Source organism: Schistocerca gregaria, chromosome 5, assembly GCF_023897955.1.
Source record: "Schistocerca gregaria isolate iqSchGreg1 chromosome 5, iqSchGreg1.2, whole genome shotgun sequence".
In the NCBI taxonomy this organism is placed as follows: domain Eukaryota; kingdom Metazoa; phylum Arthropoda; class Insecta; order Orthoptera; family Acrididae; genus Schistocerca; species Schistocerca gregaria.
The window spans coordinates 209,863,875-209,935,963 of NC_064924.1; the positions used below are offsets into that span (position 1 = coordinate 209,863,875).

Consider the following 72,089-nt stretch of genomic DNA (forward strand, 5'->3'; position numbering starts at 1 on the left):
TGTTATCGACAGAGATGTAAACTGTTTGGTTTATATCTCTGTTCTTGTCCGTCGTGCACTATCTAGGTGAGAGCGTGGTCTTGAATACATTAATCAATTATGGCCAACAGCTGTCAGCCTTCCCCCCACATTTTCTTTCTTAAAAATGATATTGGTATGGTTTGTGTGTGTGTGTGGGGGGGGGGGGGGGGGGGGATGGGGTGGAGAGGGTGGAGGGGGTCTTTCTGCTCGGTTCTTGAGTCCTTCAGAGTCTTGGCGAGAGAGTTGCTGTAAATGGGGCTAATTTGCTTTTGTAGAACTACTGAAGGCAGATGAATTTTGATTCAGTAGTTCGAAGTCTGAAATATTGCTGAATATAATTATTTCAAAGTTCGGGAACTTTATTTTGCTCATTAATCTTTGGAAACCACTTGAATATCACAATACTTTTCTGAGTTAATGTTTCTCCTTATGCGAATAGGGCCCAGGAACAGCATCGTACCTACAGAAGCCAACGAGACGAGCAACGAGATAAGAAGCTAAATAATAGCTCAGGGTTTTAGAAGTGGATGCAAGTTTCTATGCGACTTACTTTAAAATAATGATCAACGTTTGGTTAGAAGCCAGATAACTGAGTATCAAACTCTGAAGAGGCGTATTATAGTTAGTTAGTTGGTTAGATATGGTAGTTAGTTAGTTACGTGTTCCATAGATGATTTGAACTTTTCATTTATTGAAATGATGTGGAAAGAGTCACCGTATACGATATGTATTATTGATTAGTGTTAACAGTAATGAACACATTATCATTTTATTTCTACTATTGAAATTACACTTAATTTTTTTTCTTTTCTACTGGCTAGCAGTTTTTAAGCAGAAATTCATCAGTGGAATGGAAGCAATTGTACGGGCGAAATGATCTTAAATTATATTTAAAAATTTGCTTCGTTACCTCTCAGAAATTTTAGGTTAATGGGCGTATGATCAAAAACTTTTATTGGCGCGTGGTGAACTCCTCTCTGAGACACTGACAGCTATATCAATGGATGATGAAGGTCATTTTCCCTGTAGTGTTGTAGATATCTACATGACTGTTCTTCCCAAATTGTGATGGACTATATTTGACAAATTTCATTAGCGAAAATATTTATTGCGATGGCGCAGTTGACATTCGCAACTCCTTGAAGGTAACTACATGAGGTCCGTGAGTGCACACCAAATACTATTTTTACTTGCCGCTTTTGTGCAGTCAATGCCTTCTTTCTAAGTGATGAGTTGCCCAGACAATTATTCAATTATTCCGCACGAAATTATATATCGTACAATATGTCGGTAGGTTGATACGTTGGTTTCCAAAGAGCAAAAGTAGTAGAACTTAACTGCCTGAGAAGCTCAGTAATATGCTTCTTCCAGTTCACGTTTCAATCAGTCTGTATACGCAATAATTTAGAGAATTCTACCCTACTTACAGACTTCTCTTCATGTGCTACATCAATTGTTTGCATGACTATTTATTGTATAGAACTGAGTAAAGTGTGTTTTTTCAAAGTTAAGGGTGACTCCATTTTCTGTTGTTTTCTCTCTAAAGGGATCTCCAAAAATTACCAGGTTGGCTTGTCGAATGTTAAACGGAAAGTCATTCACATTAAAAAAAAGTCGAATACTTCCAGAGGTCGTAGTACTCATCGAAACAAGAGAAACAAGCCCAATAAACATGGATCTGGAAATGCATACTTTCTGCAATAAACACATGTTTACAGGAGGTGTTCAACGTGGCGCCCATTCATGACAATGCAACCCTCTGCCTTCTGGCGTAAGGGATGACGCACCCTTTGACGCAAAGCCAGTTGTTGTACGTGCTGGCACGGACTGAAGACGAGACCCTAGAGTCTGCATATCGTTGACTGGAGTGGCGTAGACCAGTTCCTTCAAGTGTCCCATTAACCAAATGTCTAGGGGATTGAGGTCTGGGGAACGAGCAGGCCAAGATGTGGGGCTTCCCAGCGGTCCTGAAATATCTGCTTCAGATGTTCGCGCCCACATTGTGACGAAAGTGTGCTTGTGCGCCATCATGCATGAACCACATTGTATTCGTTGCAGCAATGGCACAGGCTCCAGCAAGGCAGGTAATACGTTAATGAGAAATGCATCTCTGTGGAAGCACGTAGTGCCCTAATAATCAATCTAACGCCAAGTACGCCTGCCCATATGTTGACTGAGAATCGGTGTGAATTGCTTGGGAATTTTCAGCTGCTCATACATGCTGGTTATCGAAATTCACTACACATATCACGTGAACCTGCCTCATAGATAAATAAAATCTAAGATGTGAACAGTGGATCGGCGGCATACTTCTGCAGCAGCCACTGACAGAACCACCCTCTGCCATGATGTCCCTTTGGTCTTAAGGCCTGAACGCGCTGTAGATGATATGGGAACAGCAATTCTTCATGAAGTTCTCCCAGGTCGGAGAGTGAGACACGCCTTCTGCTCCTGCTAATCGTCACAAACTGCTCCCAGAGATTTACTCCATGAAATGTAGTACACGCTCCTCCATGTTAGGCGTGTGGACTGTGCGGGGCCTTCCACTGTCGGTATTGCAAGATGCACGGGTACCTGCGTCCCTTAGACGCTGTAAACGTCTGCCGAACAGCTTATCAGAGGGCACCCTGCGCTGTGGACATTTTTCAGCGTAGAGGACACGCGCTTATAGACTACATCCATTTGCTGAACCATAGCAGAATATCATATCCGCTATTTCACTTGGTAGGCTTCCATTGCTAACAAGTGGTGGAAGAGAGAAAATTTAAATGTACTGCAGCATTTGTACGTATAAACAGTGCAATGATACTAAACACATAAGTGAATCCGCTTTTGAAAGAAGATAAAACACCCTGATACGTACCTTGAGTTGGCAGTATTGTACAATAAGGCACACAAATACGACGAAAACTAACGTAGCTTATAACACGACTCGAACCACACAACTGACTGCAGACTACCTAACGGTAGGTGAGTAAGACATCACGATACGCTGCCGACTGTGCCATAATCCGCAACCAAGCGTCGCGCAGGCCTTCCTATGAACACCTGTTTATCTCGGAAAGTATGCGTTTCCGGATCCGTGTTTATTAAACTTATTTTTCTTGTTTCAATGAGCACTACCACGTCTCAAAGTAGTCGACACTTCCTTTTTAAAAGCGATGTAAGGAACAGGACTGGACCCTAAATTGAAGGTCGTCCGCTGTGGCCGAGTGGTTCTAGGCGCTTCAGTCCGGAACCGCACTGCTGTTACGGTCGCAGGTTCGAATCCTCCCTCGGTCATGGATGTATGTGATGTCAAAAATGGCTCTGAGTACTATGGGACTTAACATCTATGGTCATCAGTCCCCTTATGAGATGTCCTTAGGTTAGTTGGGTTTAAGTAGTTCTAAGTACAGGGGACTGATGGCCTCAGATGTTAAGTCCCATAGTGCTTAGGGCCATTTGAACCATTTTGACACAAAATTGAACCCTGTGGGACTCCTTTCCTAATTTTACCCCAGGCACTAAATTTTTCTACCTTTGCCACATTGTCTGAACTATTAAGCACAATGCAAGAGTGGCTGAGCCGTTCTAAGTGCTACAGTCTGGAACCGCGCGACCGCTGCGGTCGCAGGTTCGAATCCTGCCTCGGGCATGGATGTGTGTGATGTCCTTAGGTTAGTTAGGTTTAAGTAGTTCTAAGCTCTAGTGGACTGATGACCCCAGCAGTTAAGTCCCATAGTGCTCAGAGCCATTTGAACCATTTTTTGATTAAGCACAATGTCTTGCATTCTGTTTGTCAAGTATGATTCAAACCAGCTGTGTGTAAAACCATCAATTCGCTGAAACGTAAATTTTTCTTAGAGAGTATGATGATCTACACAATCGGAGCCCTTGGAGACATCGCAAAAAATATCATCTGGCGATATATTAATATCTAAGGCTTGTACTCTGTGATAAGTGACTGTATAAATAGCATTCCCAGTCGAGCAATCTCTCTGGAATTTCGACTGTAATATAGTAAGGAAATTGTTTCCATTTAAGTGTGGGACTATTCTTGGGTTTATTTTTTCTCGAATATTTTGAAAAAATGTATCAGTAAGGAAACTGGACGATTGTTGAAGTCTTCCTTGTCCCCTTTCTTACGGCGTGACTCAATAACAACATATTTTAACAAAAAATGGTTCAAATGGCTTGAGCACTATGGGACTTAACATCTGAGGTCATCAGTTCCCTAGAACTTAGAACTACTTAAACCTAACTAATCTAAGGACATCTCACACATCCATGCCCGAGGCAGGATTCGAACCTGCGACCGCAGCCGTTGCGCGGGTCCAGACTGAAGTGCCTAGCACCGCTCGGCCACATTGGCCGGCCATATTTTAACCTTTCTGGATAAATTCGCTGTGCCAATGATGCATTGTACAGTATATATCACTAAGGACATTATTATTATGTTGGGAGATCTTTTCGGAATTCTGTTTGAAATACCATCAACCCTACAAGAGCGTTTGTCTTTTTGAACTTTTATAATTGTATTAATTTCATTGAGGATGTTGGAGATACTGGTTGCTTATAGTTTTGTGGAATGACGAAACACTGTTCAGCCCTAACCTGCCTTCCATCTTTGCAACGACTGGTCGGGAGCGGCGTTTCGGCGAAGCCTTCGTTGCCCTCAAACTAGGGAGCGACGTATCAGCTTATTTATACAGCTCGGCCGCGCCACGCCGCGGAGCGCCTTATCTCAGACACGGGCTTTTTTGCAGAGCGTGGCGTCACCCGCGATTCGGCTGAAGAGCGGAGCAGCAGAGTCCTGGCAAGTGGAGAGGCGCGCCGAGGCTGCCGGAAGCGGCGGCATCCGCCCGCCGCAGTATAAAGCGGGCGCGCCGGCCGCCGACCGCCACACACCATGGCGACCACCGTGCTCTCTCCGGCAGCGCTGCTGCTGGCTCTGCTGTTGGCGGCTGGTTGCGTCACCGCTCGCAGGGTAAGTGCCGCTGCTCCTGTGGCAAGTCTGCTGGCCATTCAACGGGCTAGCGAACTGACTGTAACAGGCCGCTTGGCATTTCCACATCTCATATACTAAGGTAGGCAATGGCCTTGCCTCAGTGGATTCACCTGTTCCCGTGAGGTCACCGATTTTAAGCGCTGTCGGGCGTGGTCGGCACTTGGATGGGTGACCATCCAAGCCGCCATGCAGTGTTGCCATTTTTCGGGGTGCACACAGCCGCGTGATGCCAATTGAGGAGCTACTCGACCGAATAGTAGCGGCTTCGGTCAAGAATACCATCATAACGACGGGGAGAGCGGTGTGCTGACCCCACGCCCCTCCTATCCGCATCCTCCACTGAGGATGACACGGCTGTCGGATGGTACCGGTAGGCCACTCGTGGCATGAAGACGGAGTGCATATACTAAGGTTCAAAAAGTCATGGGATACCTCCTAATGTTCAATGAAAACAATACTAACTGCCAACTCGTATGCCCGTAATAGCTATTACAAGACCAGTTAAAGGCACTGCTATATTTGTAACACGAAGGTTTTTGGATTGGAGCAGTTTTGGCCTGAAGACGACGTAGTGTTACGTCGAAACTGGTTGCCTAGAAATAAACCTATGTAACGGTGATTGGTATTGTATTTATTGAACATTGAACAGCCATAGTCTCATACTCCACCAGAAGGTGGAGTTGCATTCACCTCCTAATGTGCCGGCCGTTGTGGCCGGGCGGTTCTAGGCGCTTCAGTCCGGAACCCCGCTGCTGCTACGGTCGCAGGTTCGAATCCTGCCTCGGGCATGGATGTGTGTGATGTCCTTAGGTTAGTTATGTTTAAGTAGTTCTAAGTGACCTCAGATGTTAAGTCCCATAGTGCTCAGAGGCATTTTGAACCTTCTAATGTAGTGTCGGACTTCCTTTTGCCCGGCGTCGTGCAACAACTCGACGTGGCATGGACTCAATAAGTCCCGTGACATATTTGCGAAAATTTTTGCCGGTGCAAGATGTTAAGCCTCAATTGATCTCTCGATCGTGACCCATAAATGCTCGAAGGGGTTCATGTCGCGTGATCTGAGTGGACAAATAATTGCTCGAAGTGTCCGCAACGTTCTTCAATCCAGTCGTGAACAATTGCGACCAGGTGACGTGGCTTATTGTTATCCATAAAAACTCCATCGTTGTTTGAGAACATGAAGTCCATCAGTGGCTGCAAATGGTCTCCAAGTAGCCGAAAATTATTTTGACCAGAGGTCCCAATGCAGCCCACACCATTATGGAGAGCCTGCAGCTTGCACTGTGCCTTGTTCGCATTGGATCCATTGCTTCGTGGGGTCTGCGCCACACTCTAACCTTACCGTCAGCTATTAACAGCGGAAATCGGGACTCATCTGACCAGGCCTCAGTTTTCCAGTCGTCTAGGGTTCAACCGATATGGCCACGAGCCCAGGAGAGGCGCTGCAGGCGATGTCGTGGTGTTAGCAAAGGCACTCGAATCGGTTGTCTGCTTTTATAGCCCATTAACGCCAAATTTCGCCACAATGTCTTAACGGATATGTTCGTCGTACGGCCCGCAATGATTTTTCGCATGTCCCACATTGATTTCTGCGATTATTTCACACAGTCTTGCACGTCTGTTAGCACTGACATCTCTATGCAAACGCTATCGCTCTCGGTAGTTAAGTGAAGGCCCTCGGTCACTTCTTTCTAATCCAATATTCTCAACAGTGAAATTTAGTATTCCCGGCGCACTCTTGACACTGTGGATCTCGGAATATTGAATTCACTAATCACTTACTAGGTGGAATGTCCAATGCGTCTAGCTCCAGCTACCATTCCGCGGTCAAAGTCTGTTAATTCCCGTCGTGCGGCTACAACCACGTCGGAAAACTTTTCACATGAATCACATCAGTACAAATGACAGCTCCGATAGTGCTCTTTAGATCTTGTGCACGCAATGCTACCGCCATCTGTATACGCGCATGTTGCTATCCCATCATTTTTACCACCTCATTGTGTGTGACCATATAGGAGGGGTAGTTACGTTCTTTCAAACGATGGATGACGTGGTTGAGACCTTTTGAGACCTTTGTTGCATCGGTTGTTCAGGAACCGCCCCATCTCCTCATCATCCCGGAAATCCTTGCCACGCAGTGACATAACTACTGCTTGGCATGTCAGGAGAATTGAGGAAGGTGAGACAAAATTTGATAGCCCAGAGGAGCAACTTGTGTGGCACTCTGTCCTGTGTAGAATGACCTGAGGCGTTGTGGAACAAAAGCACCCCCTTGGAAAACTTCCAACAACACCTCGAAAAGCTTCGAAAATAATTTATTTTTCGGCACTGTCACACTAATTTCAAACGAAACGACCAGTTTCGACTGGAATCTGCCATCCTCATATCGTAAAATAACTGTCGTGGTTCACTGCCATCACTGTAGAAACCGCACTGGATTGACTGCAAGGGTGAACATTGTGGTTTCTGTATTAATGAGAATGAACCAAGTCATGTGTTATGATGTAAATATATCTGATATCGGCTGAACCACTTCATTTGATATTAAAGTGATTGTGACAAATGATAAATTATCTTCAGAACAGTCATTCTGCCGATTGAAACGTCATTCTTTCAACAGTCCTGTGGCTTCTTCAGGCGATTTGCCCCTTCCGAGAACAACCTGTTGTCATCGCACCATGGCAATCACAGAATATATTCAACGTCACCTACCCCGATGACGGTTGGGTAATTGCACTTTATGGTGGCGGTGTATTCGCAAATTTGCTTTGTCTCGTGATCATAGCTATACAGTACTCGTTCATAGTGATTATACGGCTAAAGAACTCATGTAGAATGTCGTAGCACAGCTACGATATTTTCGCATTTTGCATTTTGCTTTGTTGGTTTACATTGTCTCCTCTCTATAAGAATTTCGTCATCAAAATACGGCTTGTGTTTGTTCTACACATTAAGTTTAGTTTGTGCTGAGTGTTGTACTTTCCGTATTTGATTGACAGAAATCTCCGAGACTATTTTTCCCCCGGAGAGACAACTGTTACAACTTTTCCGGAGGTTGTACCCCACAGCTCATATATCTGAAGAATGTCATATTACCGTCTTGAGTTGCTGATAAAGTTCTTTATTTACACTAGCAGTTTCAGTGTTCATAACACCATGGTAGGTGAAAATCCTTATCGTCAGATGACAAAATCGTTAATTATACATTGTTCCGATACTCATATGACATTCTTGTCTACATGGTCTTGTCTGTGAGGTCTTCTCCATGCGGTATGAATCTGTTCACAGTGTTAACTCCGATTGCAGTTATAACATGAGTGAGAAACACTAACTAGCACAGACTTTATAAACTGACCATGTAATTTATACGGCGGTATGACAACAGTGTATAATTCATGATTTTATCATTTGACGATAATGACTTCATATTTCGCCTGACATGGTGCTGTGAATACCTTTACGAACCTGATAATGGACAACCGACTGAAACTGATCGTGTAAGTGTAGAATTTTGCCAACTGCAGTAATGTGAATTTTTTCGAATTATTCAGTTGTTTGTTTCATGTAGCTTAATCGAGCTAAGCTTTGTATTTACTGCAGCTGTTTAATTTACTTCCAGATACCAAGTTGACAAAATAAAGTTAAATGTCTTTTGGATATATTTGCCACATTGACGTTCGTTCTCTGTCAGTTTATTTCCTTAAAATACTGTTAACTCCGCATTTATGGAGCACCTCTATATACTGCAGCTTTTTTGAAGTTTTTGTATCTTATTGTATCAATTATACAGTTCAAGACGTGACTGAGATGTACTGGCTATGTAGGTTCACGCTTTGTTGTTGTATATGTTTCAAAATCATAGCTGTTAAACCGTTTGGTGGTTCTTTTACTTCCTTCCACGATCTATATCCTACACAAACACGGCATCACATTGCCTTTTAACATCCCACAACCATAATCTTCATTATTCTACGATGAAGTTAAAGTTGACATTTTAACCTTGAGCTATTATGCAGTCATATATAACAGTCTATTTCAGACTTTATCCAGTTTACGATTTGTTTCGGCACTGATACGATTTATACCGCATTTTAGACGAAATATATTGTTAACAGCCACTATTTTGGAGTAATGAGAAGTCTCTTTCAGTATTTTCCTTTCATTTTCTCTCTAACAACTCGTAACATCTTTCTCCAATTACTTATTTTTTGAGATTGTTGTAGATTACACCTAGTGTTTTTCGGGTCTCTGTTTCCCGAAACGCATGTTTGTTGGTTACCCTGATACGCATTCCTAACACAATAATCTCGGCCTTGTGGCTATTCACTTTAGCATCTCCTGCTGCTCTTTACTTGTCCAACATTTTCAGAAATTTAGTCATTTCTTCTGGGTTCTGTAGCGCTATTCCGACAACATCTGCATTTGCTACAGACGCAGAATATACACCAACGGCGTTTAATAGCGAAATTTCATGATCTATTATTGACAAAGGAGATCCAGCACTATAGGGAGCACCATCATAGATAAGGGGCATATTTGTTTTACTGAGCGATTTATGTTTATTATGTTAGTTCAAATGGTTCAAATGGTTATAAGCAGTATGGGGCTTAACTTCTGAGGTCATCAGTCCCCTAGAACTTAGCACTTCTTACACCTAACTAACCTAAAGACATCACACACATCCATGCCCGAGGCAGGATTCGAACCTGCGACCGTAGCTGCAGCGCGGTTCCGGACTGAAGCGCCTACAACCGCTCGACCACAGCGGAAGGCTTATTATATTAGTTCTTTGTCCATTTATAAAAATTCTCGAGCTTGACAAGCTGTATATGACTTAGTAGTTTTATAAATTCGGGATTAAACCCTTTCGCGGTCATTATTCTGTAGGGGTACTTCTGGCTTCTTGTATCGAATACTTTCAAGAATGCAACTGGTAATACGTCTGCACTCGCTTTTGTTGCGTAATGTTACCAAATTGGGATTAGTATGACCATTCTTTCATCGAAATGTTGCAGAATGTCGTATACAATTCATTACACTGGTTATTTGCTGATTTATTGTCTCCCAAAAATCTCATAAGACTCGGTTGGTGTTTCATCTGAGCCCGGTGATTTCCATTCTGCTGCTTGTCTTATTGATTGAAGAATCTCTTTGTTTGTGTAGGGGTTGCATAATGTTCGATTATCATTTGTGCCGAGGTTTTCTGTCACATAGTGAGTTTCCTTGTCACCGGTAACATCCTCTCCACAAAGGTTCCGAAAGTAGGTATGAATTTCTTTAGAACACCTTTCTGCTCTCCCTACTACATTTACTTTCTTTATTTGCATACCCTTTACTATCTGTTGATTGCTCATTCGTTGTATTTTAGAAGATAGTACAAAGATGTTTGTCCTGCCTTGGCTTCGTTTATTACTTAGGTTCTTTAAGACCATACAGCTGTTGCTATGTGATAGGTTAAATTTTAACCTAAACCTTATCAATACTTTATGTATCACACGCAGTCTCTGTACGTCTGCAACAAAATTTACAGATATTCGAATATTCGAAATTCAAGATGTCTTCTTGTACCTTTCTTTTGCAGCTTCAAAATTGTATTAGAAACTTCCCAGTCCACCGGTTTGCCAGTTTTACCCAGCATTCAAAAACATTAGAATGTTTCTGTACTTGTCTTTTACAAGCTACCATACGCTGTTAAATTATTCTAATCCTCCGTGTAAGTATATACTAATGATTTGCTTCATAATCTTTAAAGTTTCATTTGCTGTGGTAGTATCTCAATATAGGTTATGTAACAGTAAAAATCAGAGAAGGTGAGAGGTACTATTTCAAGATTAATTAGATTCGTTTTCTGTGACCGTTGTTGAAATACTATCCAACCTGTTACTGCTGCGTTCGTGAGCCAGTTGTAGGTCGGTACTTATACATGTATTGGTTTCCACGTGTCAGGAAAGCCAAGGTTTCAGTCTGTTAATTTTGGATGTTGATCAGTAATATATCACATACAGTTGAAATCATTTGCCTTGTGTGTTCTTACGCAACAAATACACATACTACTTTAAAATTTTGATCCCTCAGTTTTATTACCTGACCAACAATGGGTATTTTCAGTATTAGTGTGTTAGAAATAAGTCCAGAAACTCCACGACGCGAATCTGAGTCTTTTATTTCCGAAAACAAAATTCCTTCGGTCACTCGTAGGTTCTCCATGATCAACAAGTCCTGCGGATATTCATATAAGACTCGTAGAACGTCACATGGATTTCCTCTGAAGAAACGTACTGTACAAGAGCTGCGTCAACAGAATAGCGATACAGAAAATCTGCAACTACTGATATTTTCTATTTGCTCGTGAGTTTGTTTACATCAATTGTTGCAGTATTATAGGACTGACCCGTTTAATTATGGCCTATATGAGCCGAATAAAAGAAACTAAAGTTGAAATTCTCCCGGTGTGCCTGGAGGTTCATCTGCCCAGGGTCCGTATTTCTGTATACCGCTTGCCAGTCCCATGTCCCTACATTCTTGTGCGTATAGAACTTTTCTCGATGCTCACACACAAAGTGTATTTGACGTTTCTCCACAGAGCGTATGTAACCTTTCTCATCGTCTTTCCTTCTTTTGTGATGGTAATTACTCCTGGACCTTTCTCTGTTAGCGATACATAATATCGGCCTTTTAGGTTGCATCAAACCGTTGTTTCTTACATCATTAGCCAGACTGCGCTCCTTTATTTCGTAGCCCTCATACTGAGTAACATTCAGGTCTCCGTTTGTTCCAATTCCGTCGTAATTTGTTCATCTGTTGATCATTTGTTTCTTTCTCGTGCTGTACATAACTTTTCCCTTCTTTTCCACAGTTACTGGAGCCTCACTTACTTCTTGATCAAGTGAACCTGTCATTCCTGAAAATAATTACTTCAGTTTGTTGTTTTCTATACGCCCTATTTTTGATTCTGTACGTTTGTATTTTCTGGACGCTGTTGCTCCATATTATTCCTGATATAGCTGACTCTGACGTATTTGCACTACATTTGTTTTCAGAGCATTAGTTTCATTTCTTCAGCCCATTTACATTTATTCGCTTAAGTGGATGTAGACGCACTGATTTCATTTCACCTTGACAAAATGGTTGCATGTGTACTTATCCGGTGGTAGCCGTTGTTACTATGTCCCTTAAAAGGTTTTCTGCGGTCACAAGAATTGTTACAATGTTCTGCTGAGTACAGGGGTAATCTTCTTCCATTAAATCTCTTGTGCTTACAGGTAAAGAGACAAGACCCTACTTGCTTCTGAAACTCCACTCTAGCTAACCCAATTTCAAATGGTTCAAATGGCTCTGAGCACTATGGGACTGAACTGCTGAGGTCATCAGTCCCCTAGAACTTAGAAGTACTTAAACCTAACTAACCTAAGGACATCACACACATCCATGCCCGAGGTAGGATTCGAACCTGCGACCGTAGCGGTCGCGCGATTCCCGACTGTAGCGCCTAGAACCGCTCGGCCATAACCCAATTTCATTTAGTTTACCACCCAGATCTCCATCTGACAATGTATCCTCTCCAACCCATCGTTACTACCTCGTACTTTATCAGGTGGACCTTCAAAGTGCTGACTGTAACTTATTATAGATCTTAAACCGAAACCAGCATAAGTAATGGCAGGTGTGCTTACCAAACTACCATCGTCCTTAAGTTTTATGCGTCTCACAAATACGCTTTTTTAATATTTTTGTTGCTGTAGTTGTGGTCTTCGGTCTGAAGACTGGTTGGACGCAGCTCTCCATTCTACTCTATCCTGTGCAAGCCTTCATCTGTGAATAACTACTGCAACCGACATTCTTTTGAAGCTGCTTACTATATTCATCTTTTGGTGTCCCTCTAAGAGTTTCACCCCATACACTTCTCTCCAGTACCACTCTAGTGATCCCTTGTTGTCCTAGAATGTGTCCTACCAACCTATCTCTTCTTCTAGTCAGGTTGCGTCACCGCAGTTCTATTCAGTAGCTTCTAACCTTCAGCATTCTTCCGTAGCGCAACAATTCATAGGCTTCTATTCTCTTGTCTAAACTGCTTAACACTATGTTTCACTTGCATACATGGCTACACTCCATGCAAATACTCTCAGAAAAGAGTTCCTAACGCTTAAATCAATATTCGATCTTAACAAATTTCTCTTCTTCAGAAACGCTATTTTTACCATCGCTAGTCTACATTGTATATCACCTCTACTTCAGCCATCATTTATTTTTCTGCCCAAACATCAAAACGCATCTACTATTTCAAGTGTCTCATTTCCTAATCTAATTCCCTCTGCAGAAACTGATTTAATTCGACTGCATTCCATTATCCTTGTTTTGTATTCGTTGATGCTCATCTTACCTCCTCCTTACGAGACACTAATGCATATAAATGCCTGAGACTTCCTCATCATCCAGTTTTACTTCATTTGTTTTAGTTGAAAAGCGATATTTTTACTGCACCGTGTCCAAAGTACACAGTGAAAGGAAACACAGAGAACTCTAGCTCCACTAGCGGCGCAGACAACGCCCCATGTCCGCTCACTACGGCTGCCGCAGGCAGACTGATCGATGGTTATTCTTGTAAGCATCGACAGAAAAGGAACGCCAACAACATTTTTTTGTGTTAATGTACCGACATCACAAGCAGAAAATGAAGAGATAGAGCGTACGATGGCACACAACGAGTAACTCATAATGCAGTGGGCGATGGAAATGTAATAATCATGGGGCATCGGAGTGCTATGATAGTGGAGGGAATAAAAGTTAGTTCTGTGGAATAATACGGAGTCGGCAATGGGAATGAGAGAGCAGGAGGACTTCCTGAGTACAGCAATGAATGTCCGCTAGTAATAGCAAATACACTGTTCAAGAATCGCTAGAGAAAGAGGTATACCTGGAAAACGCCTAGAAACAGGAGAATAATTTTTTCAATCTTCTTACTTGTCTGGTACGTCACGTGACGAATTCCTGTCTCATGCCAACACCTTCGTTTGAGAGTAGCACTTGTATCCTAGAGAAAGATACCAGATAGATCAGGTGATCATAAGACAACGATTCTGAAATGAGATACTGTAGTACGTGCCCAGGAGCAGATACAGACTCAGTTCGCAGTTTAGTAATGTTGAAGATTAGATAATTGTCAGGAAGGTGTGTAAGGAAATGGGATATCGAACAACGGAGGAAAGATAATCTGCGTTTTAATTTCTCTGAGGCTGTAGATATTACGATAATGAATATCACAGAAGGCAGTTCAATTGAAGAAGACAATTACTAACCTGGGCAGACATTATGATTGGAAGGAAAGTAACTGAAGAAACTGTGAACGACAGAATAAATATTTGAAGCGATCGATGAAAGAATGAAATACAGAAATATTTATGAAAAGAAAGAGACAGAGCAATGAATAGTGATGAAATTGATATTAAGTGCAAGAAGTTACTGCGAAATGACTGCAGGAGATACTTGAAGAAATTCAAAAGGAACTGGTAGTCGGAGCTTCAAGACATCCTTCGGTAAAATTAAAACCAAAGGAGTCAGTATTAAGAGTTGAAACAGAATTCCACTGTTAAACGCAAATGAGACGGCGGTTTGGTAAAAGGGTACGTCGAGGGCCCCTGCGAATTGCAAAACTGTTTTAAGTGATAGAAGGAGAAATGTGTTCGAGTTGCATGCAGTGTGTGAAAGATCTTTTGAAGACTGAGATAAAAAATAAAGCAGAAGGCGTAGAAAACATTGCCTTAGAAATTCTAAAATCATTGGGGAGGTGATGATCAAACAAGAATTCAGACTGGTTTGCAGAACCTATGACTCTGGAACATATAATCGGGCTATCGGAAGAACGTCATCTACACAATCAAATGCGAGATAAATGCGCGAGTCGTGCAGTTAGCTTAATAGTTCATGCATCCAAGTAGCAAAGAAGAAGAATATACAGAGAATTAAAAAGGAAAAGTGCGGGTATTTAATATGGAGATTTATTTGACTTTAAGAAATTACCGGAGAGGGAATTCCTAACTTGCAGTTGGTAACGTGGTCAAGACGAGAAAAGTCAAGACACTTTTGTAGGATTTGTCGACCTAGGAAAAGCGTTAGACAACGTAAACTGGTGCAAGATATTTGGGAGACAGAGAGGTAATAGAAAATAAGTATAACAATCAAGAGAGGAAGAATAAGACTGGAATAACAGTCTCGGGTCAAAAAGAGCATATGGTCCAGCTCATCACGTACATTGAAGAAGTAATGACGGGAATTGCTTTTTTAGCAGTCTTTAGTTGATGAACGAAGCGATAGCGTTGTTGAAACCCGAAGTCCACGGGTAATAGTTAGTTAATGCTGGCTCCCATTTAGACTGCACATGAGGGTGGATTCTTCCTACAACTTACTTGAGGATGAAAAGACGGCGTACTGAAACAACAAAACTGGTCGCATAAATAAAATACATTCAAAACACACACGGCTGATGGCGTTTTTAATGTTACGTTTTCTTGACGAAAAGGAGTCATGACGTACACATATCAGAGAGTCTCTGTTATTGGGTTATCTATGTCACTTGGCTTTACCAATACAAAAGAAAAAACACTATTCAGAATAACAAGCACGTAAATACTGATTTGCTAGCCGCACGAAAAGTAACAAAGACAATATGTATGTTCTTGGAAAGGCAAACCTGTTAAACATTGAACTAAGAATAATTTTTATAGTATAGAGTATAATGAATACTTGAAACAATTTTTGACGTTTCTTCTGCAGGGTCCTAGACCTTTCGGCCGATGTGCTTCGTCGGTTGGTGATATAGATAGAGGTAAGTACAAAATATAGATTGTGTGTTTATTATTAATTTATATAACTAATTGGACAGTTCTTCTGTTTGGTATACAGAAACAGCTGATATTAGACTGAACTGTTTTAAATTACACGTAATACATTAGTAAATCAAGATACAAAGTTTGTAATTTAAACAAGAATTGTTATTTGAATTTAATGTTAATTTAAAGTTCATTAAAAGTGAATCATTCCTTTTCATTGTGGGTGTTTCAGACTTTAAATACTGAAACACATTATCATTAAAAGACAAAAGCTATCATAAGCACACAAATATGTAGTGCATAGAAAATTTTACGCTTTTATTTATTCTTATTTAGCCTTACCAGAGTAGAGCTTTAAGGTCCTCTCTTATGTCTGGCCAGGAATAACACAAACCATATTATCATATAGCATTCAAAATGTAAATTATTATTACTATTGGCACAGCTACCAATATTAACAATAAATGGCATTAAGAATGATATAGATTATTGTAGCGCATTTGAAGCATCGTTTAGCATTATCAGAAGCGGAAGAGATGAAGAAAGAAGAGACTATTGAAATGACAGTGACAGTTGCTATTAGGAAAGGACAGAATTTAAATAGATAACTCTATGCTCAGGAGGGAGATGGAGCTGTGAAGGAGAGTATAAGGGAGAAATTTACTATTGTGATAGAAGATGGATCATTAGCTGTTTTATGAAATTTGAAAGGAATTCAATTTTTCTGGTATTCTGAGAAAGATTGTTCAAAGATGAGTTCATGACACAATAAATGATCTAGAGAATTTCACAGTGTTATGTAATGCCGTAGAGAGGATTTTATCTTTTTGAGAACAAGTATTTCTGCTATTCTATTCTGAAAGTTTAGTAAGAGTTGAAAATAAACAAGAGGGAGTTCAGTGCCTGAGAAAACTATGGAGCCTAGAGTATGATAGTTCCTATGCTTATCAGCTTGTAGACATGAGTATTGTTTGTAGGCAGGAGTGATATGGCGAAATAGCTATGTCACAAATGTTCTCTACACAAACATTTATCGGCAGTTCTAGCGGGCGTCGTACAGACGTCCTTTGAGAATAGGATCATCATAATCAAGTATGGGGAGTATTAGAGACTCTACGACTCTCTTTTTCAGCTTGAAAGGGAATATTGTATTTTCGGAGGGAATGATGTGACGGTGATACCTTCCTACAGACTGGTTTTTGTATTTAGTCGAGTCTAAGCGACGCTCCAAGACGAAAAGTTATTTCTATACGTTTACGATTAAGAATGGAAGAGATTCTGTGTACTGATATTTAATACGTTTTTAGAGTGACTACGACTGCTTGCGTTTCAAATGGGTTAAGTTTCAAATCTAAGTTCTGCATCCACTCTGATAAGGCAAGTAAATCAGCATTTACCTGCAGGATGTGTGCACATAGGTTTGTTGGACTTCCACGTAACGATAACAAAAGGTCGTTGGCGTATGCCATAACAAAAGATCTTTAGGATATAAGTGATATTTGCTATGGGAAAGAATAGTCGAGACATCATTAATATATAATGAGGGAAGTAATTGGCCCTGTATTGGTCATTGAGAGACCTCTGAGCCTGGGAGGATTTAACAAATTTAAAAAAAAAGGGTTAGAGAGAGCGTCTTTAGTTAGTACAAAAACGTCCTAGTTCCGGATTCAAAACCCATCACCGCTTAAATTTTGATTAATAATCAGCACCGGTGGTCGAAGATTTCCAGCATAAGAAGTCACTGTCATTCTGCCAAAGGTCTTTTCAAAGACGGCAGAGGAATGGACGGAGGTTCAGGGCACTCTATTGTCCTCAGTGTGAGGTATTGTCCCTAAAGGTGGAAGAATCAGCAATGATCAACTGCATGAGGATGCAGAAGTCAATGGAAACCACAGAATTAAAGACAACTGACGTGTATCCATAGAACATATGACTTGTAATTGAAAAAGTGTCATGTTGATATCTCCAGTGGAAAAAAGATTCCAGAATTGTCCCCCATTCCAATGTCTGGGAAGGGACTGCCAAAGGGGAGGTGACGCTGAGAAAAAATTTCAATAATCAATGAAGGGATAACGTTCTACAAGCCGGGGCGTGGAATGTCAGAAGCTTGAACGTGGTAGGGAAGCTAGAAAATTTGAAAAGGGAAATGCAAAGACTTAATATAGACAAAGTAGAGGTCAGTGAAGTAAAATAGAGAGAAGGATTTCAGGTCAGATGAATATAGGTCAATATCAACAGCAGCAGAAAATGACAGAAAGTAAGTAGGATTCGTTAAGAATAGGAAGGTAGGGCAGACAGTGTGTTACTGTAAACAGTTCAATGATAGTGTTGTTCTCATTAGAGTCGACAGTAAACCAACACAGACAGGGATAGTACAGGTATAAATTCCGACGTCGCAAGCTGAAGATGAAGAGACAGAGAAAGTATATTACTGAAAGGGTGATGAAAACCTAATAGTCATGATGGACTGGAATGCAGCTGTCGGGAAAGAAATAGAAGAAACGGTTACAGGAGAGTACGTGCGTGGGACGAAGAATGAGAGAGGGGGAAGACTAATTGAGTTCTGCAATAAATTTCAGATCGTAAAAACCAATACTCTGTTCAAGAATCAGAAGAGGAGGATATATACTTGGAAAAAGCTGGGTGGTACAGGAAAATTTCAATTAGATTATATCATGGTCAGAGAGAGATTCCGAAATCAGGTAATGGACTGTAACGTGTACCCAGGAGCAGATACAGATTCAGATCACAATATGGCAGTAATGAGCAGTAGGCTGAAATTTAACAGATTAGTCAGGAAGAATCAATACACAAAGAAGTTGGATATGGAAGTACTAACGAATGACAATATACGTTTGAAGGTCTATAAGGCTACAGATACAGCAATGAGGAATAGCTCAGTAGGCAGTACAGTTAAAGAGGAATGGATAGCTCTAGAAATGGTATTCACAGAATTTCGAAAGAAAAATATAGGTATAAACAAGGTAATATGTAAGAAACCATGAATAACAGAAAAAATACTTCAGTTGATCGATGAAAGAAGAAAGTATAAAAATGTGAAGGGAAATTGAGGGATACAGAAATACGAGTCGCTGAGGAATGAAATAAATAGGAAATGCATGGAAGCTAAGACGAGATGCTTGCAGGAAAAATGTGAAGACATCGAAAAACAAATGACTATCGGAGGGACTGACTCAGCATACAGAATCATCAAAATTAAAAGCAAGGATGGTAACATTAACGATTCAACAGCAATTTCACAGTTAAATGCAGAGGAGAGAGCAGATAGGTGGAAAGCGTATGCCTCTATGCGGGAGAAGATTTGTCTGATTGATAGAAGACGAAACAGGAGTCGATTTATAAGAGATAAAGAATCCTGTATTAACCTTTAAAAGAACTTTGGGGGACGTAAGATAAAATAAACAGAACGTATAGATGACACATAGATAAATTTTTATAAAATCATTGGGGTAAGTGGCAACAAAACGACTGTTCACTTTGGTATGTAGAATGTATGAGTGTGGCGACATACTACTGACTTTCGGAAAAATATCAACCCGAAAACTGCAAGAGCTGACAAGTGCGAGACATATAGAACAATCAGCTTAACAGCTCATGCATCCAAGTTGCTGACAATATTAATATACAGAAGAATGGAAAAGAAAATTGAGGCTTTGTTAGATGACGATCAGTTGCTGGCAATATTAATAAACAAAAGAATGGAAAAGAAATTGAGGTTGTATTAGATGCCGATCAGTTTGGCTTTAGGAAAGGTAAAGACACCAGACAGGCAATTCTGACGTTGCGTTCATAATGGAAGCAAGACTAAAGAAAAATCAAGACACGTTCATAGGATTTGACGACCTGGAAGAAGCATTCGACAATATAAAAGGTGCAAGATGTTCGAAACTCTGAGAAACATAGGGGTAAGCTATAACAAGAGACAGATAAAATACAATATGTACAAGATCCAAGAAGGAATAATAAGATTGGACGACCAAGAACGAAGCGTTCGGACTAGAAAGTGTGTAAGACAGAATGTAGTCTTTCCTCCCTATTGTTCAATCTGTCCATCGAAGAAGGAATGACGGAAATAAAAGAAAGGTTCAGGGGTAGTTTTAAATTTCAAGGATTGTAATGATACGATTCGCTCGTGACATTGCTGTCCTGTGTGATAGGGAAGAAAAATTTCGTGATCTGCTGAATGGAATGGTCTAATCCCTAGGAATTACAATTACGAACAATTTAAATTGGAAAATGTTGTGGGGAAGGCAAACCAAAGCCTGCGTTTTATTGGCAGAAATCTCGATTGATGCAAGAGTGCTTAAAGGCGTAAGAAAATGAGACGTCCGTCTAACTGTTCACCGAAATCCTCGATTTGATTACAGTTTCCGCAATAAAAGTGGCGTTAGGCATTACGCGAGCCATCGGGTGTCCCAGGCGTGTTTTTAAAGTTAAATACAGGTTTTAAATGCCACAGCTTCAGCACTGCTGTATGGGATCAACGCAAACACGAGGAGTACGTACGTGTATTGTCTGACAACAGATATTGCAGTGGAAGTACGCGTCGGTGCTTACGTTTGTTTGTGCTTGTTTAAAATATCTTATTTAATTGATAACCCCATTGAGTGTCAATACTGACATAATTTCTTATTTTTTTATCGAAAGACGTGGGAGCGGATAAAATTCATCGGTAGATTACTGAAATTCATGAATTAACTCTATGAAGGATAGATTGACGAGATACAATGAATGATAGATGATTGTATTGTGTTCATGATGGAGTGCTATGTGGGCGGGACCGTCATCACTGAAGACTTCATACAGAAAGTTGTTGAATAAGTTCAGTAAAAGAGACTATCTAATCTAATGGGTTTTCTCAAATTTCAAATACATTCAGAATTCTTAAAGTACTGGAAGTTGTGTTCATGCTGCCAATCAAAAGCGCTGCTGATGTGTAGTAATAGTAGAACTGGTAGTAGTTTCAGTCATCCGTGAATCATTTTCACACTTTTACAACATTATTGGGCATGTTGGCGTGCTATAGTTGTTAAAAAAACAAGTAAGTGATATATGCAGGTGTAGTATGAAAAGGATGGCCAGATAATCGGCCGTGACCTTATAGTCGGAACCATCCCAGGATTTGCCGATACTAATTTAAGGAAAATTCAAATCAGGTTTTCAAACAATCGACTTTCCAGTGCTTTGAATACCATTGAATGATACTGTAACAAAGATGAGTAATTTTTAAGCAGAATCGTCAATGATGACGAATCATGGATCGCTAAGTACCACGCGAAACGAAACAACAATCCAGGGTATGGAGGCATTCATCACCAAAAAAAGTTAACTTCATGCAAACAAGCTCATGTTTACTGCGTTAGTGGGATCGGTCGGAAATGTTGCTTGTACCGAGCGGGGCAGTGCAGTGGTTAACACACAGGACTTGCATTCGGTAGGACTGACCATTCTGATTTAGATTTCCTGTCACTTCCCCAAACCGCTTAAGAAAAATGCCGGGATGGTGACTTCGAAAGGTCACGGCCGCTTTCCTTCAGATCTGTCTCCAATGACGCCGTTGTCGACGGGACGTTAAACACTAATCTCTTCCTCCCCCTTCCAATGTTGCTCGTAATATTTTTTTGCTTCAGAGTAACACAATCATTTTCGAGAGCTCATTAAAGGGATCATTTTAACTTCATGACAATGCCCATCCATCTACACACGGCACAATGAATCGCATCGTATGGCTTAGGACAACTTGATTACCCTCGGTAGAGCGCTGATGTAGTATCCAGCGCTTAACACTTGAAAACATTTGAGTTGACAGTGAAGATGATTGCAAATCAGCCGTTTAGCAATAGCACTCAAATTAAGTGGTAGGTTCATATGAGACTGGAATTAGCAGTTGACCGTTCGTTATGAAGAGCGCTACAGCGTTGTTGGAAATTGTGCTGAACAGCAGACAAATAAATGTATATGCTTTTAAGTAATAACCTTTTTTTTAATGCTGTTTTACTTGTTTCTATAAAACCAGTACCATCTTAAAAGCACACCTTGTATTCGGCGTATATTACCTACGACAAAGAATGACGAATATCGAAACAAATGAATTACACTCCTGGGAATTGAAATAAGAACGCCGTGAATTCATTGTCCCAGGAAGGGGAAACTTTATTGACACATTCCTGGGGTCAGATACATCACATGATCACACTGACAGAACCACAGGCACATAGACACAGGCAACAGAGCATGCACAATGTCGGCACTAGTACAGTGTATATCCACCTTTCGCAGCAATACAGGCTGCTATTCTCCCATGGAAACGATCGTAGAGATGCTGGATGTAGTCCTGTGGAACGGCTTGCCATGCCATTTCCACCTGGAGCCTCAGTTGGACCAGCGTTCGTGCTGGACGTGCAGACCGCGTGAGACGACGCTTCATCCAGTCCCAAACATGCTCAATGGGGGACAGATCCGGAGATCTTGCTGGCCAGGGTAGTTGACTTACACCTTATAGAGCACGTTGGGTGGCACGGGATACATGCGGACGTGCATTGTCCTGTTGGAACAGCAAGTTCCCTTGCCGGTCTAGGAATGGTAGAACGATGGGTTCGATGACGGTTTGGATGTACCGCGCACTATTCAGTGTCCCCTCGACGATCACCAGAGGTGTACGGCCAGTTAGGAGATCGCTCCCCACACAATGATGCCGGGTGTTGGCCCTGTGTGCCTCGGTCGTATGCAGTCCTGATTTTGGCGCTCACCTGCACGGCGCCAAACACGCATACGACCATCATTGGCACCAAGGCAGAAGCGACTCTCATCGCTGAAGACGACACGTCTCCATTCGTCCCTCCATTCACGCCTGTCGCGACGCCTCTGGAGGCGGTCTGCACGATGTTGGGGCGTGAGCGGAAGACGGCCTAACGGTGTGCGGGACCGTAGCCCAGCTTCATGGAGACGGTTGCGAATGGTCCTCGCCGATACCCCAGGAGCAACAGTGTCCCTAATTTGCTGTGAAGTGGCGGTGCGGGCGGTCCCCTACGGCACTGCGTAGGATCCTACGGTCTTGGCGTGCATCCGTGCGTCGCTGCGGTCCGGTCCCAGGTCGACGGGCACGTGCACCTTCCGCCGACCACTGGCGACAACATCGATGTACTGTGGAGACCTCACGCCCCACGTATTGAGCAATTCGGCGGTACGTCCACCCGGCCTCCCGCATGCCCACTATACGCCCTCGCTCAAAGTCCGTCAACTGCACTTACAGTTCACGTCCACGCTGTCGCGGCATGCTACCAGTGTTAAAGACTGCGATGGAGCTCCGTATGCCACAGCAAACTGGCTGACACTGACGGCGGCGGTGCACAAATGCTGCGCAGCTAGCGCCATTCGACGGCCAACACCACGGTTCCTGGTGTGTCCGCTGTGCCGTGCGTGTGATCATTGCTTGTACAGCCCTCTCGCAGTGTCCGGAGCAAGTATGGTGGCTCTGACACACCGGTGTCAATGTGTTCTTTTTTCCATTTCCAGGAGTGTATAAATGTAATATGAATGAATGAACTTCGCATAGCCATGATATATTATTTCATCTTCTGAAAAATATATTATACGATCTTGTAGCAAGATGTGGACCATTATGCTGGCACAGGCTAACTGTCTAATCAATAAAGGTCCTGTAGCTGCTGTTACTTTTGATGACATAGGCAAGGGTACCTCAGGAAATCCACGATCTTTCACATATATCGTTCAGAAGAACTTCCTTGATTGCTCTCACCGTTTGCTTGAGGTCCCATTTAGTCCTCTGCTGTTTAGGACGCCCGGTAAGCTAACATACGTTTCGCTGAGATGTGGATTCCAAGGCAGAAATGGTAAGAAACAGTAATTGACAAAAGTCAACTGATTTCTCTTAGCACTTTTAACTAGTCATTTCGACAATTGCGGGTAGGGTAGGAAAATGGAAGAAATGCTTTGGCAACCATTCCTAGACTTGTTTGCTCTATCCGAACTTACTTTACTCTTAACCACTGAACTAACAATATGACTAGCTCGTCTGTGTCAGAAAAACTTTGAAACTTCCTGAATTAAGAATAGTTACTGTGTGTTGATAAATAAACAACCTTTCCGTCTTATGGCATCTCCATTTCCTACTGTTATCTGGATGGGATTTTTTAAAATTACAACTGAAAGAAAATTGGCAAATTTATTCGCTTGAAACTTCGTTTTGGTAATGAATCACTTGCACGAGTATAATAAAGTTTCTTCTCTTACAGATACTATGATGAAAATCGTCAGAAACTTTGAAGTTCCCGATGAAACCTCTGATGATCAAAAGGTAATATTTTCATTTATTAATGTTACACACAGGAAATAAGTACCATATTTTCGTGCATGATATGATATTTCGGGTGTAAGTGTTATGTGTTGTTTCACACATTCTTTCCTCTCTTGCAGTGCATGCTCCGCTGCGCTTTAATGACAAATCGATTGGTAAGTACTTAACAACTTATGTCAAACACAAGCTTTTCGTCAATATCACTTCTAGATATATGATTCCATTTGGCATGTGATAAACGAGCGGATGGGAGGGTGCATTACTGTTAATGTTAGCAACATATACGAACGGAATGGGATACAAACCTCCTGCCCCATACACTAATTTAGGTTTTCAGTGAAAAAGCATGGATCGTCTAAATTAACATAGTCTTATGGGAATTCGAATCAGCTGGCCAGTGTGGCCGAGCGGTTCTAGGCGCTACAGTCTGGAACCGCGCGGCCGCTACGGTCGCAGGTTCGAATCCTACCTCGGGCATGGATGTGTGTGATGTCCTTAGGTTGGTTAGGTTTAAGTAGTTCTAAGTTCTAGGGGACTGATGACCTCAGATGTTAAGTCCCATAGTGATCAGAGCCAATTGAACCATTTTTTTGTTAATTCGAATTTAACGCGAGTGACAGCTGGCATTCCTGTCGATCGGGTAGAAACTGTATAAGAACGTACGAAGATGGGACGTTAACGTGTTTACATGCGTGATAATATAATGACAAGATATTATGATCAATGGTCAATGAAACAATGTCAGCCAATTCAAAAAATCTGAAGAAGACTATGACACTACATGGTAATCATTAATGGCACCTTGCTGCAATATTCATTCGTGCATACATGTCCGATGAAACATTGCATCGTAATTTGGAATAAAGCAAGCACTGCAATATCATATTTATCCGCCTACACCGGAGAAGCGACTTTCAAGTAAAATGTTTCCCCTGTACGGGAAAATATACATGGTGGTCCACTGATAGTGGCCGGACCAAATACCTCACGAAATAAGCATCAAACGAAAAAAGTACAAATAACGAAACTCGTCTAGCTTGGCTTGAAGGGGGAAACCAGGTGGCGCTATGGTTGACCCGCTAGATGACGCTGCCATATGGCAATCGGATATCAACTGCGTTTTTTTTAAAAAATAGGAACCTCCATTTTTATTATATATTCGTGTAGTACGCAAAGAAATATGAATGTTTTAGTTGGACCACTTTATTCGCTTTGTGATAGATGGCGCTGTAATAGTCACAAAAGTATAAATACGTGGTATCACGTAACATTCCACCAGTTCGGACGGTATTTGCTTCGTGATACAATACCCGAGTTAAAATGTACCTTATAGCAATTGCAGAAAAGGTCGATATCGTGTTGATGTATGGCTATTGTGATCAAAATGCCCAACGGGCGTTCGCTATGTATGCTGCTCGGTATCCTGGACGACATCATCCAAGCGTCCGGACCGTTCGCCGGATAGATACGTTATTTAGGGAAACAGGAAGTGTTCAGCCACATGTGAAACATAAACCACGACGTGCAACGAATGATGATGCCCAAGTAGATGTTTTAGTTGCTGTCGCGGCTAATCCGCACATCAGTAGCAGACAAATTTCGCGAGAATCGGGAATCAGAAACGTCGGTGTTGAGAATGCTATATCAGCATCGATTGCACCCGTACCGTATTCCTATGCATCAGGAATTGCATGGTGACCACTTTGAACGTCGTGTACATTTCTGCCACTGGGCACAACAGAAATTACGGGACGATGACAGATTTTTTGCACGCGTTCTATTTAGTGACGAAGCTTCATTCACCAACAGCGGTAACGTAAATCGGCATAATGGGCAACGGAAAATTCACGATGACTACAAGTGGAACATCAGCGACCTTGGCGGGTTAATGTGTGGTGCGGAATTATGGGAGGAAGGATAATTGGTACCCATTTTATCGATTGGAATCTAAATGGTGCAATGTATGCTGATTTCCTACGTAATGTTCTACCGATGTTCCTACAAGATGTTTCACTGCGTGGCAGAATGGCGATGTACTTCCAACACGATGGATGTCGGGCACATAGTTCGCGTGCGATTGAAGCGGTATTGAATAGCATATTTCATGACAAGTAGATTGGTCGTCGAAGCACCATACCATGGCCCGTACGTTCACCGGATTTGACGTCCCCAGATTTCTTTCTGTGGGGAAAGTTGAAGGATATTTGCTATCGTGATCCACCGACAACGCCTGACAACATGCGTCAGTGCATTTTCAACGGATGTGCGAACATTACGGAAGGCGAACTACTCGCTGTTGAGAGGAAAGTCGTTACAAGAGTTGCCAAATGCATTGAGGTTGGCGGTTGAATGGATCAAATGGCTCTGAGAACTCTGCGACTTAACTTCTAAAGTCAACAGTCGCCTAGAACTTAGAACTAATTAAACCTAACTAACCTAAGGACATCACACAAATCCGTGCCCGAGGCAGGATTCGAACCTGCGACCGTTGCGGGCACTCGGTTCCAGACTGTAGAGCCTAGAACCGCACGGCCACTCCGACCGGCGAAGTGGGTGGATATCATTTTGAGCATTTATTACATTAGTGTGGTATTTACAGGTGATCACGCTGTAACAGCGTACGTCCTCAGAAATGATAAGTTTACAACCGAAATAAAATGTTCAAACGTACCTATGTTCTGTATTTTAATTTAAAAAAACCTACCTGTTGCCACCCGTTCGTCTAAAATTGTGAGCTATTTGTTTGACTATTACAGCGCCGTCTATCACAAAGCGAAAAAAGTGATCCAACTAAAACATTCATATTTCTTTACGTACTACACGAACCCCCCATGAACCATGGACCTTGCCGTTGGTGGGGAGGCTTGCGTGCCTCAGCGATACAGATGGCCGTACCGTAGGTGCAACCACAACGGAGGGGTATCTGTTGAGAGGCCAGACAAACGTGTGGTTCCTGAAGAGGGGCAGCAGCCTTTTCAGTAGTTGCAGGGGCAACAGTCTGGATGATTGACTGATCTGGCCTTGCAACATTAACCAAAACGGCGTTGCTGTGCTGGTACTGCGAACGGCTGAAAGCAAGGGGAAACTACAGCCGTAATTTTTCCCGAGGACATGCAGCTTTACTGTATGATTAAATGATGATGGCATTCTCTTGGGTAAAATATTCCGGAGGTAAAATAGTCCCCCATTCGGATATCCGGGCGGGGACTACTTAGGAGGATGTCGTTATCAGGAGAAAGAAAAATGGCGTTCTACGGATCGGAGCGTGGAATGTCAGATCCCTTAATCGGGCAGGTAGGTTAGAAAATTTAAAAAGGGAAATGGATAGGTTAAAGTTAGATATAGTGGGAATTAGTGAAGTTCGGTGGCAGGAGGAACAAGACTTCTGGTCAGGTGATTACAGGGTTATAAACACAAAATCAAATAGGGGTAATGCAGGAGTAGGTTTAATAATGAATAGGAAAATAGGAATGCGGGTAAGCTACTACAAACAGCATAGTGAACGCATTATTGTGGCCAAGATAGATACGAAGCCCACACCTACTACAGTAGTACAAGTTTATATGCCAACTAGCTCTGCAGATGACGAAGAAATTGAAGAAATGTACGATGAAATAAAAGAAATTATTCAGATAGTGAAGGGAGACGAAAATTTAATAGTAATGGGTGACTGGAATTCGAGTGTAGGAAAAGGGAGAGAAGGAAACATAGTAGGTGAATATGGATTGGGGCTAAGAAATGAAAGAGGAAGCCGCCTAGTAGAATTTTGTACAGAGCACAACTTAGTCATAGGTAACACTTGGTTTAATAATCATGAAAGAAGGTTGTATACGTGGAAGAACCCTGGAGATACTAAAAGGTATCAGATAGATTATATAATGGTAAGACAGAGATTTAGGAACCAGGTTTTAAATTGTAAGACATTTCCAGGGGCAGATGTGGACTCTGACCACAATCTATTGGTTATGACCTGTAGATTAAAACTGAAGAAACTGCAAAAATGTGGGAAATTAAGGAGATGGGACCTGGATAAACTGAAAGAACCAGAGGTTGTACAGAGTTTCAGGGAGAGCATAAGGGAACAATTGACAGGAATGTGGGAAAGAAATACAGTAGAAGAAGAATGGGTAGCTCTGAGGGATGAAGTAGTGAAGGCAGCAGAGGATAAAGTAGGTAAAAAGACGAGGGCTGCTAGAAATCCTTGGGTAACAGAAGAAATATTGAATTTAATTGATGAAAGGAGAAAATATAAAAATGCAGTAAATGAAGCAGGCAAAAAGGAATACAAACGTCTCAAAAATGAGATCGAGAGGAAGTGCAAAATGGCTAAACAGGGATGGCTAGAGGATAAATGTAAGGATGTAGAGGCTTATCTCACTAGGGGTAAGATAGATACTGCCTACAGGAAAATTAAAGAGACCTTTGGAGAGAAGAGAACCACGTGTATGAATATCAAGAGCTCAGATGGCAACCCAGTTCTAAGCAAAGAAGGGAAGGCAGAAAGGTGGAAGGAGTATATAGAAGGTTTATACAAGGGTGATGTACTTGAGGACAATATTATGGAAATGGAAGAGGATGTAGATGAAGACGAAATGGGTGATACGATATTGCGTGAAGAGTTTGACAGAGCACTGAAAGACCTGAGTCGAAACAAGGCCCCCGGAGTAGACAACGTTCCATTAGAACTACTGACGGCCTTGGGAGAGCCAGTCATGACAAAACTCTACCAGCTGGTGAGCAAGATGTATGAGACAGGCGAAATACCCTCAGACTTCAAGAAGAATATAATAATACCAATCCCAAAGAAAGCAGGTGCTGACAGATGTGAAAATTACCGAACTATCAGTTTAATAAGCCACGGCTGCAAAATACTAAAATACTAACGCGAATTCTTTACAGACGAATGGAAAAACTGGTAGATGCGGACCTCGGGGAGGATCAGTTTGGATTCCGTCGAAATGTTGGAACACGTGAGGCAATACTGACCTTACGACTTATCTTAGAAGAAAGATTAAGAAAAGGCAAACCTACGTTTCTAGCATTTGTAGACTTAGAGAAAGCTTTTGACAATGTTGACTGGAATACTCTTTTTCAAATTCTAAAGGTGGCAGGGGTAAAATACAGGGAGCGAAAGGCTATTTACAATTTGTACAGAAACCAGATGGCAGTCATAAGAGTCGAGGGGCATGAAAGGGAAGCAGTGGTTGGGAAAGGAGTGAGACAGGGTTGTAGCCTCTCCCCGATGTTATTCAATCTGTATATTGAGCAAGCAGTAAAGGAAACAAAAGAAAAATTTGGAGTAGGTATTAAAATTCATGGAGACGAAGTAAAAACTTTGAGGTTCGCCGATGACATTGTAATTCTGTCAGAGACGGCAAAGGACTTGGAAGAGCAGTTGAACGGAATGGACAGTGTCTTGAAAGGAGGATATAAGATGAACATCAACAAAAGCAAAACGAGGATAATGGAATGTAGTCCAATTAAATCGGGTGATGCTGAGGAAATTAGATTAGGAAATGAGACACTTAAAGTAGTAAAGGAGTTTTGCTATTTAGGAAGTAAAATAACTGATGATGGTCGAAGTAGAGAGGATATAAAATGTAGACTGGCAATGGCAAGGAAAGCGTTTCTGAAGAAGAGAAAATTGTTAACATCGAATATAGATTTAAGTGTCAGGAAGCCATTTCTGAAAATATTTGTTTGGAGTGTAGCCATGTATGGAAGTGAAACATGGACGATAACTAGTTTGGACAAGAAGAGAATAGAAGCTTTCGAAATGTGGTGCTACAGAAGAATACTGAAGATAAGGTGGATAGATCACGTAACTAATGAGGAGGTATTGAATAGGATTGGGGAGAAGAGAAGTTTGTGGCACAACTTGACTAGAAGAAGGGATCGGTTTGTAGGACATGTTTTGAGGCGTCAAGGGATCACCAATTTAGTACTGGAGGGCAGCGTGGAGGGTAAAAATCGTAGAGGGAGACCGAGAGATGAGTACACTAAGCAGATTCAGAAGGATGTAGGTTGCAGTAGGTACTGGGAGATGAAGAAGCTTGCACAGGATAGAGTAGCATGGAGAGCTGCATCAAACCAGTCTCAGGACTGAAGACCACAACAACAACAACACTACACGAAAATTTAATACAAATGGGGGTTCCTATTTTTAAAAAACGCAGTTGATATCCGTTTGACCTATGGCAGCGCCATCTAGCGGGCCAACCATAGCGCCATCTGGTTTCCCCCTTCAAGCTAGACAAGTTTCGTAGTTTGCAGTTTTTTCGTTTTACGCTTATTTCTTGAGATATTTGGCCCGGTCACGATCAATGGACCACCCTGTATAACGGATGGACGAGTACAGGTTATAGAGGTATGGTTGACAGTATATGGAAGTTTGTCTCTGGCTGTGAATTGTGCTCGGTTAGCCAAATGGTAACGCGACCGCTCGCTATAAGCGGGAAATCCGGGTTCGAGTCCTGGTCCGGAATAAATATTCAGTGTCGACATTCCAGTCTGCAGCTGATGGTCGTTCATACTCGCAACTGCGAATGCATTTCGTGTATATGCAACTATACGCTACGGGTCGCGTGTTGACGGAAATGACGGAAACTTAACTAACAAAATGTTTATGAAACGAAGAGATCTATACAGTCAGCGGTGTTAGGCCTATATGGTGGGTGGTGGAATGGAATAGTTGGAGATCAGGTTACCAGTAGTCCACTACGACGAGTTGGGTAGCAGTGGAGCCGCGAGTTATCTTCTGGCAGTACAACGCCTTGTCTTACAAACATTATTGGTAAAACATTCGTTTAGCGTACAAGTACAATATCCGTTACGACGCCGAGAGACGCAAACGCCTGCAGTATATACACTGAGGTGACATAAATGGTCAGCCGCAGTGACCGAGCGGTTCTAGGCGCTACAGTCTGGAGCCGCGCGACCGCTACCGTCGCAGGTTCGAATCCTGCCTCGGGGATGGATGTGTGTGATGTTCTTAGGTTAGTTAAGTTTAAGTAGTTTTAAGTTCTAGGGGACTGATGACCTCAGAAGTTAGGTCCCATAGTGCTCAGAGCCATTTTGACATAAATGGTGTGAAGAGCAGTGGATTGGCAGAACTATCATTTGTTTTCAGATGACTCATGTAAAAATATTTGCTGCGTGATTACAGCCGCACGACGAGAATTAACGGACTTTGAACGCGGAATGGTTGTCGGAGATAGACACGTGGGACATTCCGTTTCGGAAATAGTTAGCGAATTCAATATTCCGAGATTTATAGTGTCAATACTGTCCCAAGGAACCCAAATTTCAGACAACGAAGTGGCCGACGGCCTTCACTTAATGATCGAGATCAGTGGCATTTGCATAGATTTGTCAGTGATAACATAGAAGCAACACTGCGTCAAATAACCTCAGAAATCAGTGTCGGGCACACGGCGAACTTATCCCTTAGTATAGGGCAGTGAAGTTTGGCGTTAATGGACTGTAGGAACAGACGACCGACGCAAGTGCCTTTGCTAGCAGCACGGCATTGCCTGCAGTGCCTCTCCTCGGCCCTTGACCATATCGATTGGTCCCTACACGACTGAAAACCTTTGCCTGGTCTCATGGGTCTCGATTTCAGCTGCTAAGAGCTGATGGTAGGGTTCGAGTGTGGCACAAACCCTATGAAGCTATGGAACCAGGTTGCCAACAAGGCAGTGTGTAAGCTGGTGGTGGTTCCGTGGTGTGGGCTGTATTTACAAGGAATGGACCGGATCTTCTGATCCATCTGAACCGATAATTGACTGGAAGTGGCTGTGTTCGGCTACTTGGAGACCATTTCCAGCCATTCATGGACTTCATGTTCCGCAAGAACGACGGCATTTTTATGGATAACCATCTGTCATGTCACTGGGCCGCAGCAGTTTGCGATAGGTTTGAAGACCATTCTGAACAATTCGAGCGAATGATTTGGCCACACAGCTCGCCCGACGAGGATACCATCCAATATTTATGGGACATAATCGAGAGGTCAGCTCGTGCACAAAATGCTGCACCGGCCCCACTCTCACAATTATGGATAGCTATAGAGACAGCACGGCTCAGTGTGTCTACAGAGGACTTCAACGACTTGTTAAGTCCATGGCAAGTCGAGTTGCCGTACTATGCCGGAGAAAAGAATGTCCAACACGTTTTTAGAAGGTATCCACTGATTTATTCCAGCTCAGTGTAAACCGTACACAGCCGCTGAAGGATGCTGTGGTCAGCTTGCGACTCATGATCACAGCAGCCAGCAGTGTCGTTCAGCCGAGAAAGTGATGGCGCCAACGTCAAGACAAGACCGCCAACTCCAGCAGGAAGACGTCCCACAGCCGCGCCAAACAGCATTGATCAAGGCGTGCCGTGGCGTGGATCCAGTGCAGAAGGGGGGAGCACACGACAACAGTGCCTGACCACACAAGTAGAGGCAACGAGCAAGGAGTTTACCTGCAGAGGCGATGGCAGTTGAATGGCTACAAGGCCCTAGACTGCAGCTGTAGACCTTATAGTTTAAGAGGCCACTAAAGCACGAGGCACCCGTGGTCTAGGCTGCCGGCACGGTAGCTCAGCGTGTACGGTCAGAGGGCTGTGTGCTCTCTGTAATAAAAAAACTGAGTCAAGGAACCGACGATCAATTTGAACGGATGTCTTATGACGTCCGCCCAGACCAAACACAACGCACCATATCGAACGAGTAAAAAAAAAAGTAGGGTCTTTGATTCATAATCAAAACGTCTTCGGTCCCGGGTTCAATCCCCGCCACTGCCTAAATTTTGATAAATAATCAGCAATGGCGGCCGAAGACTTCCGGCACAAGAAGTCAGCCTCATTCTGCCAACGGCCTTGTCAAAGAGGGCGGAGGAGCGGATAGAGGTTCAGGGCACTCTCTTGTCGTAGGGGTGGGAAATTGCCCCTAAAGGAGGAAGAATCAGCAATGATCAACGACATGAGGATGCAGAAGGCAATGGAAACCACTGCATTAAAGACACGTAACGTGTATCCACAGGACATGTGGCCTGTAGTTGAAGAAGTGTCATGATGATCTCTCCATTGGCAAAAGATTCCGGAATAGTCCCCCATTCGGATCTCCGGGAGGGGACTGCCATGGGGGAGGTTACCATGAGAAAAAGACTGAATGATCAACGAAAGGATAATGTTCTATGAGTCGGGGCGTGGAATGTCAGAAGCTTGAACGTGGTAGGGAAACTAGAAAATATGAAAAGGGAAATGCAAAGGCTCAATCTAGATATAGTAGCGGTCAGTTAAGTGAAGTGGAAGGAAGACAAGGCTTTCTGGTCAGATGAGTATCGGGTAATATCAACAGCAGCAGAAAATGGTATAACAGGTGTAGGATTCGTTATGAATAGGAAGGTAGGGCAGAGGTTGTGTTACTGTGAACAGTTCAGTGACCGGGTTGTTCTAATCAGAGCAACACCGACAACGATAGTTCAGGTATACATGCCTACGTCGCAAGCTGAAGATGAACAGATAGAGAAAGTCTATGAGGATATTGAAAGGGTAATGCAGTATGTAAAGGGGGACGAAAATCTAATAGTCATGGGCGATTGGAATGCAGTTGTAGGGGAAGGAGTAGAAGAAAAGGTTACAGGAGAATATGGGCTTGGGACAATAAATGAAAGAGGAGAAAGACTAATTGAGTTCTGTAACAAGTTTCAGCTAGTAATAGCGAATACCCTGTTCAAGAATCACAAGAGGAAGAGGTATACTTGGAAAAGGCCGGGAGATACGGGAAGATTTCAATTAGATTACATCATGGTCAGACAGAGATTCCGAAATCAGATACTGGATTGTAGGGCGTACCCAGGAGCAGATATAGACTCAGATCACAATATAGTAGTGATGAAGAGTAGGCTGAAGTTCAAGACATTAGTCAGGAAGAATCAATACGCTAATAAGTGGGATACGGAAGTTCTAAGGAATGACGAGATACGTTTGAAGTTCTCTAACGCTATAGATATAGCAATGCGGAATAGCGCAGTAGGCAGCACAGTTGAAAAGGAATGGGCATCTCTAAAAAGGACCATAACAGAAGTTGGGAAGGAAAACATAGGTACAAAGAAGGTAGCTGCAAAGAAACCATGGGTAACAGAAAAATACTTCAGTTGATTGATGAAAGGAGGAAGTACAAACATGTTCCGGGAAAATCAGGAATACAGAAATACAAGTCGCTGAGGAATGAAATAAATAGGAAGTGCAGGGAAGCTAAGACGAAATGGCTGCAGGAAAAATATGAAGACATCGAAAAAGATATGATTGTTGGAAGGACAGACTCAGCATACAGGAAAGTCAAAACAACCTTTGGTGACATTAAAAGCAACGGTGGTAACATTAAGAGTACAACGGGAATTCCACTGTTAATTGCAGAGGAGAGACCAGATAGGTGGAAAGCATACATTGAAAGCCTCTATAAGGGTGAAGATTTGTCTGATGTGATAGAAAAAGAAGCAGGAGTCGATTTAGAAGAGATAGGGGATCTAGTATTAGAAACGGAATTTAAAAGAGCTTTGGAGGACTTACGGTCAAATAAGGTAGAAGGGATAGATAACATTCCATCAAAATTTCTAAAATCATTAGGGGAAGTAGCAACAAAACGACTATTCACGTTGGTGTGTAGATTATATGAGTCTGGCGACATACCATCTGACTTTCGGAAAAGCATCATCCACACAGTTCCGAAGACGGCAAGAGCTGACAACTGCGAGAATTATCGCACAATCAGCTTAACAGCTCATGCATCGAAGCTGCTTACAAGAATAGTATACAGAAGAATGGAAAAGAAAATTGATAATGCGCTAGGTGACGATCAGTTTGACTTTAGGAAAAGTAAAGGCACGAGAGAGGCAATTCTGACATTACGGCTAATAATGGAAGCAAGGCTAAAGAAAAATCAAGACACGTTCATAGGATTTGTCGACCTGGAAAAAGCGTTCGACAATATAAAATGGTGCAAGCTGTTCAAGATTCTGAAAAAAAGTAGGGGTAAGCTATAGGGAGAGACGGGTCATATACAATATGTACAACAACCAAGAGGGAATAATAAGAGTGGACGATCAAGAACGAAGTGCTTGAGGAAGAAATTTCTGAGGATGTACGTCTGGAGTACAGCATTGTATGGTAGTGAAACATGGACTGTGGGAAAACCGGAACAGAAGAGAATCGAAGCATTTGAGATGTGGTGCTATAGACGAATGTTGAAAATTAGGTGGACTGATAAGGTAAGGAATGAGGAGGTTCTACGCAGAATCGGAGAGGAAAGGAATATGTGGAAAACACTGGTAAGGAGAAGGGACATGATGATAGGACATCTGCTAAGACTTTAGGGAATGACTTCCATGGTACTATAGGGAGCTGTAGAAGGCATAAACTGTAGAGGAAGACAGAGATTGGAATACGTCAAGCAAATAATTGAGGGCGTAGGTTGCAAGTGCTACTCTGAGATGAAGAGGTTAGCACAGGAAAGGAATTCGTGGCGGGCCGCATCAAACCAGTCAGTAGACTGATGACAAAAAAAAAAGCACGAGATGTGTGAGGAAAGCCGGCTGCTGTGGCCGAGCGGTTCTAGGCGCTTCATTCCGAAAACATATGGCTGCTACGGTCGCAGGTTCGAATCCTGCCTCAGTGTGATGTCCTTAGGTTAGTTAGCTTTCCTTAGTTCTAAGTCTAGTGGACTGATGACCTCAGATGTTAAGTCCCATAGTGCTTGGAGCCATTTGAACCATTTGTGTGAGGAAAGTAATTAGAGTTTTCTTTATCTACCAAAGTTTTTTTTCTTTTCAAACAATAAATTTGTCCCTGCAAAGTCGGAGTTGTTGTTCTTGGTAGCAGCGCCGAAACGCATCAACTGGTAGGGCCTTTCAGGTGTCGGTTACATTCCTTTGACTGTTCTCCCCCCGAGTCCTAAAATGACGTCCTTTTGAGATATTGTTCAATGTCAGGAAAAAAAGTCAGATCAAGTGAATAGGGGGGGGGGGGCTATGGAACAACAGGAATGCCTCTTGAAGTCGAGAATTCCGGGATGAAAGTGGTCGTTGGTCGTGTGACATTGGACTTCCTCATGATACAGCATCCACTTGGCTGAAGTGCGCATTCTCTCATGGTTCATCCTTTTCCTGGGCCTTCCTAAGGCATCTTTAATATTTGACAGTATGTGCTGGAGGAACAATCTCACAAGAGCCCGCACAAGTTCGACGTTTTCGTCGGTTATTGAAGTGGAAGGCCTCCCTGAACGAGGCTCATTTTCAGTGTGTTCTCAGCGTTCCGAAAATGATTTTTGCCAGCGACAAACTTCTGCTCTTGATAAGGATTGTTTCACGTAGGCATAATATTGCTCTAAATTCCGTTGTTTCGTTTTCGTAACACACAACAAAACCAGTATTCTAAAGCACAGCAATATTTTGGTTTCGTAAACATTTTCTTCCCCTGTTGTGGTGTCTTCCATCGATTCGAAATTGTGGCCTCGAAGAGTGCAACTGCACAGCAGTGGAAAGTAAAGCAACACATCCCACGATACACACGAAACGAGTGGACCCAATATGGCCCTATGTGTCACGTGACAATAACGAACAGCAGACGGTGGCAAGTGAAGGGACGGGGACGGCCACTTTTTCCCTGCCCAGAGCCTTAATTACGTGGGTGGACCACATGGTCAACGAGCACGACACACAAAAAGTCGCGGGCGATGGATCTTCAGAAACGCAGATGACAGATCTCTTGGTAATGGATGAACACATATCGAAAAGTTTCCTTACATAAGTTCTGCAATGTATCTCGCATTTCTCTGTTTTCATTTTTAAATCTTTTAGAATGTGTCAAGTATTTATTTTCATAATCAACCGACTGCCTTGTTTTAACCTCGAAGTGGTTCTAATTTGTGTGTTTCGTCACAGGTTCGAGACGGTGTGCTGGACACGAGGCAGATCCTGATGAATATTCGAGCGGACGCGCACTTTGCTGGCAGGATGGCCTCCGTCTACGGCCAGAACATCACCCTCGACATGGACCGGCTATCCAACGACGTGGAAGCCTGTGTCACCTCTGGTTAGTGACACGTTTCAGCCTTCGCAGCCCCTCTCTCTCTCACGAAGTTCGCCATGTGTCTGTCATAGATGCTGCAGCTATTTTTTCCTATCTTGCACTAATCTTTTGACCCCTATGTAGCTACTGTATCCAACATCCTCCGTAATCAATTTTTTGCATATTCTAGTCTATCTGCCTCTCCCTTCTCTCCTGCTCATTTCAGCGCCGTTCCGCAGCAGATACGCCATTAACATCTCCCTTCTTATAGTAAAGATTCTCTATAGAGTCCTTTCCGCTCCCACCCTTTGTAGTATTTACCCTTTAAACTATTTTCTATATCACTGTTTGAAAGTAGATCCTGCGCTTCTGGCCGACGTGACTCAGGGATACTCGTACCACAGCTCACTCTGCTGAATGTTGCCGAAAGCGCCGAACTTTTCTCCTACTGCAGGCTTAATTCGCCTTGACGCTACACTTTATCACACTTAGTTAAAAGGAGATGATAGAGAAACTAAATAAAGTGAGAATCGGCTACAGACACAACTGAACATACAGCTTGGTCCCAGAAGTCCTTGAGTTTCCAGTTGGACAAATAGAATTAATTAATTAGAAGACACGGGAATGACAGGCAAACGTGCATTATTGTAGTTAACCATCAGTTAAGGGACTGGCAGGCAACGTTCGGTCAATAAGAACAACACACAACATGACCGCTGGAAAATGTGAATATGGAAAGTGAACAACAGGCCGCTGTGGCCGAGAGGTTCCAGGCACTTCGGTCTGGAACCACGCGTCCGATACGGTCGCAGCTTCGAATCCTGCCTCGGGCATGAATGCGTGCGATGTCCTTAGGTTAGTCAGGTTTAAGTAGTTCCAAGTTCTAAGGAACTGATGACTGCAGATGTTAAGTCCCATAGTGCTCAGAGCCATTTGAACCATTATGAAAGTGAACAAAAAAAAAAAAAAAAAACAAATAAATGAGGGCGAGTAAGACAGATTCTGTTCACTGACTGTACATGGCTGTGGAAAGTCGAAAATTATCTTATCTGCTGTGTTCAGGCTTCGGTAATACGTATGCGGTAATTCCCACATGTCAACGTAATTCCAATGTGTCAATTCTCTTATCTTGAGAGCAATGAGATTGTGATGTTGTTACACTTGTCGTTCTTGGAAATTAATTCGCAATACATTTGGCATTTGACTTCATTTGAATCTGGAAGTCTTAATAACTTCGTACACAGTTACTTTGAAAATAAGGGTAATAATACAACGTAAATTACAGATAAACTGTAACTTGCAGTTTCTGGCGTTTCAGTAAAATTTACATGTACATAATAACTTAGAGAAGTAAATGTAACAATGGTGCAAAGGTTTGGAAAAGTTAAAACATATAATTTCTGCGTTCGCTCTATAATATGCACATCTTAGTTTCCTTTCTTGCTTCTCCATCAAAACCTGAGCATGTTAGTGGATGATCTAAATCCCTAATACCGGTTTTATGAATCGACATTCATTCATTGGAAGTACTCCTGTCCTGTGTAGATACTGGGATAGGCAGTCATCTCCGGTTGTTAGCTGAAATCTGCCCACTACTTCATCCTCAATTTATTCCCGAATTTATTCCCAACAGTCTTGTATTCTTTCCCAAATGCTTCGTTTTACACTACTGGCCATTAAAATTGCTACACCAAGAAGAAATGCAGAAGATAAACGGGTATTCATTGGACAAATATATTATACTAGAACTGACATGTGAGTACATTTTCAAGCGATTTGAGTGCATCGATCTTGAGAAATCAGTACCCAGAACAGCTACCTCTGGCCGTAATAACGGCCATGATACGTCTGGGCATAGAGTCAAACAGAGCTTAGATGGCGTGTACAGGACCAGCTGCCCATGCAGCTTCAACACGATACCACAGTTCATCAAGAGTAGTGACTGGCATATTGTGACGAGCCAGTTGATCGGCCACCATTGACCAGACGTTTTCAATTGATAAGCGATCTGGAGAATGTGCTGGCCAGGGCAGCAGTCGAACATTTTCTGTATCCAGAAAGGCCTGTGCAGGACCAGCAACACGCGGCCGTGCATTATCCTGCTGAAATGTAGAGTTTCGCAGGGATCGAATGAAGGGTAGAACCACGGGTCGTGACACATCTGAAATGAGACGTCCACTGTTCAAAGTGCCGTCAATCCGAACAAGAGGTGACCAAGACGTGTAACCAATGGTACCCCATACCATCAAGCCGGGTAATACGCTGGTATGGCGATGACGAATACACGCTTCCAATGTGCGTTCACCGCGATGTCGCCAAACACGGATGACGACCATCAAGAGGCTGTTAACAGAACCTGGATTCATCCGAAAAAATGACATTTTGCCATTCGTACACCCAGGTTCGTCGTTGAGTACACCATCGCAGGCGCTCCTCAGTCAAGGGTAACCGCAGCCATGGTCTCTGAGCTGATAGTCCATGCTGCTGCAAACGTGGTCTAAATGTTCGTGCAGATGGTTGATGTCTTGCAAATGTCCCCATCTGTTAAGTCAGGGATCGAGGCGTGGCTGCACGATCCGTTACAGCCATGCGGATAAGATGCCTGTCATCTCGACTGCTAGTGATAGGAGGCTGTTGGGACCCAGCACGGCGTTCCGTATTACCCTCCTGAACCCACCGATTCCATATTCTGCTAACAGTCATTGGATTTCGACCAACGCGAGCAGCAATGTCGCGATACGAAAAACCGCAATCGCGATGGGCTGCAATCCGACCTTTATCAAAGTCGGAAACGTGATGGTACGCATTTCTCCTCCTTACACGAGGCAGCACAACAGCGTTTCACCAGGCAACGCCGGTCAACTGCTGTTTGTGTATGAGAAATCGGTTGAAAACTTTCCTCATGTCAGCACGTTGTAGGTTTCGCCACCGGTGCCAACCTTGTGTGAAAGCTCTGAAAAGCTAACCATTTGCATATCACAGCATCTTCTTCCTGTCGGTTAAATTTCACGTCTGTAGCACGTCATCTACGTGGTGTAGCAATTTTAATGGCCAGTAGTGTATTTATTGAGACTATTTGATTCAGAACTGTCTCGTGAATTAATTTATTAAGTATGTCAGGCGGAATGGGATGTTTGTTAGCTTGTTGATGTGTTCCTTGTCTGGCCAAGAGGTCAGCCGGTGAGCAGTCTCGTTTCAGTCGACTGATAAATGTGAAGGTATTTACTGAAATACTACTTCTTTATTTCTGTCGATGATATACTTTAAGGCGTGTGTTATTTCAGTTGTCTCATTTCCGTCGACTTGTAAATGTGAAGGTATCAACTGAAAAACTATTTCTTTATTTCTGTCCGTGACATACTTTAAGGCGTGTCTTATTTCAGTTATGATTGTTATTTCTGTGGAGTGGTTTGTTGAGATAGCCTCAACTACTGCTCTAGAATTAACCAGTACCGCATCTACCGTAAATAAGTTTATTGTGTTTATAAGTTAATTGCTAGATGGAGTGCACGAATTTCTGCGTCAAAGCTCCTCATACGTTGCACGAGAGCGGAGAACTGAGAAAACAATTTGATGTACACCTCGGCTCCAGTGTATCATAAATCTTTGATCCATTCGCATACATTATAAGCTATTCTGATTATGCGTATTTTTGATTTAACACCGTTGTTTGCCGTTGCCTTTCATATCGTATCTGCAGTTTTCTTCTTAGTAATGTTCTCCATTGCCTATAGAGTATCCATGCCCCTTTAATGTAAAGGATTGACAAGTTATTTGGCACTCTCTGTACTTATATTTGTGTCTAGGTTGTTCAGCAGCGTTTCATATGCTCCTGTTGTGATGTTTGTGTTTTTCAAGGAGCTAGGAAGGCAGACTTCTGTCCAGTTTGCTTTGTGTGATGATTTCATTTTGATGAATGTACATACGACTTGCTTCTTTATTTTTGTTGGGTGTAGTTTTGACTGCTTCGTTATGAGGCTAAACGCTTGATCCTGGTTTCTCTCTAATGTGACTATCAGTTACTGTACTGTAGAAATGAAATTTTCACTTCCAGATTTAATAACAGATTTCATTGATGTATATTGAATCTTTTGTTTTTGCTGTTCTGAGCGCATTCTCAATTTGGTACAGGTGGTCCCTTAAGGACTTTCATTTTTTTGAATTTTCTTTCCTTAATGAAGTCTGTATGGTTGGTGGATTACCTAATACTGCACTTCAACAGCTTTTGATTTGCTGATGATTATTTTATTATCGAAAGATGATTATTGTAGGAATCAAATGCCTTATTAATCGTTTTTCTAGTTTGCGCTTTTGGGTCAGTGGCCTGTATTATGATGTTGTATGGAAACGTAATCACATTTATATTTTCAGTGTTCTTCAGCACTCTCGTCAGACCATTTAATTAGATGTTAAATGGTTACAGCTTCTGACTTGTCCCTATGGTATTCCAGTTTTGTTTGGTTTTTACCTCGTTTGTACCTCATTCCATCGTGTTTTCGGCCAATTTTGAATCAGCAATCTTTTTACTCTACCTACCATGTTTCCATATATTTTCAATTTATTACACATTCCCTGGCCAAATTAATACAACTACTTGAAAAAATCATGAAAATAATGTAAAATTCTTTAATAAATATTTATGAGTTTTTATTATGTCAAATATACCTCGGTAATACAAGCACATATGCCAGAATAAAAATAATCCACCTCTATGGTTTTTATTAACATTTAGTCAAAACACCCTTTGCACAAATCTCAGACTGCTTTCTGCGAAGCACACCGTCTATGCATCGGAAGGACGTGTCCTTCAAATGTTGACTGTTAATCAAATTTATTTTAGTTGTGATGTGGTCTTTGGCCACTTATTAGCAAATCCCAAACTTTCTCTGTCAGGCTCAAGTCAGGAGAATTCCTGGTCAGTCCAGTAGAGGTACATTTTTACTCTTCAGGAAATTCGTTTTGCATGAATACTGATTTTTTCTGTTTCTTGAACCAGTCTCGGCGTACCTGAAGCAGATGCGTTAGTAGAACTTCGTTGTACTGCTACTGTCTTAATGCTCCTTGAACTATGTAGCCCTGCCAATCCCTTACCACAAATTACAGACGAAATCTTGACTGAGACTGGATGCTTGGTATTGTTTAGGACAGAATTATTACTGTATTTTTCTGAAGCCTTTCACCTAGTAGACTTTGTCTTGTCACATACCAGTATAAGAAATTGTTATGATGTGAAAGGAAATGGAATATTTTTTTAAATAAGAGAAGTACATAATGTTTTTTTTAAAAAGTTTAATGAGCTCGAGACAGCCACAGTGCAGTTCCTGTACTTCTTTGCCCATCGAATCGTTGATTCATCAGCCTTGTGTTTTATCTGGGTTTACAGACTATTCTGCAACTCTTGTAGGTCACGTCAGTGAACTATGCTGATAGAGATGGAAGCTCCTACATCTTCAAGTTTCTTTCTGGTGGCGCTGTTTGTTGCCGTACCTCCTTCCAATACTATATTTTGCAAGTGGCGCATGCCATGCATGCTGTGCAACTTATTATTAATATCAGCAAATGAAGTTTTAGAAATTCTGAACTTTTTTTGTTGTTTCTTGTTGTGAGACATTAGTTTCAGTCAAGAGCCATTTAGCAAGTCTCTATTTTGTTGTTGAAAGGTCTGTAGCTAATCTCATGTCTGAAAATACATAATAATTGGTTGAGGTTCCTCAAATATTAATTTACAATGTAAAACAAAAATCCTGCTCAGAAAGGGTTCAAATAAACTAAAACTACTTTTCATACAAGCCATGAACCAAAAGATTTATTTAGAGCCAATTTACTGTTTAATTTTTAATAATTGTAGGAGGTAATACAAAGCACTGCGTGTACGTATTTTCTTCTAAAAAAACAAATGATATCAACATTTCAACAACGACAAAATCAAACAACTTTCATGAAATATCCTTTCACAAGCATGCAAATAGTCTTACAAAATACTTAAACTCTTTCTAAACATCTTTTTCTCATTGTAATTACATAATATTACGTCATTTCATGTATTCTCTTAAGTGATCTCATTAATTTGCGCAGGGACTGTAAGCTTGCTGTTCCACATGACACAATGTGCTCCTTAAGGATCAACAAATTCTCTTAATGAGCTCTGATTTTTATTGAATCCTGATTTGATGTTTTGTATTAGTTTCAGTACAAGGTTGGATGTGGGAATGTTATCTCTGAAACCTGCTTGCTCCTCTTCTAGGTCGTCCTAAGTTTTAAGGATGGAATTGCAGTTCTGCAGTTATCATTTTTCAAAGGTTTTGGCCATTAATCATGTCAATGAGTTTCACCAATAGAATCTGAAGTCTTCAATTGCTTTGTCTTGTTTCAGGATTTGTGTGCATGATTGTAGCATCTACCCATGGCACCCCTCCCCCCCCCACCCCCACCTAAATTTAGTGGTAAGATGGCCCAGTGGACAGCCTGTCAAAAAACTGAACACTGGGTCATCTCACCACTATATACTAAATGTTTTAAAACCTCAAGGTAAAAGATTGTCTAGTTCCGTTTGTTTTCCTGGCCACATAGCTTTCTGCGTTTTAGTTGCACTATGATTCATTATTGAATCAGTTCTCTCAGGCTAGGGAATGTGGGAGATTTTTGGAATTTCTGGGTTTGCTGTCTTTTCTTTTAAGATGTTAGTTGTGTCACAAGGTAGGATTGAAGTGGTTGTGTCTTTCACACCGAAAGATAACAGTTTTGCGGTAGACAGGATGCATATACCTTTTTTTGTATTAATTCTATTGAATTTTTGTACTTCTGTTGTACCCCAATTTGGAATGTTGAGTCAAGTATTTGTGTGCAAACTTTGCAGTATGTTATGTGAGAGCACTCTTGAAGCTGATAACTGGTCTCATCAAGGTATTGTCTTCATGTATTTTGGCCTGGATTCTGAGTATTAGTGTTTCTGGACTGTTTTTTACTAAGAATAAATAAAAGAATAAAAGATATTTCAAACACACACACACACACACACACACACACACACACACACATATGCACAGCATAACTGAGGTAGCAACAGTAGAAATGTATGCAAATATTAACAAAATTTCTTTTTAGGTATTTTAGTGGCAAACTATTGATTTCAAACGTCTATATTCATCAAATTATTGGTATACTAGAGTCTCCACCACTACTGTCCCCCCTCCCCCCCTCCTACGATACTGTCTACAAAGGTGTGGCCCATGATATTTTGTGTGCACTCCGCGCACAAGTTGGCAATACCGTGAGGCTTCTTCAAAATATCAGCGGGTATATCACATGTTTGTGAATTGTTAGCACCAGTATGTTATTCTCTTAATTGAACAACATACACTCCTGGAAATTGGATAAGAACACCGTGAATTCATTGTCCCAGGAAGGGGAAACTTTATTGACACATTCCTGGGGTCAGATACATCACATGATCACACTGACAGAACCACAGGCACATAGACACAGGCAACAGAGCATGCACAATGTCGGCACAGAGTACAGTGTATATCCACCTTTCGCAGCAATGCAGGCTGCTATTCTCCCAAGGAGACGATCGTAGAGATGCTGGATATAGTCCTGTCGAATGGCTTGCCATGCCATTTCCACCTGGCGCCTCAGTTGGACCAACGTTCGTGCTGGACGCGCAGACCGCGTGAGACGACGCTTCATCCAGTCCCAAACATGCTCAATGGGGGACAGATCCGGAGATCTTGCTGGCCAGGGTAGTTGACTTACACCTTCTAGAGCACGTTGGGTGGCACGGGATACATGCGGACGTGCATTGTCCTGTTGGAACAGCAAGTTCCCTTGCCGGTCTAGGAATGGTAGAACGATGGGTTCGATGACGGTTTGGATGTACCGTGCACTATTCAGTGTTCCCTCGACGATCACCAGAGGTGTACGGCCAGTGTAGGAGATCGCTCCCCACACCATGATGCCGGGTGTTGCCCTGTGTGCCTCGGTCGTATGCAGTCCTGATTGTGGCGCTCACCTGCACGGCGCCAAACACGCATACGACCATCATTGGCACCAAGGCAGAAGCGACTCTCATCGCTGAAGACGACACGTCTCCATTCGTCCCTCCATTGACGCCTGTCGCGACACCACTGGAGGCGGGCTGCACGATGTTGGGGCGTGAGCGGAAGACGGCCTAACGATGTGCGGGACCGTAGCCCAGCTTCATGGAGACGGTTGCGAATGGTCCTCGCCGATACCCCAGGAGCAACAGTGTCCCTAATTTGCTGGGAAGTGGCGGTGCGGTGCCCTACGGCACTGCGTAGGATCCTACGTTCTTGGCGTGCATCCGTGCGTCGCTGCGGTCCGGTCCCAGGTCGACGGGCACGTGCACCTTCCGACGACCACTGGCGACAACATCGATGTACTGTGGAGACCTCACGCCCCACGTGTTGAGCAATTCGGCGGTACGTCCACCAGGCCTCCCGCATGCCCACTATACGCCCTCGCTCAAAGTCCGTCAACTGCACATACGGTTCACGTCCACGCTGTCGCGGCATGCTACCTGTGTTAAAGGTTGCGATGGAGCTCCGTATGCCACGGCAAACTGGCGGACACTGACGGCGGCGGTGCACAAATGCTGCGCAGCTAGCGCCATTCGACGGCCAACACCGCGGTTCCTGGTGTGTCCGCTGTGCCGTGCGTGTGATCATTGCTTGTACAGCCCTCTCGCAGTGTCCGGAGCAAGTATGGTGGCTCTGACTCACCAGTGTCAATGTTTTCTTTTTTCCATTTCCAGGATTGTACATACATTTGCGGTAATCATTAAGTATGTCATGTCGTTGTTAATTCCAATGAGTCATTTTAAAAATTCATACGCCTTTATATTGCTGTAATTTAATACTTATGTTTCAGACACATTTCACCTTTCTGCTAAAGACATCTTCAGCGGACCATTTTACTTACACGTCTGTCCTGCCAAAGTCACCATTTCCTCTCATCTGGTCATTGGTAGGAGAGTGCACTTCATTTACGAAAATTTGGCACATATTTGTACAGAGAGTGCTTTGGGTTTCCATATTTTCGTACTCCGCTTTTCGTTACTTAAATGGTGTGAAACATTACACTGCTTATCTGGCAAGAACTTCAGATTCATACTACAAGAATTGTGACAATTTTTGTCGTAGCGCTGTTTGTGTGGGGTGACTAGTTGGAAATGTTTGTGGGGGACAGGGAGGAGGTGGAACTATTTCCAGCGTACGTCATACATCTAAGGGTAACCTTGTCGCTATTTTTCGTTAGTTTCTGTGCCAGCATATCCAGACGAAAACATGAAGGCATAGTGTGCGTACCTGTATCTCTGGCTGTATGTAAAAGACTGAAATGTATGACTTGGTAGACGTATGTTTCATATAAAATCCTCGTCTCAGTGATATATTACGAACTTTTTCTTGTAGTTCACATTTCAACTTTGCATGTGGAATCTTAGACGTCTTACTGCAGATTTGATGTAGCTTACTATCGAGGATGCTACAGACATATGTAAAAGGCAGTAAGATCCCTGCCCTCTTCCACTCTGTTTGTGTAAATCTCATCACAAGTGACTCTTTCAGAAGATCACTGGGTTGCTTTGAAATTTCCTGTTGTGAATTCTTTCAATACTGATGTCTCGAAGTCATAAATCAGCATTAACGGAACAAAACGACACTAAACCATTTTTTTCGGATTTCGTACTCTTATGCGAAGGCAGGATCATAAGCTATGCATCAAAGTGAACATCATACTCGTGTGTTGGACATAATATACAATAAAGGACCTAACACGCATGTGCAACAACAAAAAATTGACGATATACCCAGTCAAATTTTCGGAAAGGCGGTAGCATGTATCTGTCAGCAGTTATGATTTCAAATGTTCCTTACAACTAATGTTTATTTCTGTTGCAGAAGAGAGTCCTGACTGTGATACAGTCTACAACCAGTTCAAGTGCGTCTCTGATTTAATTTCCAACGTAAGTAACAAGCTTCTATTTATTTTAATTTTATTGTTTTTATATAACTGGTGTTTAATTACTCTCGTTGTATCTGCTCTACACATGAAACGGTCCAGAATAATACCACAAGATACGAAGGGCATTCAATAACTATGCGACAAATTTTTTTCTGAAAGCAGATTAGTTTTATTCAGGATTCCAACGCACCATATGATTCCGCTCTCTTTTGGCTACAAATCCCTAATCTTCAACATAATCTACTTTCAATGCCCCCTTACTGGAAGGTCAGTATGCCCTCAGGGTACCACCACTCTACTGACCGACGTCAGAGCCAAAGTCTTGCTACATCAATAACTTCCCAGTCATCCTTGTACTGCTTCCCAAGAACTGCATTCTTCCTAGACCGAACAGATGGAAGTCGGAAGGCGCGAAATCGGGCCACTAGAGGGGGTGAGGAAGAACAGTCCAATGAAGTTTTGTGAGTTAGTCTCGGGTGCGCAGATTTGTGTGAGTCGTTGCGGTGCCATGGAGAAGGTGAAGTTCGTTTTCATTTTTGTAACGACGAACACGCTGAAGCCGTTTATTCAGTTTCCTGAGGGTAGCACAATACACTCCAGAGTTGATCGATGCAACACGATCGACAACATCAAACAGAATAACCCCTTCAAAATCCCAGAAGACCGGCGCCATGATTGTATACGCCACTCCACGGAATGCTGTTTGGCTTGCGGCCGAAGTGATGAACCCACATGTCATCGCCTGTGCTGATGTTAGACAAAATATTGTCACGATCAGCCTCTTAACACGCAAGCAGCCCCGTACAGATTGTCCTTCGTTGCTCTTTACGGTCTTCTGTTAGGGTGCGAGGAACCCAGCACGCACGCACATTTGAGTAACTCAACAGGTGGACGAGTGCGTCAGCACTTTCAACAGAGATATCCAGCTGAGCAGCGAGGTGTTTGATTGTGATCCGTCGATCACCTCGAATGAGTGTGGCCGCACTTTCGAACATTGCGGGGATCACAGCTGTGTGTGGCCTGCCGGCACTCGGAAGATCGGACAGGTTTGCGCCATCTCGCTACGATGATGAGAGACGCCTCGCCCAACGACTCACCGTGCTTTTGTTCACTACCAGGTCTCCATAGACATTCTGCGAGTGCCTGTGAACATATGTGATGCTCTGATTTTCCACCAAAAGCAACTCAGTGAGAGCTCTCTGCTTGAAATGCTCCTCCGTTACCGATGCCATTTTGAAGGGCACATACAGCGTCACCATCTAAGGAAACTTCATGAAAGTTTAGGGGGCGAAGCGGTAAAATTTCACGACGTCCTACAACAAATTCTGCGTTTTTTCAACCGAAACTGACCTAGAGCAAAATGTGTTGCATTACTTATTAAACGCTCTACATATGTTAACTCATGTTTCGTTGGTGGGCGTAGACCACATACTTGCATCGAAAACAAACTTTAAATATCTTAGAGTCTGGAATCCATTGCTCGCATAGTGCTGGCGGAACTATTAACGATTTGGTTTGCGTCAAGTGCAGCAGTAGGGGGGAGGGGGGTAAACAGACAATGTTTGTGAAAAATGCGACACAAGGTTAGTTTTCTGTAATATTAATAATATTAGGCCACTGACAGCTGTGTTTCATTTCCTGTGTGGTGTAATACCACTCCGCCCGTGGCATACTTGGACTAAAGGGAATAAAACAAGTCTTAATGTCTATAGGCGACCATTAATTTTAAGGCCAATATGGGTTGACAGACGTCCCCAGAGCCACGATAGTCTACACAACGTGTTTTCGAGTGCTGGCACACCACTGGACTAAGGCTACACTTAAAAGTTCCACTGAGTGCACAACCGTTTGCGTACCTCAGATGTACCACGAATTATGTACGACAGTCTATTGCCAGAAGCACTCCTGGCATCAGACTACAACCACTTCCACTTAAGATGTGTGACGTATGCTCTACAATGAGTGACTGCTTCTCGCTGTCCACGCATTCGAAAAATGAGAACATGTAACGGTCTCCACCACTCCAACACCTGGATTGCCACAAGTCTCCGACGGCTGTGTGCGAGGGTGAGGAGGAGACTTCTCATCGTCGCACAGAGATGGCACTGATATCGATCAAATTTTGTTTGTGTCACGTTGGTACATGTTACATAATTACTCAAGGCAAGTATCGCCTCATTGCATGCGTCAGTTTAGTCTTTGCTACTTTACGTTTACGAATATTCTGTTCAAAAGCGTCAAGAGGAATGCAATGGCACCATAAAGTTCTTTGTTCGGGAAAGTTTATCACTAAAAAATACATGTGTTGAGACTAAGGATCGTCTCAAGTGTACATTAAGATGTAGAATGTTAATAACGTTCGTTTCATTTAAAAAGCTTTAAGAGTTATCACATTAAAAACTCGGAGGAATTACTTTCCAGCATGCCCTCATATTACGACTTGTTTTCAAAAAGTATACGTCACACTTGAACCGTATTTTTCCACATATATTGAAGTAACGTTTTAAATTATGGCTCATTTTATTCTTTGAGGACTCTACTGTCCACTTCTTGTATTTGTTTTCCCATGCTTTGCTGCAAATCTCAGGCTGGTCAACGCTCACTGAGACCGGTAGTGTGAGGATCAAAACGGTTTTCGACCGCATGCGGAAATAAAAGAAATGTATTCGATACTTTCTGGAGCGCTGCGTTACTCATGACTACAACGCAGCTTATGAGAGTATAAAATTCACTGCTCCACTCCTTCAAAGTTACGCATGAGTGTGCTTCACTTTTGAGACGACACTGGACAGAAAAATCCCCAGGATTGAGGTCAAGATGCAGGACCTGTTCGGCCTATCGACCTGGGATCATTTTGATGCTTTACATGTCGTCTTACGTCACTAGCAAGACATATCGTTGCCCCATCTTGCATATAATGGATGCATCTTCTACATAAGCTGCGAAGATGCAGTAATAGCAAGAGTGACTCATAAACACATATCGTCGCTTAACCATTTCGTTTTTAATAATTTTAAAATTTAACTTTATTACTGTTATTAATTTCTTATATTGACTTATACACTTGACTTACACATTTTATATACCTTACAAGCCGAGAATAGTTTTTACGTATTGTACTTTTTCATTTCATTGCATTTGTAAAATTTTATAATTGACAAATACATGCAGGCCTACAGAAGCGACAGCTTACGAACTTACGACAAACGTAGTTCGTTATGAATAGGATGACTCTTCTGACAAAGTGCCTTAGTTTACCCCATATTTTAAATATATGCCACGATGATATGCTGATTTTGTGTATATTTTTTTGACGATGCCACTATGGCTGCATTATATTACGACATGTTTTAAAACAGGTATACATGGTCACATTTAAGCACATTTTTCTACACGTATCAAAGTAATACTTTTCACTGTGGCATATTTAATTCTTTTAAGACGTAGGCTGTCCACTGATTGTATTTGGTTTTTACGTATTTTGGTGTAGATCTCAAGATGGATATCTCTGACCGAAGCCGGTGCCTAAGGATCTGTGATCATAGACTGAAATAAAAGAAAATTATTCTGGATTGCATAGTCTTGTCTAGGTTTACGAGATGACCTGAAAATGTATGAAAGAAATGATAACTCAGTGGAGAGGTAAATTACAGTACTGCATCCAATTGCAAAGATGACACGTTTAGCGCCTCGTACAGCAGGTCCGAGTTTACAGTAATGTGCCAAGTAGTATTTTGTTTCCTGTAAAGGTAGACAGCCATGATTAAAATTTAAGGCCAGTTGGATGGGAACCTGATCGAAATGTTTACTTTACACATAATTTGTATTAATAGAGATATCAAGTAGTGACAATAAGTATTTTGACAATCACATTTTCTCGAGAATAACAACTGATTCAAAGGAAAATCTTTATAATTGTTATTTCACTTGATTTAAAGCGCTAACTGTGCTGATGTAACAAAACATAGAAAATTGTGTTTAGTAACTGGCAATATCACTGGTAGATTTACAAAACTGCTGTAGTTTGACAAAAGTTATGTTACAGCTTAATAGACTTGTTGAACTCAAATCAATAGCCATTGTTATCAGGCTGCATAAACTTTCACCATAATTACAGCCCCACAGCGCAATGCTATGGAGTCAATGAAAGCAGCCAAACAATGCAGGGGGATTTTATGACATTCTTTAACCTGAGATCACAATAATTGGTCGCAGCTGGAGAATTTTCGTTGCCTTAGCGTTCGACCGAGTTCCTCCCACACATGTCCAGTCTGACTGTGATCTGGGCTAGGGCTTACTCGCGTCCTTTTCTAAAAGTCTTTGACATTAGCAAAAGGTGCTCAGGATAATGGCTGTGCTGAAATTCCCAAGATGTCCTGTTTTATCTTTGGCATGGGACAACATCAGCGTTTCCAAGATTTCACAATATTTGAAACTTCAGTGGACACCAGAAAGACGACATCTGAATGGGAGAAGCATCCCTACACCACGGCGTTCCCATCAGCGTTTTCTGCGTCGAATGATCTTCGAACATATCAAGTCCGGTCGGAAGAACACGAATCCAACTGACTTTCATGGCACGTGCGACCACTGTCGATGTGTGCAGTGTTAAAAATACCAGGAGGACGGTGTGCGTTATCTTCAATCAGAAAGATTCCCAACAAACAGCAAGAAAATGATTTTTGTTAAACATGAAGAAATACTCAACACGAATCTTCTTCTTGTGAAATGTCCAGCACAGATGGACCTATCAAATTATTACGTCCCCTAAAATATTAAAATCCCATCGATGTGGCTCTGAATGATGCCAACGTAGAGTCCAGAGGTGGCCTATGATGCCTACAGAGCCTAATTGGAGACTACGGACGAAAACTACAGCTTGCAGACTCAGCGGTAAGTGGAGACCGTACACGACTCGGCGCACTAAGAGAAATGTGTGCCGTAGCTCAGTGCCGCTGTATTTAACGAGGCATCGACGAGTCGCTAAAATGTAAATGTCGTGTGACTAGGGCCTCCCGTCGGGTAGACCGTTCGCCGGGTGCAAGTCTTTCGATTTAACTCCACTTCGGTGACTTGTGCTTGGATAGGAATGAAACGATGATGATTAGGACAACACAACACCCAGTCCCTCAGGGGAGAAAAATCTCCGACGCAGCCGGGAATCGAACCCGGGCCCTGAGGATTATCACTCTGTCGCGCTGACCACTCAGCTACTGGGGGCGGACGACGAGGCTCTATCCACATATGTGATGCCCTTAGTTTGACATCTGCGGCCCCTGTCGGACCTCAGCACAGTTCGTACTACCAACACATACAGCGGCTGCGCTACGAGTGTTTCGAGTGCGGCTTATCGATTCTGGTGCGGTGCCCTCTAGAGTCGTGAGTACCGTCACCACATCCATTCATTACGCGCCCTGGAAAACTCAACTCAAGCTTTCCTGTTATTTGGTGATATTAATGACTTTTTGCCTGGGCGCCGGCCAGGAAGACTAGACTATCCGAGGATTCGTTTTACGGTACTGTTGGATATTTCCACGTTGCGAAATTCACGCAGCTCTGTATTTATATCAACAGCAGACTTCTTTGAGTCGCCCTTTGACATCCTCCTTATGAGATTCTTCGTCCGGAGTGTGACTGTGCTGGGCCTGCACGGTCTTCATTTGTGATTTGTGGTACCTGTTAACCGCTTCTCCTCATTCCAAACACTCACAATCTTCCTGAGACTTGCATCGCTATAGGGGATCTATTACCGCAGTTTTGAGGTCTACTGAATTCTCTTTGACCTTCGGCACATTGCGAACTGCGAAGAAACAAAACAAAAACTAATGTAAACCAAAGGTAGTCGACGTAATACATGCGTATGCATTCGTTTTCCGACAATAAACCAGTGTCAGAAATTCCTGTTGACCGACCACAAGAACACTGTCATTGTTGTACATACCGCCACTGCACTGAATCCTGACGAATCTGTTTATACGGATGTGGGCCGCAGTACAGTGAGCCAAGACGGACCGGCTGGGCAGGGAAGCCGACGACGCACGCGGAAATGTGTTTGTCAAAATACTTATTGTACCTACTGTAGATGAAGATATGTGATTGAAAGCTGGAAGGCGGCAGCCACCGCTGTCACTCTGCGGACGTTGGGAGGTTTTTGCTCTCGGCCGCAGGGTAACATGGCAAGCTACGCCAGCTTCGTGGAGGTGAACGGGTCAGAGACGGGCGACTGGATGCGGCGGCGGCAGATGCTGGCGAGCCGCCCCCACGGTCCCCCAGGCCCCATGGGGGGCCACTGGGGGCCACCGCCCCCACACCACCGCGGAGGACCCCGCGGGGGCGGCAGGCCTCCTCCGCCACCTCCAGAGTCCGACGAGAACGACGTCGAAGAACTGGAGTAGTGGCAGCTACCGCTTCAAAGAAACAGCAGACAAGATTACTTTTACAGTTCTTAAAACCAGTAGTAATTCACTAAAACTTGTACAGCTCCAGTATATAAGAAATATATTTGCCGAAAAACGATACCCAATGTTTCATTTGTAAGTCGATGTATTCCTTTTTATCTGTTTGTATGCAAATACACTGCGGTGACAAACGTCATGGGATACCTCCTAACATCGTGTCGGACCTCCTTTTGTCCGGCGTAATGCGGCAACCCGACGTGTCATGGATTCAAGAAACCGTTGGAAGTCCCCTGCATATTGAGACATGCTGCCTTTATAGCTGTCCGTAACTGAGAAAGCGTTGCCAGTCCAGGACTTCCTGCACGAACTAACCTCTCGATTATGTCCCTTAAATGTTTGTTCGGATCATGTTTGGAGACTGGCCGGCCAAATCATTTGGTCGAATTGCCAGAATGTTTCTCTAATCAATCACGAATAATTGTGGCCCGTTGATATGGCGAAATGCCATCGCTAAAAATTCCAGCGTTGTTTGGAAACATGAAGTCCATGACTAGCAGCAGATGGTCTCTACCTAGACGAACATAACCATTTCCAGCCAGTTGCCCAGTCCATTCCATGCTGACACAGCCCACAGCATTACGGAGCCACCAACAGCTCTCATGACCTGGGTCTGTGGTTTCGTGGTCCAGCCGACATGGTCACGAGCCCTCGAGAGCTCGTATAGGCCATGTCGTGATGTTACGAGGGCCACTCGCATCGGTCGCCTGCTGCCATGGCCCATTAACGTCAAATTTAACCGCGCTGTCCTAACTGATACGTTCTCATACGGTGTGCGGACATTTGCCAAGCCGGACATTTGCCACGCCGGACATTTGCCCAGATTTTACCTGCTCCGAAGGGATGGGACCCTGGTCTCCCCCTCCTCCTCCTCATCGCTGTCGCGCAGTAAAGGTACTTACTGAGCCTTTCCGCTGGTTTACTTAATATACACTTCTGGAAATTGAAATAAGAATACCGTGAATTCATTGTCCCAGGAAGGGGAAACTTTATTGAGACATTCCTGGGGTGAGATACATCACATGATCACACTGAAAGAACCACAGGCACATAGAAACTTTATTGAGACATTCCTGGGGTGAGATACATCACATGATCACACTGAAAGAACCACAGGCACATAGACACAGGCAACAGAGCATGCACAATGTCGGCACTAGTACAGTGTATATCCACCTTTCGCAGCAATGCAGGCTGCTATTCTCCCATGGAGACGATCGTAGAGATGCTGGATGTAGTTCTGTGGAACGGCTTGCCATGCCATTCCAACCTGGCGCCTCAGTTGGACCAGCGTTCGTGCTGGACATGCAGACCGCGTGAGACGACGCTTCATCCAGTCCCAAACATGCTCAATGGGGGACAGATCCGGAGATCTTGTTGGCCAGGGTAGTTGACTAACACCTTCTAGAGCACGTTGGGTGGCACGGGATACATGCGGACGTGCATTGTCTTGTTGGAACAGCAAGTTCCCTTGCCGGTCTAGGAATGGTAGAACAATGGGTTCGATGACGGTTTGGATGTACCGTGCACTATTCAGTGTCCCCTCGACGATCACCAGAGGTGCACGGCCAGTTAGGAGATCGCTCCCCACACCATGATGCCGGGTGTTGGCCCTGTGTGCCTCGGTCGTATGCAGTCCTGATTTTGGCGCTCACCTGCACGGCGCCAAACACGCATACGACCATCATTGGCACCAAGGCAGAAGCGACTCTCATCGCTGAAGACGACACGTCTCCATTCGTACCTCCATTCACGCCTGTCGCGACACCACTGGAGGCGGTCTGCACGATGTTGGGGCGTGAGCGGAAGACGGCCTAACGGTGTGCGGGACCGTAGCCCAGCTTCATGGAGACGGTTGCGAATGGTCCTCGCCGATACCCCAGGAGCAACAGTGTCCCTAATTTGCTGGGAAGTGGCGGTGCGGTCCCCTACGGCACTGCGTAGGATCCTACGTTCTTGGCGTGCATCCGTGCGTCGCTGCGGTCCGGTCCCAGGTCGACGGGCACGTGCACCTTCCGCCGACCACTGGCGACAACATCGATGTACTGTGGAGACCTCACGCCCCACGTGTTGAGCAATTCGGCGGTACGTCCACCCGGCCTCCCGCATGCCCACTATACGCCCTCGCTCAAAGTCCGTCAACTGCACATACGGTTCACGTCCACGCTGTCGCGGCATGCTACCAGTGTTAAAGACTACGATGGAGCTCCATATGCCACGGCAAACTGGCTGACACTGACGGCGGCGGTGCACAAATGCTGCGCAGCTAGCGCCATTCGACGGCCAACACCGCGGTTCCTGGTGTGTCCGCTGTGCCGTGCGTGTGATAATTGCTTGTACAGCCCTCTCGCAGTGTCCGGAGCAAGTATGGTGGGTCTGACACACCGGTGTCAATGTGTTCTTTTTTCCATTTCCAGGAGTGTAGTACCAGAATCCCTTTGGATTTTTCGCCACATTTCTAGAGAGATTTTCGTTGTGGCAACTATTAAATGCACCTCTCATTGGAATCCGTACCAAATTTCGAGCCTCAGTAAAACTTCGCCAATCTTGGAGATTTTGCGTTCGTATAAATTATACGTGCCTTTTTCGGTGCTCCTGCAACAGCTTTCTGTCGAGTTTTGTGTACCATGGGGGATCAGTTCCGTCTCTTATTAATTTATTTGGTATGAATCTCTCGAGTGCTGTTGATACTATTTCTTTGAACTTAAGCCACATATGGGTCTTCACTTACATAGTTTGGAAAGATTTGAGACTGTCTCTTAGAAACACGTCAACCTAATTTTTAGCAGCTTTTATAAATCGATATATTTCGCGTTTAGTTCTGGTGAATTTCTTTGTTACGGAATTGAGCCTCGCTCGAATGTGTGTTCACTAATCCCTGTATCGGTCGTGATGCTCAGGATTATTTGTGGCTAAGAGGTCAAGTATGTTTTCGTAACCATTTACAATTTCAATGGCTTCATCAAGTAACTGTTCAAAATATTTTTAAAAAATCGTTTAGAACAATTACGGAAGTTGTTTTATATCTACAATAAGGTCTGAAAATGTATTTTTGTTAACATATGGACGGTAGATTGAAGTCACTGCCAACTGTAATTGTATGAGTAGCGTACCTATTTGTGATGAGACTCAAGTTTTCTTTGAACTGTTCAGCAACTGTTTCATCTGAGACCGGAGGTCGGTAAAAGGAGCCAGTTATTAATTTATTTCGGTTGTCGAATATAGCCTCTGCCCATACTAAGTCACAGGAACTATGTGGCTTAATGCCGTTTGTGAGCTGGAACACACATTACATTGTTTTTCCTTAAGTTGTGCTTCTTGTTTCTGTTGTAGTGCAGATCATTACAGTTACGGCTTTTCCCTCCAAAACCTAGGATGCTTTCTCGGTGACCCAGTAAATATCAGAGTTAAACAATGTAGAAACACGACGTACGTTTCAAGCATAGAATTCTGTATTAGTTCATTTCCTTATTTATAACATTTTAAAATTGTACGTCGACTTTAGATGACGTGTCAATCTTAGATGTTCTTACCTCTATTTAGTAAACGTATTTTCAGTCATGTTTTGAACATTGCCCCGCTACACTTTATTAACTAATGTTTCACCGCAAGGGATATCGGATTTTAGAGAGTAAATTAATATGGAGTATGTCGGTCTTCTTTTCAAACATTCACGTTCCCATTTCTTCTTTTCTTATTGACTTTTGGGCATGCAGTTGCAGTTATTAAAGTAGGGACAAATGTAGTGATAAAAAAGAAATGATTAGCGTACATTCGCATTCTCTTTACATTGTTCCTTCCTTGTTGCTCCCCTGCCGATGGACTGTTTCTGTCGCAATCAGTAAGCGTGAAAGGAAGCTACCGTACAGATCGAGGGATCTATATTTATTCTTGGAAGAACTAATTACATACTGGCAAAACGTCGGTACTGCTTTCGTTTTCCAAAAGTTATAAATATTTCTATTTCTCAAACGAAGCTCTGTATTTCGCCAAGATGTCGAAGAAGAAGGTCCCTTACGTAGTGGTTGTATCGAGTAAGATGTGGAGACGGCGGTTTGAAAGCGCACAAAAGAAGTACGAGGAAGGGCGTCCCTTACCTGAGGAATCGCTACTCAAGATACCTGGCGAAGGGGCAAATGTGCCAAGTGTCCGGCGTGACAAATGTCGGGCGTGGCAAATGTCCGGCATTCTCTCTTACATCCCACGTTGGATTTTGCGGGTATTCAACTCAGCGTTGCTTGTCTGTTAGCACTGACAACTCTATGCAAACGCTTTTGATCTGGATAATTTTAAGTGAAAGCCGTCGGCCACTGCATTGTCCGTGGTTAGAGTTTATACCTGAGATTTGGTATTCTCAGCATACTCTTCATACAGTAGATCTCGGAATATTGAATTCTCTAACGAATTACGAAGTGTAGTGTCCTGTGCGTCTAGCTCCAACTACCACTCCGCGTTCAGAGTCTGCTAGTTCGCGTCGTCAGACCGTGATCACGTCGGAAACTTTTCCATATGAATCACCTGAATATAAATGACAGCCCCACCAATACAATACCGTTTTATACTTTGTGTACGCAATACTTCCACCATCTGTATATGTGCGTGTCGCTATCCCATGACTTTTGTCACCTCAGTGTAAGTTTTTGCTAGCAATGAAATTTAACCAAAACGTTGGTGCAAAACATTGACACTGACGTGATATACCTGGTTGCTGGAAAAGATTTTGTATCGTTCAGTGGGTTCCTGCCAGTTCTTCCTTATCGACACGTACCTGTTGTACAGCCTCGGACAAGTGTGTCACACCAACCGTGCCAGCAATAGAGTGATTGCCAGTGTTTCGCCATATAATGGTCTGCTTTGTCAGTTCCCTAGTCACCCATTCATCCTCTAACCCTACGCTGGTAAGATGCAACGAAAGTCCACGCTTCCTCCTCCCGTTCAATTGAAAGCAGCATTCATCAAGATGAATTCACATTGCTTGAAACCAAAAACAGCTCAGTCAAAAACTACACTGTAGAGTTTATAAGAAATATGCTGGCGCAAAAAGGATACCTAGTGTTCCTTTTGCACATCCATGTCTTCGGTTTTAAATAGAAATTTTTTTCCCGGACTGTTCCTAATTTAACCAAAACTTCTGGGTAAGGAGAAAATTAGCCACTCTGACAGAGAGGGATGGCGTTAATATCGTTCATTGTGGTGGTGCATGTTGCAAAATAATATAAGTGAAGCATCAGTGAAGTACATTACTTTCTACAACTTTTCAATGATTCGAGTTGTGTCATGTTCGTTCAAATGACAAAGCAGTCAGAGGCTTTGGAGGTAACGACTACTGTAAGCCAAGGCATAATGCAACGCGCCCAAATCACTTAAACTGAAAACAATTGCTAAAGTTCAGGAAGTTCATTAATGACTATATGCATTAACGATTCACCATAGCAAAGTTCGGCCACTGATAGCTATACTAGCGCTCACTGTTCAAATATTTTCTATGTCTCAATCTGATAAACTTCAAATAGAAAAATAAATCCCAACTATCAGTTAACTCACGTAACCAACTGGCCATGCAAACCTTACCAGCTGCCTCACCCATCCAGACAAGAACATCAAAAACGCCCCGAAACATACTCTGGTCGATTATTTAAAATTTCTCTCACATGACCTGCCACTACAGTCAGGCAAGGATCTTGGAACGAGGCCACCATTCCAATGAGCTGGTATTTTACAATATTTACATATCTGAAACATGTGTAATATACATTTTTAGATAACTTGAAGACAGGTATTATTTTATTATACGTTCAAAACTGCAGAATAATAAATTATGATTTATATTTTATACAGCTCAAAGCGGAACAACAAGAGCTAGTCAAACGCATAACTTTCTTTAGACCGCCACTGCCATACTGCGCTACTCAAACAGCTATGTTATAAACATTAACTTATTAAAATTCTTATCAAACTACCAGGGCAAATCATTCATGTTGGCGCTAATCTATTTTGCATTTATGCAGAACTCTGCTTTCGCGGTCTGTTAACAACTATTAAATCCATTCCTTATAATATAATGTTAAGGTAATTGCGGTCATTTGTTAGCTGACTTCAGTGCCTATCACTGAAAAATAATCGCAGCACCAAATATAATTAATCTAAATTAATGGTGTTTCGGGAATACATTTCTCTGGATGAAATATTTAAGTGACTGACATCGTGAAAACACAGGTTTATGTATGCGCGAGATAAAACATTGAAAATGTTAAATTGTGGTACATTGGTTACCGGTGTAATCGACAGAAAAAAAATGGTTCAAATGGCTCTGAGCACTATGGGACTTAACATCTGTGGTCATCAGTCCCCTAGAACTTAGAACTACTTAAACCTAACTAACCTAAGGACATCACACACATCCATGCCCGAGGAAGGATTCGAACCTGCGACCGTAGCAGTCACGCAGAATCGACAGAAAGTCGAATGCAATCATGCAATCGTGAATGCAAGTTGTTGTATAGTTGTCGGACGTCAGTTTGTGGGATGGAGTTCCATGCCTGTGGCATCTGGTCGATCAATACAGGGACGGTTAATGCTGTTTGTGGATGACGCTGGAGTTGTCGGATGAAATCACTCCCCAGACCATAACTCCAGGAGTACGTCCACTGTGTCAAGCACACAGACAGGTTGGTTGCAGACTCAGCAGAGCTGAACTGGCCTCCTTCTACCGAACACTCTGCTGTCACGGCTATAGAGACAGATCCAGCTTCCATCAGGAAACACTATAGACCTCCAACCTGCCTTCCAGTGAGCTCTCGCTTGACACTACTGAAGTCGCAAATGGCGGTGATTTGGCTTCAGTGGAATGCTCGCTACAGGTCTAGCCGATTTGTAACAATTCGTTGTGTCACTATGGTGCCGACAGATTGCTGCTGCAGATGCAATACGATGGGCCAGAGCCAAATGCCGAAGACGATAGTTTTTCCTCTCGGTAGTGCCACATGACCATCAGGACCGTACATTACTGTACCTATGGTCAAGGTGTAATGTCTTTGACTAGTAGTCAAAACTTCCTCGGTCTCTTGTTCGAACCTCGCCGCCGCTTACATTCTGAATAAAAATCTTCAATGGCGGCCAAAGATACTGCCAAGGGCCTTGTCAAAGGGAACGGAGAAACGGACAGAGGTTCAGGTCCTCTTTAGCCCTTGTGATGGGACACTGCACCCAAAGGCGGAAGAATGCAGAAGGTAATGAAACCTCTGCACTAAAGACGCATAATGTGCATCCACAGGAACACGCCCTGCTGCTGAAAAAGTGTTATGATGATCTCTCCATTGGCAAAAGATTGCAAGCTTGTCCCCCATACAGATATCATGGAGGGAATTGCCAAGGGGGAGGTGACCATGAGAAAAAGCCTGAATAACGAATGGAAGGATAACAATCTACGAGACGGGGCGTAGAATGTGAGAAGTGTGAAAGTTGTAGGGAAGCTGGAAAATTTGAAAAAGGAAACGCTAAGGCTCAATTTAGATATAGTGGGAGGTGATTAAAGTGAAATGGAAAGAAAGATTTCTGGTCAAATGAGTATAGGATAATATCAACAACAGCAGAAAATGGTACGACGGGAGTAGGATTTGTTACGAGTAGGAAGATAGGGCAGAGAGTGAGTTACTGTGAACAGTTCAATCATAGGGTTGTACTAAATAGAATAGACAGCAAACCAACACTGACAACGATAGTTCAGGTATACATGCCGACATCACAAGCAGAAAATGAAGAGATAGAGAAAGTATATGAAGATACTGAGCGGGTCATCCAGTATGTAAAGGGAGATGAAAATCGAATAGTCACAGGTCATTGGAATGTGGTTATAAGGGAAGGAGTAGAAAAAAGTGTTAGAGGAGAATACGGGCTTGTTAGTAAGAATGAGTGAGAAGAAATATTCATTGAGGTCTGAAATAAATTTCAGATAATAATAGTGAGGATGAGGTATACTTGGAAAAGACCGGAAGATACAGGAAGATTTCAATTAGATTACTTCATATTCAGGCTGACATTCCAAAATCAGATACTAGATTGCAAGACGTACTCAGGAGCTGATGTAGACTCAGATCAAAATTCAGTAGTGATGATGAGTAGGCTGAAGTTTAGTAGAATAGTCAGCAAAAATCAATTATCAAACAAGTGGGATACGGAAGTACATATGAATGAGGAGAGTGACTTGGGGTTCTCCGATAGTATAGATAGTATGGTAAGGAATAACTCAGTATGCAGTTCAGTTGAAGAGGAATGGACACCTCTAGAAGTGATAATCACAGAAGTTGGCAAGAGAAACAAAAGGTAAGAAGAAGGTAACAGGAAAGAAATCACGGATAACAGAAGAAATACTTCAGTTGATCGACGAAAGAAGGAAGTACAAAAATTTTTAGGGAAATTGAGGAATACAGAAATACATGTCACTTAGGAATGATATAAATAGGAAGTGCAGGAAAGCTAAGGCGAAGTGTATGGAGGAAAATGTGAAGAAATCGAAAAAGAAATGATTGTCTGAAGGACTCACTCAGCATACAGAAAAGTCAAAACAACCTTCGGTGAAATGAAAGAAAGGGATGTAAGGGGTTGTAGCATTAACTGTATAATGGGAATTCCAATGTTGAATGGAGAGTGGATAGATGGAAGGAGTACATTCAGAGCCTCTACGAGGGGAATGTTATCACACAATCATAATATACAGAAGAATGGAAAAGAAAATTGGAGATGTGTTAGTTGACGGTCAATTTGGCTTTAGGAAATGTAAAGGCACTAGAGAAGCAATTATGACATAACTGTTGAGAATGGAAGCAAGACTGACGAAAAATTAAGACACGTTAGTAGGGTCCATCTACCTGGAAAAAGTGTACAGCTATTTAAAATGTTGGAGGAAGTTCGAAATTTTGAGACAAATAGGGATAATATACAAAATGTACAAGAGACAAGAGGGAACAATAAGTGTGGATGCCCAAGAACGAAGTGCCCATATTAAGATTAAATTAGATTCATTTTTAGTTCCATAGACCCAAAAATGAGATGATTCTCGTGGATGTGGAACATGTCAGAAAGTATAACATAAAAACATAAAACTTTAATTATAATACTTACTATCCTGATAATTTGTCATTAGATTGTCGAAATAGGTGAATACAATGCAGTAAAATGGAACAGCTGGTATTTACAGAATTAACACACTGTCAGAGTGAAACATTGTTATGTACTATCAATAAATTTATCATACACAGAATACCCAATCTTGACTGTTCTAACCAAGTGCTGTGAAAACTGAAATTTTTAAATTATGTTGGCTTAACTGTATCTATTAAAATATTCATCTACAGAGTAGAAGGTGTTGCCTATCAAAAGTCTTTCAAACTCTGTTTAATCTGAGCTTTATCTGAAACCAAGTTCTTAATGGTCTCTGGCGGTTTATTGAAAATTTATGTTCCTTATTATTAGACTCCTTTTTGGACCAAGGTAAGTGATTTTAGGTCTTTATGTAGAGTGTTCTTATTCCTGATACTGATACTAGGTATTGAGCTATTGACTGGAAATGGAAGTATATTACTTCCAACAAATTTCATAAAGGAATAAACACACTGAGAAGTAGTGGTTACAATACAAAGCACCTTGTACAAGCTTCTACACGATATTCTTGAATTTACACCACAAATTATTCTTATCACACAGTTTTGCACCCTAAAAACTTTTGCTCAGTTTCATGAGTTACTCCAGAATATGATCCCATATGACATAATAGAATGAAAGTAAACAAAGTACACAAGTTTTTTGTATTTATATCTCTTACATCTGAGATCATTCTCACTGTGAATCCAGACTTGTTTAGGCGCTTAAGCAATTCTGCCCTTCCCAACTGAATTTATTATTAAGTTGTAACCACAGAAATTTAACACTGCCAATCTCTCTGATCTGCATGTCTTCATATTTTATACACATGCTGGTAGGAAATCTCTTACAGGCTCTGAACTGCATATAGTGAGTCCTCTCAAAATTTATTGACAGTGAATTATCCTTAAACCATTTATTAACATGGGTGAAAATTTGATTAGCAGCAATTTCTAAATCTTTAGTTGACTTGCTACTTATTGTAATGTTTGTATCATCTGCAAACAAAACAAACTTAGCATATGGCAATGTAACAGACAAGAGGTCATAAATGTACACAAGAACAGCAATGGACCCAAGATGGAACCTTGAGGAACACCTCAAGTAGTTAATTCCCAATGACATGAATACTGACTGCTTACTGCACATGTATTTTGCAACGACACCTTTTGTTTCCTGTTAGATAGATAAGAGGCAAATCATTTCACTGCAATGCTGTGGTTCACACGGTCAAAGGCATTTGGAAGGTCACAGCAAATTCCAGTACCCTCTAATTTATTATCTAACGAATTAAGTACATTCTCACTGTAAGTATAAATAGTTTTCTCTACATCAGAACCCTTAGGAAATCCAAACTGTGACTTGGACAATATGTTATTTGCAGTCAGATGCTTAGCGAGATGCTTGATAACAACATTTTCAAATATTTTTGAGAAAGCTCGCAAAAGTGAAATTGGTCGATAGTTTTATGGTATTTCTTCACCCTATTTCTTGTAACGAGGCTTAGCTTCAGCATCTTTTAGCCAGTCTGGAAATGTTCTGCTGATAAGGGATTGATTATGTAAATAAGATAGAACTTAACTCACATGAGCACTCTTCTATTAACTCCATTGATATGTTATCATACCCACTCGAATACTTAGATGTTAAGGATTTTATAATGGTTGAAACTTCTTTGGGAGATGTGAGTGTCATTTCTATTCTACTGAAGTTATTTTTAAAGACTGGTCTCATATACTCCATTGCACTGTTCACTGAACCTGACAACCCCAAGCTGTCAGTAACAGAAATGAAGTACTTGTTTAAGAGTTTGCAACACTACATGCACTTGGTACCAAAGTCACATTTAGTTTTAGAGCTATTTGTACCTCTTCCATCTTGGCCCCACCTGTCTCTATCTTCACTATATCCCATACAGTTTTTATTTTGTTGCCTGATGTAATTATCGTTTTCTCATAATAAAGCTGCTTCAGTATCTGGATTATGTGCTTCAATACTTTGCAATATGATTTGTAATGCATTACAATTCTAACAGAGCTGTTTCTAGATAGTAGATACAGTCTCCTTTTTGTCCCACATGATATCTTTATTCCTTCTGTAATCCATGGTTTCTTTTCAAAAGTGGAGGTAACTTTATTAATGAGTGCTTTGTATATTCCATTTGAGTCAGAAGTATTGTAAACATCTATCCAAATCATGTATTTGTGCAATTTCCTCAATTTCTCAATTTTTGACTTATTTGTTACAGTCGTGTACTCAGATTTAATACATTTTTAATCCCGACAAGTTTCAAAATTTTCCACAAGATGCTGCATGTCATGATCAGATATCCCATATGCTATTGGTTTTGTGATATGACTTTTTTCTCTAGATTTGTTTACAAAGATATTATCAATCTGATTGTGTGAGGAAGTGGGAGAATACAAGGTCTACCTGTCAGGAGTCAAGGCAGGAATAGCACAATGGGGTGTAGGGCTTTACATCAGGAAAGAAATGGAACCCAGCGTAGTTGCAATAAGGTACGTAAATGAACAACTGATGTGGATAGATTTGACAGTGTCTGGCAAGAAAATTAGGATTGTGTCAGTATATTCGCATTGTGAAGAGACAGATCAAGATAAGATGGACAGTTTTTATGAGGCACTCAGTGATGTAGTTGTTAGAGTAAAGGACAAGGACAATGTTCTGCTCATGGGTGATTTTAACACCAGGATTGGAAATCGAACAGAAGGGTGTGAAAAGGTTATGGGTAAATTTGGAGAGGATATGGAGGCCAACAGGAACGGGAAACAACTCTTGGATTTCTGTGCCATTATGGGCTTAGTAATCACAAACTCCTTTTTTAAACATAAGAACATTCACCAGTTTACTTGGGAAGGCAGGGGAACCAGATCTGTCATTGACTATATAAGAACAGATCATTAATTCAGGAATGCTGTGAGCGACACACGTGTATTCAGGGAATTCTTTGATAACACTGATCATTATTTAATCTGCAGTGAAATTGGGATTGTGAGACCGAAAGTGCAGGAGGTCAGGTCCATATGTAGGAGGATAAGAGTGGAGGAACTTCAGGATAAGGAGATCAGGCACAAGTAGATAACCGCGATCTCAGAAAGGTACCAGTTAGTTGAATGTAGTCAATTCCAGTTATTGGAAAAGGAATGGGCAAGGTACAGGGACACAGTACTAAAAATGGCTGAAGAATGTCTTGGAACAGTAGTGTGTAAAAGTAGGATGAAGCAAACAGATTGGTGGAATGGAACAGTCAAGGCAGTCTGTAAAAGGAAAAAGAAGGCATATCAAAAATGGCTACATACTAGAACTCAGGTAGACAGAGAAAGTTATGTTGAAGAAAGAAACAAAGCCAAACAGATAATTACAGCATCCAAGGAGAAGTCTTGGGAAGACTTTGGAAACATGTTGGAGACTTTGGGTCAAGCTGCTGGAAAACCATTTTGGAGTGTAATTAGCAGTCTTCGAAAGGGAGGTAAGAAGGAAATGACAAGTATTTTGTCAGGTCAGGAAAACTGCTTGTGAGTTCTGTGGATTCCTTGGGAAGATGGAGAGAATATTTTGAAGAGTTGCTCAATGTAGGTGACAATACGATCAGTAATGTTTCAGATTTCGATGTACAATGCGATAGGAATGATGATGGAAATAGGATCACATTTGAGTAAGTGAAGAAATTGGTCAATAGACTGCAGTGCAATAAAGCAGCTGGGATGGATGAAATTAAGTCAGAACTCATCAAATACAGTGGAATGTCAGGTCTTAAATGGCTACACAGGATAACTGAAATGGCCTGGGAGTCGGGACAGGTTTCATCAGATTGGACAAAAGCAGTAATCACACTAATCTTTAAACATGGAAACAGAAAAGATTGTAACAACTACAGAGGCATCTCTTTAATCAGCGTTTTGGGTAAAATCTTCTCAGGTGTTGTTGAAAGGTAAGTGCGAGTATTAGTTGAGGACCAGTTGGATGAAAATCAGTGTGAGTTTAGGCCTCTTAGAGGTTGTCAGGACTAGATCTTTAGCTTACGGCAAATAATGGAGAAGTGTTATGAATGGAACAGGAAAATGTATCTATGCTTTATAGATCTAGAAAAGGCATATGACCGGGTTCCTAGGAGGAAGTTATTGTCTGTTCTACGAGATTATGGAATAGGAGGCAAACTTTTGCAAGCAATTAAAGGTCTTTACATCGATAGTCAGGCAGCAGTTAGAGTTGACGGTAAATTGAGTTCATGGTTCAGAGTAGTTTCAGGGGTAAGACAAGGCTGCAACCTGTCTCCACTATTGTTCATATTATTTATGGGTGAAATTAAGATATGTGAACACAAAATAAGCAGTCTTGCATATGTGGATGACTTAGTTGTGATGGCAGATTCGATTTAAAGTAATATTTCAGAGCTAGACCAGAAACGTAAGGACTATGGTATGAAGATTAGCATCTCCAAAACGAAAGTAATGTCAGTGGGAAAGAAATATAAACGGATTGAGTGCCAAATAGGAGGAACAAAGTTAGAACATGTGGACGGTTTCAAGTACTTAGGATGCATATTCTCACAGGATGGCAACATAGTGAAAGAACTGGAAGCGAGGTGTGGCAAAGCTAATGCAGTGAGCGCTCAGCTAAGATCTATTCTCTTCTGCAAGAAGGAAGTCAGTACCAAGACTAAGTTATCTGTGCACCGTTCAATCTTCCGACCAACTTTTTTGTATGGGAGCGAAAGCTGGGTGGATTCAGGCTACTTTATCAACAAGATTGAGGTTACGGATGTGAAAGTAGCTAGGATGATTGCAGGTACTAGTAGATGGGAACAGTGGCAGGAGGGTGTCCACAATGAGGAAATCAAAGAAAAACTGAGAATTAACTCTATAGATGTAGCAGTCAGGATGAACAGGCTTAGATGGTGGGGTCATGTTACACGTGTGGGAGAAGCAAGGTTACCCAAGAGACTCATGGGTTCAGCAGTAGAGGGTAGGAGGAGTCGGGGCAGACCAAGGAGAAGGTACCTGGATTCGGTTAAGAATGATTTTGAAGTAATAGGTTTAACATCAGAAGAGGAACCGATGTTAGCACTGAATAGGGGATCGTGGAGGAATTTTATAAGGGGGCTATGCTCCAGACTGAACGCTGAAAGGCATAATCAGTCTTAAATGATGATGATGATGAGATATTACCAATAGCAGTCTCAGAGCATTTACATATCCTAGTTGCAAAGTTCACAGTAGGAACTAAATTGAATGATAGTGTTACTGACTGCAATAATTGTTCACTGACAAATCTTTTCAATAAATCCACATTAAAATCACCAGCAACGACTTTTTCCTCATTTTTTACCATGAGACAGGTCAAAAGAGCTTCCAGATTTTCTATGAAGAGGAAAAAATTTCTGAAGGTGATCTATATATACCTACTTCTTAATCAGCTTATTATGAAATACTACTTCTGTTGCTCAAGCTGCTAAGTGCTACTCTGAGTAAAATTTACTAACATCAATGTTCTTGAAATCAGTACAGTTTCTGGCAATGTGTCAATGCCACATATTTTCTCTGCAGAAGGAAGAAGCTAACTTCAATGCTGTAACATCTAACATATGTATACCAGTGGTCACATGATGTTCAGAGGGGTAGACTGTATCAACTGATTTACTCGACGCTAGTTGTTCAACACAAACAGGCAACTCATTACAATTACTCCTTAGTCCTCGGATATTCTGATGCAGTAAAGATAACTGATTTTGTGCACTGGCCGAATTACAACTGGGTGAACCTAATTGTCCTGTCAATTTTTGAGTATGACTAATTTCAATCAGAGGCTGTCTGCCTAAATTGTGTATATTAAAATTTGCTTTCTGGCTGCCTGTTTTATCAATATGAATGTCATTTTCAGCCTGTCTCTGAACATATTTTGTTTCTGCCTTCCCTACCCTAAAAAAAACTGCTGATCTGTCACTTGTAACCACTGGTACTTTACCACTTGTGACGGTGACCCCTTAAGTCATTTGCTATTAGCCCAGACAGTTTTCTGTTCCCTTTCCTGCTGAGCTGAGGGCTGTACCTACTATAGTATAAGAAGTGTGTGGAACAGGGATGCAGTCTTTCACCTCTACTGTTCAATCGGTACATCAAAGAAGCAAGTACGGAAATAGAATAAAAGATAAAGGATGAAATTAAAGTTCAAGGTGAAAGGACATCAATGACAAGCACGTTGATATCCTCAGTGAAAGTGGAGAACAGCCTAACGCGTACAGAAAATGTACTGAGAATAAATCTAAGTAAGCCAAAAGTATAGAGAAGTTACAGGAATGAAAAGGCCAAGAAATTTCACATAAGGATTTGTGATCACAGAGGAAGTTCAGGAATTCTGCTACCTAGGCAGAAAAATAACCCATGACGGTCAAAACAAGGAAGACATAAAAACCCGGCTAACAATGGCAAAAAGGGCATTCCTAGTCAAGAGAATGCTATTAGTATCAAGGAAAGACCTTAATTTGAGGAAGCAATTTCTGAAAACGTTCGTTTGGAGCACAGCATTGTATGGTAGTGAAACCAGAATAGAAGAGGATGGAATCGCTTGAGAAGAGTGCTGAAAATTAGATGGACTGATAAGGTAAGGAATGAGGAGAGTCTCTGGAGAATCGGCGAGGAAAGGAATGTATGGAAAACGCTGACGAGAAATAGCGAAAGGATTGTAGGGCATCTGTTATGAAATTTGGAAAGTTTGTTAAGTTCGTAAGGGACCAAACTGCTGAGGTCATCGGTCCCTAGGCTTACATACTACTTAATCTAACGTAAACTAACTTATGCTAAGGACAACACACACACACTCCTGCCTGAGGGAAGACTCGAACTTCCAACGGGGGAACATCTGTTAAGACGCCATGAAATAACGCCTAGGGTACTAGAGGAAGCTATAGACGGTAAAAACTCTAGCGAAAGACAAAGATTGGAATACATCCAGAAAGTAATTGGGTGTAGATTGCAAGAGCTATGAAGACCATGGCACAGATGTAGAATTCGTGGCGGGCTGCCGCTGCCAGCAACCATGTACAGTGGCTACATTCCTGCAATGTCTTTATGCGGTATCGCAGAGGGAACATTCAGCTTTTTGTAGCCCAGTTATACGGCGTCGTTCAAACTCAGTGAGGTGTTGGTAACGGCGTGTTTGTCGGCTTAAAGGCATTCTTGCCTCACACCAACTCACCAAATCCAATCTCAAAAGTAACTAACGCTCATGACCGTTACAGTGTGTATTTAAAGCAAATCTCATTTGCATCCTCATCGTGCCACTACCAGCGCCACTCTTGCACGACTGGTCCAAAATTTGAACAGACATCGTCTTTTAGATGTAGAAATGCGCCTGCCAACTTTCGTTTTGGTCGCACAAATTTTTCTTGATGCAGCGTTTTTTTCGTCAATATATAAAGAATTTTACACATAAATGTAAATAACACTGTTAGTAGTTGTTTCATAAGTATGGCAATAACATTATATGATTCCTCTCCTTATTTCTATTTCAGTGCTGACATCTAAGTTTCTGTAGCGTGTCTGGGAGTGATTATACTGTTTAGGTGAATATTCGAAGCTTGTGGTTTCAGCTTAGCTATAAATTGGCCATACTGTTCAGCATTGACAGGTATGCGGTGGTACAACTCTACCTAGGAGTCACGAGAATTCCAAGCTACGTCGGGCTCAGTGGCCCATTTGACAGTGGCGCGCCCCCTCTCTTGTGGCTGACAGCAACAACCCGGAGAACTTTCAAAAATGGTTCAAATGGCTCTGAGCACTACGGGACTTAACATGTATGGTCATCAGTCCCCTAGAACTTCTTAAACCTAACTAACCTAAGGACAGCACACAACACCCAGCCCTCACGAGGCAGAGAAAATCCCCGACCCCGCCGGGAATCGAACCCGGGAACCCGGGCGTGGGAAGAGAGAACGCAACCGCACTTTCCAGCCCGACTCACCTACCTTAAATGTTGATCAAACGATTTTTTTATTTTAAATTCTCTAGTCGCATATCGCAACTTCATGGACTGAGTATTGTTTTATTATTCATTACTATAATTATGATATTTTGAAAGTAATTGACAAAGAGTACTTAGTTCTAAGATTTTGCTTCGTTTGACATGCTTGCTGTATGGACACTTTGTATTTTGTGCACATTAAGCCATACATCTGTACATATGGAATGTGGCTAACACTTAGAAATTAGCCAGAATGAGATTTTTACTCTGAAGCGGAGTGTGCGCTGATATGAAACTTCCTGGCAAATTAAAACTGTGTGCCGGACCGAGACTCAAACTCGAGACCTTTGCCTTTCGCGGACAAGTGCTCGACCAACTGAGTTACCCAAGTACGACTTACGGCCCGGCCTCACAGCTTCACTTCTGCCAGTACATCGTCTCCTAGCTTCGAAACTTTACAGAAGTTCTCGTGCGAACCTTGCAGAACTAGCACTCCTTTCTTTCCGAGTCTCGGTCCAGGACACAGTTTTAATCTTTAATCTGCCACGAAGTTTCACTTCGAAATTAATTTTTATCTTATAAGGGTATGCGTAACTCCATATTTTGAAGGGTAATGGAGGGTGGGGGGTTATGACTTCTGGAACACTACCCCTTCAAAATAGTAGGACGCCACGTTGAATTTAACTTAATGTGCATTGTAAATCTATCAGTGGAAAAAATATAGTAGAAAAGTATAGGGGCAATCTACATCTACATCGATAGTATGCAAATCATGGGGGTGTGAAGTGGGGAAGAATAAAAAATAGCCAGTTTTAATATAAATGTATCGGTAAATTTTAAAACGTATCATGCCCGAATAACTAAATTTGACTTGAAGTATACAGAAATTATTGTATCTCAAAACATTGATAGTTATCTACTGTGTATCTTTAAGGAACATTACTTTGGTTCCTAAATGCGAATCCCATTTTGATAGTACATCCAAAATAAATATTTTTATATTATTAGAGCGAATAAAGATTCCCTGTTTTTGATTCTATAATCTGAAATTACATCATCGTACGACTAAATCCGGGGTATTGCAGAGTTTATGAACTAATGCGAGGCAGTATTCACATTAATACGTTATTCACATTCTTAAAATATTAGACTGAAACTAAAAGTTAAATATCTGAAATAGGAAAAAAGTCAGAATGGTTGAGAAAATCTTACTGGACGTCACTGACTCGAGGTGGAGAAACAGAGAATAAATTTTACAAAAGGCTTATTCAAGTTTTATGCCAGTATGACACCTTGTTTGCTTG

General features: G+C 42.2%; 1 protein-coding gene across 1 annotated transcript; it reads left to right on the plus strand.

Moving 5' to 3' along the window:
* Positions 1-4,748: 4,748 nt before the first annotated feature.
* On the plus strand, positions 4,749-53,728 carry LOC126272992 (uncharacterized). The gene is made up of 7 exons (XM_049976344.1): positions 4,749-4,990; positions 15,782-15,833; positions 24,114-24,175; positions 24,295-24,330; positions 37,102-37,252; positions 47,149-47,213; positions 53,380-53,728. Exons 1-7 carry the CDS (start codon positions 4,913-4,915, stop codon positions 53,605-53,607), a joined length of 672 nt encoding a protein of 223 aa, XP_049832301.1. The 5' UTR covers positions 4,749-4,912; the 3' UTR covers positions 53,608-53,728.
* The last annotated feature ends 18,361 nt before the right edge of the window (positions 53,729-72,089 follow it).

Excerpts from the sequence above, each read along its gene's own strand:
- LOC126272992 (XM_049976344.1), top strand. The coding sequence starts at position 4,913 with ATGGCGACCACCGTGCTCTCTCCGGCAGCGCTGCTGCTGGCTCTGCTG. Across the intron at positions 4,991-15,781 it reads GTTGCGTCACCGCTCGCAGG|GGTCCTAGACCTTTCGGCCG; the intron begins GTAAGTGCCGCT and ends TTTCTTCTGCAG. Across the intron at positions 47,214-53,379 it reads TCTCTGATTTAATTTCCAAC|GGTAACATGGCAAGCTACGC; the intron begins GTAAGTAACAAG and ends TCTCGGCCGCAG.